This window comes from Patella vulgata, chromosome 6 (assembly GCF_932274485.2).
Source record: "Patella vulgata chromosome 6, xgPatVulg1.2, whole genome shotgun sequence".
In the NCBI taxonomy this organism is placed as follows: Eukaryota; Metazoa; Mollusca; class Gastropoda; family Patellidae; genus Patella; species Patella vulgata.
In genome coordinates, this window is record NC_065884.2 from 48,871,416 (window position 1) to 48,943,504 (window position 72,089).

A 72,089-nucleotide genomic window follows, 5' to 3' on the forward strand; every position below is an offset into this window, starting at 1 on the left:
ATTCCCCACTTGTGACAAGGAGTAGGGTTTCCAGTCCAATATCATGGATTTCCTCCAGGTCCTTACGTGCAAGCAAATTATTGAAATAAAAATGACCTAGTTTGCGTTGAGTGGACGTTAAATCCAATTTCTATTTTTACTAATGCATTTAAAAAAAAAAATTAAGCACATTGGTTTTCAAATAACTGAGAAGTTTAACCATACTTTATTGACTTCAATTCTCAGACAAATAAATGAAAATTTAAACATTCATGAAATCATACTTCATTTATTGATTTATATTCTCATACAAATAATCAAGATTCCCAATCCCTGAGAAAAATACAGACTTAAAATTTATAAATATTAAAATGTTTTCAGTTCTATGGCAAAAGCATTTAACATATATTTAAATGCATTTCTATCAGATCAAAATGAGATGCAGTATGATTAAATTGGTCCTCAATCCCCTGAGAAAAAACAAGTATTAATTCATTATATACCGGTATGTTTCAAATATTGTTAGATTTACATTACCGCTGGCAGTAGTTATCCAACATCAGATATACAAACAATAAGTACATTAACAATCACAAAAATATTACTATCAAATAAATTGCAATCAAAATTTTTAAAAAATAAGACAATATTTATATATTATTCAATACATCACTAATTAGCCCTTGGCTGCAATCATTTCTTTCATTTTCACTCGCAAATTACAAGTTATCATTTCATATACGGTACTGTTACACTTCAAAAGCAAACTGAATTAAATGAACTGAAATCGGCTTTGAATATTACATATATTGCCTAGGACTACAAATTAATTTAAGGAATGTTTCATAAATGTTTGTATTGTAAATATCTGGTATTGTAAAAAGAAATAATCTTTTTCTTAGAAGTTGTCTGTACCAAGTTACATGTACCAGTAATCTACCAAATATCAGATATTGTATTGAATGAACTATTTCATATTGGGTCCCATGAATGCATCCATATCAATTCAGTTAATTCAGTTCCCCTTTAAATGAGATCACTCAAAGATTGCACATTTTTATTTTATTTTTCACCCAATGTTTCTTTATCAAACATATATTCTCCGAGACCAGGTGCAACCCGTTTTAAACTTGATACATAATCTGAGATCTGTTTAATAGATTCTACTTGCTCAGCTAAAAATGTTCCTTCTAGAAAATCTCCCATCTGTAAAAATAAAAGTCATTGTCAGTTGGTTGATGAAAAAGTGAAAAAAATCAAATTATTGCACTTAACATGCACGTGATGGAAGTGAGAGAGAAATGGGGTTCAACGTCCACTCGACACAAACTAGGTCATTTCGGGACTAACATATGGTTCAATTTTTATTTCAATAACTCGCTTGCGCGTAGGGGTCTTTTAGCAGTGGGAGAAAACGGAGGAAACCCACGAGGTTGGAAAGGCGACACTACTCCTTGTCACATACAACCGGGGAATCCAAACCACGCCAGTTGACTCAATGACAGACCTTATGACACAGCGTGTAAGTGCTAACCATTCTGCCATGTTGGATTTTAATAAGTTTTGATTTGATTGATTGACCTTTTTTCCTAATTGCAATATTACTTTGAAATGAAATGGGGTTTAATGTTCTACTCCGACTGGGCTAATGAAGACGGGAATAAAATGTTAAAAAATCCAACATTGCACGATGTTATAACACAGAGGTGGGTGTAAAAATGGAAAAGATTGATTAATTATGTATTTACAACAAAGAAATATGGATTTTAATAATGGTCGTAACATCTATTTTTCGTGTGTGTCCAAATTGGCCGATTTTGTTATGTAACTGCCACTACTGGCTTCAGTCTCTGGTATGCACAATTCAGAGGCTGAATAGTGAATTATTCAGTTCAACAATTTGAATAATTACCGAAACATCTCCATTGTTTTGAGCTATTTTATGTAGATCAAGCAGAGATTGGTTAACTTTCTTCTCTAAATCTAGAGATATCTGCATAGCATCTAATCCAACACCCCATTCATCTCTTTCAGGTTTCTACAATTAGACAAATATATTATTTATATCTGTATTTTTTATGACAACACCACTATCGTCGTAATATCACGTTATCATCATGACTACATAGCAGATATTTCTGTACAAAAAATATGGTATCTGAATGTAGTGTGCTAGCAACAAGCAAAGATACTGATCGTAGAAATCAGATTCAGGAAGTTACAAGTATCGAACGGAACTAGGCTCTTTGTGTTATAAACATGTATTCCAAGTTTCATCAAAATCGGATCAATACTGTGCCCTCTTAAGGTAATACCATATGTTTACACTATTTGCATACGAGGGGCGGCCATTTTGTCTGGCAGTTTTGGTCTGATTTTTACAAAATTCGAACTCAATCAACATTACGGTGATATATTTGAACGTTTTTTTAAATCGGATAATAACGGTGACTTCTAGAGGGACCAGAAGCTCAATCGCGATTTTTCATACAATCAGGGGCCATAATTCAGGAAGTTACGGTCCAATATGCGCGAATATCGAAAGGAACTAAGATCTTTGGGTTATAAACATACGTTTCAAGTTTCATCAAAATGAGATGAAAATTGTGATCTCTAGGGTGTCCACAAGCTAAAGATGTGATTTTTCGTACAATCAGGGGCCATAATCCATGAAGTTATGGTCCAATACATGCCAATATCGACAGTAACCAAGATCTTTGGGAGATACATGTAGGGCTATATTTCAAGTTTCGTCAAAATCGGATAAAAATTGTGACCTGTAGAGTGTCCACAAACAAATTGTGGACGGACGGACGGACGAACAGGGGCAACAACAATATACGTCCACATGAAAATGTAAGCGTTTAAAAACGACCTGTAATAGGTTCAGGGTTTGCATAATATATCTGAACACAAAGATGGGTGAAAATATAAATGTATGTACATGTAGCTTCATGTAGAATATGTGTCATAATTAACTCTATAATCAGTGACTGCTCATGCTCACTTCTTTCTAGTCCATGCAAACGCTACACTCCCAATCCTGCCTTAAACAACAACAGCGTCCTGTACCGTATACATAACAATCAAAGGAAAAATTTGGCAATACCTTAATATCGTGTAAAACAATTCTTCCACCACGAGTATTTTGATATTTCATGAGAATTTCAGCATGTTCTCTCTCTTCATCCGACTGCTTTTTAAAGAATCTGTGAAATCCTGGTAATGCTATATCATCACGATCAAAATGTAGTGCCTGTTAAAAAGAAAGATACGTACATATTATAATCAGCATGTATCTAGAATTAATTAAATAAATCAATGCATCAATACATTTGTATATAAATCACTATATAAAAACTGGAGAAACAGTGTCCTATGAGGGAAATTTTGCCCGGGCAGCGGCACTATGGCCTACTCATATATCGAATTCCAACTGCATGCCAATGTATACACGGGACCTCGGTTTTTCGTCCCATCACTTTACTTCATTCTGACATACATTAAATGATGTAAGCTAGCTGTCTGCCCTCTATAGGCAACTTCAGATATTAATAATGTATCTCTATTGGCGTCTTAAGATATTGATAATGTATACAAAAATTAAATTCTTAACCATACATATATACATTCGTAGAATAATAGATTTCCATGGAATGGATTATAAATATATTCCTTGAGAGGCATTTAGCAATTGATTTATGATAGAATACTAGAACACTTAATATGGATACAATCACTTGGTTTATTGTACTGCAACGTTTCAACTAGATTTCACAAGTCGTTTTCAAGCAAATACCCCATGTACAAATGAGACATATCATCGTTCGTTCGTTTCTAGAGTTTTACGTCCACTTCCACCTAAGGTGATATCGTAGACAAGACATATCATGGATGAAATATATATATATATATATATGTACAATCAACAATATCACTAATTAATGAGCTATATAGACAGGTGACAAAGATAACTTTAATGTTTTTATAAGTCTACTTGGAGTAAGTTTTTAATGTTATTGTAATGATATAAGAACGTTAGGTTAACTCAGAGTGACATTATAATCATATCATATTAGGTTTAGTAATAAAGTTTTAAACAATTTAACCGCCCAGTAATTTGAATATGTGGTGTCTTAATTTTTGGAAAATTTACTATTTGATTCCATTTATGGTTTAGTAAGTTTAATAATATAAAGGTTACCACTGTTGGAGGGTGTAGGTTTGTGTTGGTCCACCCGTTTGTTTAGAGGGACTTGAGTTTCCCCTACGTATGACGCACAGCAACTACAGTGGATATGGTAAACACAGCCTTTGGGTTTATGGGGTGTGGTTGGGTTAATTTTCCATTTGCTTTTAGGATGTCCTTGGTGCTTGACCAATTGATGAAGTTTACTCCAATCCCTGGATGCTGGTGTAATATTCTCCTTATTTGGTATGGGATTGATATACGTACAGGTTCTTTTGGAGGTGACGGTGGTTTCGGGTCTTCTGATAGGGTTTTATTCATTATTTTCTGTACCACTTCTTGTTGGTATCCATTGTGTTCGACAAATACTTCCTGTAGGTGTCGTATTTCATCCTGGAGGTTGGTACTACTGCGTAAGTTTTTGGCTCTCTTCACAAGGGCTGATATCGTAGCTATTTTGGTGCTGTAGGGGTGGCTTGATTGGAAATGGATGTATTGGTCTGTGTGTGTAGGTTTGCGGTAAACACTGGTTGTGGTAGTTTGCTCTTCGGATTTGACTTTGACATCAAGAAAAGATAGACATTTATTAGTTTCGGTCTCCATAGTGAAGTTGATACGTTGATGCTGGCTGTTTAGGTGGTTTAACAGATCGATTGGGTCGTCTTGATCTTCCAGTATAACAAACGTATCATCAACTTTTCTAGCCCAGAAGATTGGTTTGATAGTGGAATTGTGTCCATAATAAGTGTTTCTAGTATTATATGGATTATAAATAATATCAGGTAATGTACACCAAAAGGTTATAAAGTAATTATTATACATAATACAACATTAATTTACATAGTACAATACAGGAGTAATGAAATGAAATAAATGTTCCTGGACCAATTATGTATATGGAGGTTGCGAGGCTATTTACTTAAGTATAATGGGAATGGGTCGATGGCTCATCATAGGCATACAGGCTCGATGAATGTCAGGTTTATAGACAGCGGTGCCGGTCGTCTGCGAGAGGCGAAGGAGCGGAGCTTACATGCAGGACCCCCCCCCCCCCCCCCACACACACACACACACACACCAATTTAAATTTGGAAAATTTGACGGACACAAATGCGTTTTCCTGCTATTCCAGCCCGTGAATACAGCAACTTCAAATTTTAAGTCGTACATGGCTGACTCAAATTCCAATCAACCAATCAAACGCTTTTCCTGCTATTCAAGCCTGTGAATACTGCAACTTCAATGTGGTCCATTCCATTATGGCCTACCTTAAGGTGACTTACCTGAAATCCCTAATCCCAAACAACTAATCAAACGGCGCGGCCATGGGGGCCTCGCACTCCCTGAAAATATTTTGAAAATTTAAGTCCGCAAATGCATTTTTTTTCTGCTATTCTAAGCAACTTCACGGTTTTCAATCGGTTTGCAAACCTAATTCTAACCATCCATTCTGACTGTTGCTGGTGCATTCACAATCACAAATATAATCGATGCCCGAAAAATGTACTGGTACAAAGTAGAGTTGGTCAGACAAAATGTTTTAATCCATAATCAATTCAGTAACAAATTCGTGGTACTCAATTAAAAGAAGAGCAAAATAATTGTTTTATTCGATTTCCCCCCCCCCCCAGCTGCCTCGTACGCCTGTGGCTCATGAAGATCACAATAGCATTAGCTGTTGTTATTTTCAGTGTTTTCACATAGCAATAATATGGCCCTATGATGAAGGCGACTCACCATTGACTGATAAACATAGCTAGCATACAGTTCTAAATTAATTTGACGATTTAACCCTGCTTCACATTCTTCGTGGAAGTTTTGTCGAGCTTGAGATGTCATTTTTTGATTTAGAGAGCCAAATATACTCAACGTTTACTCCGATATCTTCTCTGCTTGAACAATGAAATGAAAAGAGTCGACCTTCATGTCGTGTCAAGGTCGTTCGGAAAGCTTGGTAACGGATTTATGAACAGGACATTATCACAGAGTAAAAATACTCTGTGACATTATCATGCATCATGCCTTTTCATCGTTTCGACTCAGCTCACACAAACTGGAAATAGAGAGAGGGCGATACAAGAATATTACACCTGACCAAAGGTTATGCACCCAATCACAGAGTGTCAGTGTGTATTTTTAGGCTACTCTGTGACCCAATTGGGCAATGTTCTCTTTCTACCGTAGAAGATGAATATTCCATTTTCTGTGACATTATCATGCAACATGCCTTTTCATCGTTTCGACTCAGCTCACACAAACTGGAAATAGAGAGAGGGCGATACAAGAATATTCCATCTGACCAAAGGTTATGCACCCATATCACAGAGTGTGTATTTTTACTCTGTGACCCAATTGGGCAATGTTCTCTTTCTACCGTAGAAGATGAATTCCATTTTCTGTTCCAGTGTCCCAGCTAGATGAGATACGAAAACTTGCACTTATATTATACAATTAACTTTTGAGCTTCTTTTTAATCCGCCAGATTTTCTTGCTAAAGCAGTAGCAATGGCCAATGTATACGGGAAGGGAGGTACCATGCATGCCTAGTCTATTTTTCTGCTACATGTTCTTACTTATAATTAAAACTAGTTCTTACTCCACATTTGATCATTATACATGTATGTAGGCATATACTTCATATTTTCATTTCATTGTTAGCCTATACTTCCATTGCTAAATTTTCTTTGTATCATCCGCAATGGTAGTACGTTGGTTCATGACTAAAAATGTATGTGTTTATATCTCATTATATTTTCATTTCATTATTATATCATGTTATTCCAATATATTATTCCATGTAAAATATATTTTTGTATATATGTATACTGATATGTAGACTTAGTGTATGTTTTATACTGTTCTTAATTGACGTATAGTATGCAAATAAAAAGGTGAAAGTTGTACCGGTATCACAGAGTAAAAATAACCAGAGTAGCGACTCACGTTACACTATAAAAACACAGCAACGCGCAATGCATCTTGGGAATTGTCTGTAATAAACAAACACACACTGATCAGAAGTGAATATGGCTAGGCCGCTACAATCACTGATAAGGATGACATCAATGAGTCAAATATTCACTTTTTTCCATCGACAAATTAAATTCTAAAACATTTTTTGGATGTATTAGAAAAATAAATAAAGACGTTTGACGTATTTGTAGCCAATGTAGGTAAAAATTATTTCCCATTTTATAGTGTAAATGGTATTAAAATGACTTAAAATGCAGCATTCTGCCCGAAGCAGTAACGTCTTATGGCACGCGCCATTCAGCCAATGATTGACGTCGCGTGCTGTGGCGGCACGTGTTAAAGACAGTCATCTTTTACAGAGATATTAGAAGACTCGTAATTCTTTGTGAAACAGATAAAACAAACACTGTCAATTCGCTCAACGACGTTATGAGACGGTATCTACATACATGTCATGGCGATTCTTTGAAGTAATACAAAACACGACAAGGTCAATTTGGCTAATTTTGTACTAGTATGAGTTGACAACAAAAGTTCTAAACTGAAATTCCATCTTAATATTTTAACTTTGCCTAGTTCTTTAAGGCCTGATTTGATTTGGGCTTCAGTTGAAATTTGGCTTACCGGTACTGAACTGAGTACTAGGTTAATGCGATCTATTTTCATATTTTATGTTGGTTCTATAAAGCACGAGATTCAGATTTGGGTTAAGGTGGAGAAAGGAAGACTGAAGAAAATAACCTGAGGAAAAGAAAAACCGAGCCCAAGGTTTTTATGTCGAGGTTTTTTTTTCTGAAGTCTTTCTTCCCCAGCATAATATTATATAACCAAAGTCAAAGACTTTATCTTGTTTATAAACCCTCAATGTTTACATTTACGCAAAATGAGAATATCTCTTAAGAAAAACCTTATATCATGTTTTCGTCTTATGAAAAAAAACGACAACCCTACCCTGGAAGAATACATTACAGGTTTTAAAGAAAAACTTTCAGAATAATAACCCTGAATTCCCCTGTATATATCTGACTTTCAGACCGTAAGTTATTCAGGGCACAGACTATACCCCAAAGAGATTTACTGTTATAGGTTCCTAATATATAGTCATATTATAGGACATCACCCTGTATTTCTTAAAAATTTTAAATGCCGGGTGATAGAACCCAGGGCCCCCACCCCCAAAATATACATTGTCTCAGTAACCAGCTGGCAAACCACCTGCAAAAATTTCTGGATCTGCCCTTACGACAAATGCATAACATATGAGCATGCCAAATTTCATTACTTTCTATGTTGGTTTATCCAGTTATTTCATCACAAAGCTGATTTTGGTGCTTTTTGATGCAGATGGGGGCGTGTCGATTAGCCAACTTAGAAAGTTAATGACATGTGGCACTGTTTGTTTTTTTTATTAAACAGAAGGTCAACACTTGGTAATATCTCTTGGTGGTTGCTTCGCCTTAAAAGGTAGTTTTGTGTTGGCTTTAAAAGTCTTATTCTATCAGCCTTTTTCTTGGACTTTCCCAAGGGATGTATACAGTGTAATGGATATGCCATACAGTTTGCAATGAGGGAATTTTTGTCCAGACAGCGACGCTATGCCTAACCTTACATCAAATTATTTTACATGCGCGCAATGTGTACACTGGACCATGGCTTTTCGTCCCATCCAAACGACTATACATTGACCCTCTGTTCTTCAATACACTAACACGGGGGATCTAAGGAAAGGACACATATATCTGTTCTTTATGATGGCTTAATGTGGAAACAAAAGACAGCAACTTTATGGATAGCAATTATTTATTTGTGGGAGGAACCCGGAGTAAACCCATGAGATTGAGAAGGTGCCCCCATCTCCAAGCCACACACCCTCACACCAGGGTTCGAAACCACGACCGCGAGCCATTGGTGACCAGCAAGCTAGAGCTCGAAGCGCCATCCCATCCCCCCCTTATATAACAAATTCACAAAATCAAATGAAATATGTATATGTACAATCAGTAGCAACAGTTAGCTAGGGTATGACCCACAAATGAACAAACTGTATAATTTCTATAGACAAGGGATAATTTGAAATAGTTAAAACAAAACAGAAAGTGTAACAAAACAACAAAACCATTTTAACTAAGAGCTAGATACAATATTAACATTAAAACTAAAATGCATATAAAAATAACCAGCAGTTGCCAGGCAAGATACGGTCACATTTGGAAGATGGATAGAGAACAGGCTAAAAACAAAAGGGTTTTTTCGTACCATCAGTGGCCATAATCAAGAAAGTTATGGCCTAAAGTGCGCAAATATCGAAAGAAACTGAGATCTTTAGGACATAAACATTTATTTTAAGTTTCATCAAAATAAGATAAAAATTGTGACCTCTAGAGGGTTGACAACCTTTGTATTACATACTTTTACACCATTTAGTTTCGATTTTCCTGAAATTTGAATTCAACCTTCATTATGGTGGAATGGTGATATATTTCCTGCTTGGACTAAGTATAGAAAAGAAGTTTAATAAAAAGACAAAACTTCAATTCATTGATATGTGTCATTTATTTATTTTAGAATATCAACAAGGAACATAAGCCTAACTGTTGACTTGTTTCATTTTTGAAAAAGTCTTACACAAAGTTTTTTTTCTTTTCATATTATCTTTTCAGTGACAATGTCTGATGGCAGCAGGAAAAAGTTTACGGGGTTATTCCATCCACTCCAGTGACTTTTTTAAGTTTACGGGCTTATTCCATCCACGCCAGGGACTTAAAATCCTGTATTTCCCATAAGACATTGCCACTGAAATGATGAAATGAAAATAAAAAACTCTGTGTAGAACTTTCTCAAATGAAACAAGCCAATAGTGAGGCTTATGTCCCCCCTCTGAAATCCTCAAATAAACACATGACACATATCAATTAATTGAACATTTGTCTTTCATCAAACTGCTTATCTATGCTTAGTTCATGTAGAAAATATTTGTGATGGAGCTTAAGTCATGGTTTTGATGTAGCGAAACTATACAATCGATTTCATAACTCTCCCTCAATTAGAATAAAAGTTATCATGTCCGAAAGTATCAACCAATGAAATTGCTTAGCTTTGCTCAGTCTTGGCACAAAATATTAATCATTGAATTCAGCAAAGACATTCACCTCATGAACATCTACACCATTATCAAAAAGAACCAAGATCTTTGTGATATAGACATAAATTTCAAGTTTCATCAAAATCAGATCAAAATTGTGACCTCTAGAGGGTCCCCTTTACGAAGGGCAGCCACTTCGTCCGGTAGTTTTGGTCCCATTTTCACGAAGTTCGAACTCAAACGACATAACGGTTATATATTTGAGCGGTTATTTAAATCGGATAATAATTGTGGTCTCTAGCAGGACCACAAGCTAAAAAACAGGATAGTTTTTGTACAATCAGGGGCCATAATCCATGAAGTTATGGTCCAATACATGCCAATATCGAAGCAACTCAGATCTTTGGTGACCTCTAGAGGGACCACAAGTTAAAACGCGATTTTTCGTACAATCCGGGGACATAATTCAGGAAGTTAGGATCCGATATGCACAAAAATCAAAAGGAACCAAGATCTGTGGGTTATAAACATGCATTTCAAGTTTCATCAAAATTCAAACATTAAATGGCCGAACCATTCTAATCTAGTTAAAATCTCAAGTGTCCAATGGCATTGAGAGTTGATTATGGTCTTGGCAAGTAAATAGACCCTATTTAAGGCCTAAACACATACCTGCAATAGGCAGATATAGCTCTTACATAATGCATGTTTAAAGTAACTATTGAAGGTGATAAGAGTTTCACTCTGTAATCCATTCCAAGTAAGCATATATAAGGTGACAAAAGTATCTATGCAAGTGATTGGGGCTAGTAAACCAATAGATAAATATCTTAGCAAGGTGCACATTTTGGATCACTGGCATGTGTATACATATCTAGATACATGAATAGACTCTACAGTCTAACTAGTCCAAATAATTGAATAAATATTTTATAAAATAAGAAAGAACTTGATAAATTAGGAATGTGACACTTTCACAAATTTTTTTTTTTCTTATTTTTCTTGCATTTCCTAGACCTATTAAGTTCTTTTATACAATGATGTATTCTCATGCGAACAAATAGACACAGCAGAAATCTACGAACTTTAGCACAACCAGTTGAAAAAACAATATTGTTGGTAACACTTTTCATAAATATTTCAATAAGTTGTTTACATACATTTTCGGATTTATTAATACCGTCAAAAGAATCTCTAAATATTGATTCTAATTTCATTGTAACAGCATAAATTAAATGACTGGGTTTAACAAAACCTTTCTTATTGTTTTTATCATATTGCTTTTGATCAATAAAGAGAGAGAGAGAAATGGGGTTTAAGTTCACTCAACACAAACTAGGTCATTTCGGGACTAACACATGGTTTCATTTTATTTTAATAATTCGCTTGCACGTAGGGGTCTTTAGCAGTGGGATGAAACCGGAGGACCCGGAGAAAACCCAATTGGTTGGACAGGCGACCCTATTCCTTGCCACGTACAACCGGGGATTCGATACCACGCCAGTTGACTCAATGACAGGCTTTATGATACAGCGCGCGCACGCTAACCATTCAGCCATCCAATTGATCAATAAAAGAATAAATGTCACCATGAGCTTCACTTTCAGAGGCAGTCCATAACTTCAAACAGGTATCACAATTAAACTTATTATAAACTCTATGAACAAGATATCCAGATATGTAAGCAACAATATTTTCTTCTGGCAGTTCTAAAAGAGGATCTATCAATATGTCAGATATATCCAGTTCAACTATGGACACATCAGAAAGTACAGTAGCTTGAGCAGAGGAGTTTACTGGGCACTTAGGTTTTTCTGTTTCAATAACAGCTGTGGTTGACTTGAACTAAAATACACAAATAAAAATAACATAAGTAGCTTTTGAAGTTTTGCAACAAAATTATTGGTTTTGGAATTTGGAATGAGAATGTGTATCAAAGTTCCACAGATAAATTATTCAATTTCATAAATGACACCATCTTCACACAATCAAGGACTGGAAATAATCGAACACCTTTTAATATAACACATTCAAATATTGTTACAACAGTCCTTTTTAATATGGATATTTTAGTTATATAATACACAAAAATTTCAATTTACAAAATCAAAATAACTCTTAACTCACCTTGCAAAGTTTGCTCAATTTAATAAAAAGGCGACTTTTGTCAAATTCACAATTGGTGTTGCCACCAATCATCAGATGTTCAACTAGTGATTGCCTGTAGGCATGATGGAATTGGTAGGAGTCTGGATTGTCTCTATATCCTCCTTTTCCTCGTATTGATCCAAAAAAGTGCTCAAGACAGTCTTGATTGATTCTTCTAGTCATATGAGCTGTTCCATCTCTTAATGCACATTTCAAAGGTTTGGTTGACGACAAACTGCTACTATTAAAACAATCAAAGAGACGATCTATTGTATGCCAAAGTTTCCTTAAAGTTGGGCTATTTCATCATGACAAAACAACTAATTTTTCCTTGGGAGACATGGTAGTACTAGTAGTCATTTCTTGTAAGGTTTTGATAACAGCTTGATGAAAACCTTCTTCAATATTAAATGAACCCACCATTTCATTCAGAGTTCTTATGGCTGGAAGCCTGAAAATTTTCTTAAGAAATTTGTATCCTTTAGTACTAATTCCCTTCATCTGTAAAGCAAATGACTTGATTTCATCAGACCATCTGATTCCTCGGTTCTTCTTTTTGGCAACTTCTATTTGTTGTTTGACAAAATTATAAGCAGGCGGCGATAAATATTTGCTCAGTGTATCTAATAAAATAATTTTTGACATAGTTCTTTTATCTGTACATCTTTTTCTCAATCTGTGATTCTCAGCTTTTAATTTATGAATAGTTGCTTTTAGGTCATCTATATCCTGTTTGGATATATCTGTACATCTTTTTCTCAATATGTGATTTTCAGCTTATAATTTATGAATAGTTGCTTTTAGGTCATCTATATCCTGTTTGGATATATCTGTCATTGTTCCGGATTCTGTTGATATATCCTCCTCTAAAAAATATTAAAAAAATTTTCCACTCAAACATGTGAAAATGTGAATGAAATATAACAAAAATAACATTTACGGGGGGTGTTCTTGTAATGATACTTGGCTATCATTCGGATTTGGCTAATATATATTGGGTAGAAACAATTGTAAACAAATCTATTCCCTTGCGTGTATGTATCATTTGTTTGTGGTAAATGGGGAGAGAGAGAGAAATTGGGTTTAACATCCACTCGACACAAACCAGGTAATTTTGGGAATAACATGGTTTAATTTTATTCCAATAATTCACTTGCACGTAGTGGTCTTTAGTGGGAGGAAACCGGAGGACCCGGAGAAAACCTGTGAAAATGGACAGGCGACCCTACTTCTTGTGCATTCAAGACCTTCTGATCCAACGCGCACGCATTAACCATTCGGCCATCCAAACCACCTTGTGGTAAGAGGAGATAACTACCTAAAAGTTTGGCAATTTCAGACTAATCTAGCAATGTCTAAGTGTTGTAAAACTCACAGTATTTGCTTCAGAAACATACCCCCACTTTTTTGATATTGTGGGCATATATAAAACAAAATGATTCAATCTACAAACTACCCGATTGAAAGATATGGCAGTGTTTAATGAACAGTGATGTATAATTTAAATAACTAGCTTACTCTTTATCTTTATAGCAGTTTCAACTTCTTCATCAATCTGAATCACTCTTCTTACAATCTCTCTCCTACATGATTTCAGACGTTTTGGTGCGTTTGGGGCATCAATGATAGTAGGAACAGCATTGGGCTTCAATCTGCTAGTTCTGTGTTTAAAAAAAGGTGTAACATTGTAACATGAAATAAAATAGGAGAGGACAAACAAGCCAACAGTGAGGCTGATGTCCCCCGCCGAAATCCCAAAATAAATAGATGACACAAAATTAATTAATTTCATAAGTATCGGGCAATCAAACTATACACTAATATTCATCACTCTCTATCAGATAGAATCAAGATAATCTTGTCCCAAAGCATTGACCAAATTGATGTAATGAAACTATACACCAAGTTTCATCGTGTCCCAAAGCATCAACCAATCAAATTGCTTATCTCTGCTTACCCTAAGCAGAAAATGCCCATCTTTGAACTCCATCAAGGCATTGACCTAATAAACACCTACACCAAGTTTGAACATTCTACCTCAATTAGAAAGAGAGTTATTATGTCCCAAAAAACTAAATTATAGAGATAATCAATATAAGCTTCATCCTTGATTATAAACCAAAAATATTTGTGTAATAGTAAATTTACTCCTTGTGAATTAGAAATAGAAAATGTTTAATTATAAAAACAACTTCTTTTAACTTCACAAACAATGTAGTTGAGAAACTGTCATATTTCAAATCTATATTATCGAAACTAAAGAAGTCCAGATTCAAATCAAAGCGGAAAATTGTCTAAAAAGACAGACTATGTAGGCTAAAAGTGGGTACTAACAATATACTTCCATTGTCAGTAAAACAGAATTAGTAAAGCTGGAGCTTACCTATCTGTAGGGTTCATAAATTGACTGTTCTCAAAATGATCTGAACACAATCTGGAATGTTTCAGATTTTCTGGTTTCATACCCATCATATCCCGTCTTCTTATATTCTGAATCCATCTATCACACCTAAAATTAATACACAAATGATAGAATTTGGCAAAACTTGCAATTAGTCCGAAACAGACCTAAAATGGTTAATGCTTGCACGTTGTGTCAGAAGGTCTGTCTTAAGAGTCCAGTGCCACAAAGTGATTCCTCACTTGTACATTACAAGGAATAGGGTTGCTTGTCCAGCCTCGTCCAAGTCGTGGGTTTTCTTTGGGTCCTGATGCCTCCATCTTCCTCTCCTCTCACTGGTAAAAAAGACTGACACAAGTGAATTATTGAACCATATATTATGCTAGTCTCAAAAGTAGGCTACTTTGAATCGAGTGGATGTTAAACCAAATTTCTCTCCACATCTCTCCCCGCATTATGAGTAGCTTACACTTACTTTGCGTAATAGGCCTAGACGTAACTCTTAAATCGTTTAGACTAGAGTCTACTGTCTATAGCTAGGCTAAATTGAATGGAATGCAATATTTTTTCAATAGGCCTAGTTTGCTTTTACCAAATAGCCTATATATACCCATACCGGTACAAAATAAAATGTTATCGGGAAAAAACGACTTTCTTCCAACGCGGGCAATGGAGCTGTGACACCTAGGCTACTATCATTACTATTAATTGCTGATATTATAATCTATCACGTTATTTATGGCTAGGCCTTTAGGCTAATATAGTAATAATATATAACCAAAGAATAGAGCGCTTTGTCTTCAGCACTAGCCTAGGAGTAGCACTAGCAGACGACACGGCGTAGACTGGGCTATACCTAGCTACGAGAACGTAGCTAAAAACGTTGAGATATACTGATGTGTTTGTTTTTAGCTACGATTGGATGCCTTTAGTTCTAAGTGGCAAACTCAATTTCTTTATTAATACATGTAACATCTTTAAAATAAGATTAATTAAACTTACAGAGGCCAATGTAGTGGCATAACTGTCGCCTAACTCCAAATATTCACGTTTAAATTAATAAAGCGTTGTTTTTGTCTGACGTTCACCGCCATCGAAATCCATTCATAGTTACAGTGCTTTAGATTGCCCTTTTGATAATGATTGGCTGTTATAAAAGCCTTATATATTTAGCCCCGCTTTCATGATGACAGCATATCGTTTAAAAAGATGGCGGTCTTAGTAACGGCTTAACACCTCGATTTTAAAAACGACCGATTAGGATTATATGCTTTACTTGTAGTTGGGTCTGGCAGAAATATTACAAATAACAATAATCAATCGTTGTTTTTATTAAAAATATTGTCAATTTTGTTTACAAATGCCGGGTGCAAATCGCTCCCGCATGTGCTACGTTGAAGGTAATGGCCTCATGTCTTATCTTGAAACACGGAGGGTTGAGAGATTAAGGTTTGTTATCTACTAATAGGCTATACCATGGTCCATGGCATTATAAGGTCCATGACACCATGCCCATATGGCTATATTATAAGGTCCACTCCATGGCTATACATAATAATTTGCGCTTCCTTACCTCTCTTTTTCTTTAGGAAAACTGAAGAATTTTAATCCCTCAGCAGTGCCCGAATAATTAAAACACCCGTAGGATCTACACTGGGTACCGTATCCACCACTAGGATGTTTACTTTTCCTTTTGTTTGACTGCGATACAACTGTCTTGGCCGCCATGGTGGTGACATTACAGACAAACCCCAAGATGCAGTGCGCGACCTACTTTTTATGCAAATGAAGCAGTTGCCATTCTGGTTATTTTTACTCACACTGATCAGCTGTGAATATTCGCTAGGCCGCTACAATCACCGATAAGGATGACATCAATGCGACTTAATGAGTCTCAAATATTAACTTTTTCCACCGACAAATTAAATTCTAAAACATTTTTTTAATGTATTAGAAAAATAAATAAAGACCTTTGACGTATTTGTAGGTAAAAAGGTTTCGCCCCCCCCCCCCCCCCCGTGAAAAAATTGTTGACCATTAAAATTTTTTAGCACCCCTGAGATCCCCCCCCCCCTCGTTGCTCTGAGCTAGTTGCAGCCATGCCCTGACCCTAACCTACAATTTCGCCAACAATCACGTGCCCTAACCCTATTTACATTTCTGCGACCTTGACAAAAATTGAGCTACCAGCTTACCAGATAGATTTAGCCGGTAAATGTGGGGAACTATGATTATACTGCAGTCAAATCTTTTATTAAACATACATTATACAAGAACTAAATCTGCCTATTGCAGGTCTTTCTTTTAGGCCTGAAATGTTATCTAAATTATTAATTACACATTAATTAACTTATCCAGACCACAATCAACTCTCGATGCCATCGCTAGCCTGCGATATTTACTGGATTTGAATACATTTTGTGATGGATGATTTAAAGTAGCTAAGTCTCTAACTCAATATCATCCAAAGTCTTACACGTTGAAAATATGAATTATTTGTCAATTCAAATCAACATTGATGTTGTGATCTTACCAGGAAAAGGTAGGCTTCTGATATCCAATATTTAAGTCAAAATAAACATTTTACCATTGGTACACGAATCGTGTACAATAGTGCGTTTCAGCGTCATTTGCAACAAGTGACCAGAAAGAACGAGCCTAGACATATTCAACAACTCATGGCAAACGGCGGGGCCATATCTTATCTGGAGAGCATGCGCAATAGACTGGAATAACCAGACGCTAGAAATTACTATTCGGTTGAGACTCATGTCGTATTTCGCTGGACATAACTGATTTGAAATTAAGGTCAAAACGGAAACAATTGAATGTAAATAAGTTTATATACAATCAGATTACATTATTATATGCGTTGCGACCTATTTGGGTCAATTTCTTGGTCCCAAATATTAGCGATTTAGCTCCTTTAACGTCAAAATGGATTATAATCGAAACTTTGTTGTTTTTGGGTGTGTTTTGTTTTTATCGTACCGACTTTAGTAATGATAATCGGGGCTATGCTTAAAATTCAATCGCTATATCTCGGTGAGTGGAGCAATTTTACTGAAATGTTCAGCGTATTCTATTTACGTTTATATATCTAACTATTATAGCGAGAAGTGTCAACTCTGTATCCAATCTCCTGTAATTCTCCTTTAATAAAATGTTAACGTGCAATTGTTCAATCATATAGTTTAGATAAAACCAGATATAATTTGCCGCTCATTTCAGATAATGTTTTAAAATTTCATTTTTCCAGCGCACGTAACCTAATTTAAAAATATAATATTTATTTTATATTCGAAGATAAAAGAAATTAAGTATTAGTCCTCGGATCACCACAAACTATCTGTTTTAATTGTTGTTGGTTGTTAATATTGTTCCACATATTTCAGATTTATTCAGTTATAGCGGGTCTATATAATATATATGAATGAAACCGTTTTCTATTCTTAAAATCTGCAGAAATATTTCCTTACCAAATCTATAACTTTCGATAAACCGTTTCTCACGTTTTTGAGATTAAGACAATTTGGTTTATCTTATCTGGGACACAGTCGGTACTGTATTTATTGAAATCTTGAAGATACGTCATGAAATAAAGATAATAAATTAAAGCAAATATTTATAATGAGTAGGCTACAACGGTAAGTGTTATGTATATGGGAACATTATACGCTAGGGAGCCCGACAGTATTCTTGCTTTATCAATTATTTTTTGGCAGCAATGCATCCTTATCAATTCTGTGTTTTCTGGACACTTATACATCTACGTGGTGCGCAAATATTCACATAAATTATTATATTATCGCTTACACAAATATTTGGAGACATGGTGGCTCAGTGAGTAAGACGGGGGGGGGGGGCCGTGTTCTATCCCTGCTTTGTCCGAGAAAGTTCATCGGGATTTTCCGGTGTGGTTCCCCCTTGTCAGTGGTGCAGGACGGAGAGTCTGGTATGGGACAACGTATAGTTGTTCGGATGGGACGAAAAACTGAGATCACGTGTACACCTTGGCGTGAACGTTTGCGGTTGGAATTAGATACAAGTGTAGACCGTAGCGCCGCTTTCAGGGCAAAATTTCTCTCATCGCACACTGTTACAATGGCATGCCAGTCTTCATTTGCCCAGTCGAACGTTAAAAATCATTTCATTTCATTTGATTTTGAATTATTTGTAAATGCAATTCAATCATATGTTTAGTAATCGTTATTCGACGTTTCTTTTAGCTTGGGTTTTCTGTATGTTATGAAATATTTACTAATAAATTCCACGAAATCCTCTAATATTCAAAATTAAACAAACAGATCCAATGGAGGAAATATATTGAATTGAAATATTAAATAAAAGTTTCTAGAAATGGAAATGCAGTTAAAAAATCTATGAGCATTTCAATTGTATCCCGTCCGTGTGTTGTGTGTAATTGTTTATGTGTGCTGCGGTCCTCCTGCACTTGCTATTATACTCAACTAATTAATCTTTATTGAGCCTAAACAATTTTTCTCCAAATACGATTGTCATTTACAATGTAAACTTAACATTTTTAAAAAGCATTTAGCGAAAGCGATACATAATAACTGACATCTTGATGGATAACATTCACTGGTTTTATTAACTGCAACGTTTCAAATTCAATGAGGACACTCACCGTTATCGAGCAATGATACAATCAACATGTTACAGAATATACAAACAGTTATATACAAATGGATAAAATAAACAAATTAACAAATTACGTAAAGGCAATTTGCTGAAAATTTCATTCAAATTGATCCACTATGAACCGAAAACTAAGCGAATGAAATTTCTGCTTAGCCTCGGTCATCATTACTAAAGTCGGTACGATAAACAGCATAGTCTCGATTATCTATTTAATCGTTTAATCGAGAAGGAAAGTTATGCAGTAAATCGGCTCACAATCCACTTAAGATCGCAGGCTAGCGATGCCATCTAGAGTTGATTATGGTCTGGATAAGTTAATTAATGTCTAATTAATAATTTAGATAACATTTCAGGCCTAAAGAAAGACCTTCAATAGACAGATTTAGCTCTTGCATAATGTATGTTTAATCAATAAGAAACCCTTAAAGGGAATGAAATCTACAAAGTCATGCTAAATCAACAATAATAATAAACCCCATTAATCTCCATATTACGAATAAAGATTTTAAAAAAACAGTGAGTAAAAAAATAACCCATAAAATTTGAAGATTTTTTTTTCAACTTTACTTCAGATGAGGCCGTTATTGTTCGTATACAGTTATCTTGTTCTCTGCATGCAATGTGGAGTTTGGGGTAAGTTATGACCTTGATTTTGAAAATGTTTTCACTCGTGATCTAACAACACTCGTCTCATTAAAAATATTTAGTGAATTAATGATTTTTTTTTCTCTTCGTCTTGCACCAGCAAGTAATTGACATCGGATGTGCTCAGAAATAAATTAAATGAAATGGGGTTTATTATTCTGCTGTTCTGCACCACTCGGGATAATGCTATGTATGAGGAGCACATTAGTCCGTAGAGCGGCCCTACGGCCTACTGTCAAGGAGTCTTTTACATACACGCCAACGTGTACCCGTATCTCGGGTTTTGGTCCAATCCGAATGACTAGACATCGTTTCTCGTCCGGCCCTGTAGACATCTTGCACTTGCACCACTGAAATAAATATGAGCGACGTAATTTACAAGTTTCAGTTTTGCTTTATTGTTTTCTTTTCTTCATTTAAGGTGTAAAACCAATTGGTGCTGAGTGGCCGATAAGGGAATTTCGAGCAGTATGGGTAGCAACAGTTGCCGACATAGACTGGCCAATTTCTAGTCGACATACATCTGCTCAACAACAGAAGGAAATGATTGTCCTCCTTGACAAACTCCAAGATCTCAATTTTAATGCGGTGGTGTTTCAAGTAAGATGTGCTGGAGATGCTATGTATCATTCTCAGATCGAACCCTGGAGTCGTTATCTAACTGGGGCTCAAGGAAAAGTCCCGTCACCATATTATGACCCTCTGGATTTTGTAGTCAACGAGGCACACAAAAGAAATATCGAGGTACATGCGTGGTTTAATCCGTATCGAGCAAATACGTCTCCCAGTCGCAGTGGACTTGCCAAAAATCATATGGCCATCGAATATCCACAATATGCTTACACCTATGGAAGCGATATATACATGGATCCTGGTGCAAAACAAGTCCAGGATCGTGCCCATGATGTAATTATGGATGTGGTGAAACGATATGACGTAGATGGTGTCCATATGGATGACTATTTTTATCCTTATCCAGTATCTGGAGTCAGTTTTCCGGACAGTCATACATATAATGCTTACAGGTCGTCTGGTGGACGTTTGAGTCACGATGACTGGAGAAGGGAAAATGTTAATAACTTAATCCAACGCATTTATTCCAGTATCAAATCATTGAAAAATGACGTCAAATTTGGACTGAGTCCCTTTGGAATCTGGAAATCTGGTTATCCTTCTGGTATTGTTGGGTTTTCATCTTACGATTCTCAGTATGCTGACAGCAGGAAATGGTTTATGGAAGGATGGGTGGACTACATGAATCCTCAGTTGTATTGGAGAATTGATCCCCCAAAACAAAGTTACACTCATCTCATGGACTGGTGGCTGCAGCAGAACACAAAACATCGCCATTTTTACGCGGGGTGCTATGCTGGTCGAGTTGTCAATGGTGGTTGGCCAGTAAGTGAAATCAGGCGACAAGTAGAGGAATCCAGGGACAGAAATAACAAACTCAGCTTAGGCAATGTCTTCTTCAGTGCTAAATATTTCCGAGATAATAGTAAAGGGTTGGATGACATGTTTAAAAGTGATCTGTATACAATTCCAGCTTTGGCCCCTGAAATGTCTTGGTTAAATTCAACTGTTCCTCCTCCTCCAGGTAATGTTAAAGCCAGTGGAAACACGATTAGCTGGAATCCGGATAGTTCAGGAGCTGTACGGTCTTGGGCAGTTTATTTACAACAGGCTGATAACTGGAATCTAGTTAAGGTCCTGAACAAGGATACTACTCACTATGCGGGTTTACGTGGTCAGTACGCTATTACTGCTGTTAATAGATTATCTACTGAAAGCGATGCTGTGATAATCAATATTAATTCAGATCAACCTGTTATTGGTTAAGCCGCTCAAATGATATAAAAATAAATGTTTAACGTAAAAGTTGTTGTTATGCACTATGCCTATGCATTCAAGGTATCCGTACATACCTTTCTTTGTCAAATTGCGAACATGAAACCCTAGATTAGTAGCAAAAATAAGCACGTGTTTGGGCATCAAGGTAAGTAGGCATCAAGGTAATTAAGGGGACACCGTGGAGTTTATTTCCTGGGTTGGATTTATCATGATGCAGCTGATCCCGGGCCCATAATAAATGAAAAGAAAACCATACAATCAATTGCTGAAAGTGGGATACTATCGTCCATTCATCTCGTGCACAGATTAGTCTAATTAAATAGAATAAAGTTGACGTAAAACGGTGCAGATACGAAACACTTACCCAAAAATGGTAATTGTCTCGCCCTAATAGCTAACACATAGATACTTTCTATACAAGAAAAGCGGGGTTAACTTTCCCTTCAGGCATTATCCGGCGTTCCTAGCCGTCTTGGCTTAGAGGCCGGGATACCGACACCGTGCGCGGTTCTTAGATGCATGGAGACAATGTAGTGTTTCAGCCGTTGGGTCTGAGTGCTAGGTCTGTTAAAATCAGACTGTAGATACATGTATTATAATAACTCCTAATGTACTAGTATAGATGTTGTAGGTTCATGTATTTAATATATAAACATAGGCTAGTTATATAAAAACACAGTGTTCCAGAGTCATTTGATCATTGGCAATAGTTTATACATATCGGGGAGGCCAGATTATATGCATGAAAGTCCTGACTAGATAAATGTCACCCTAGTGTCACGGGCCGTTTTCTGGAAGTTCCTGATTAGGCAGTCACATCCGTCCCCGTAGTGTCACACGTGTGTTTTTTCTGTGCTGTGCCGTGACGAAGGATAATCACGACGTATCAACACCGTATAGTGTCACATACATAGACAGGGGTACCGTAACCATAATCTTTTACCTGCTTTAGGGCCACAAAAAGGCTTAATTTGTCCCTTAACATCTTGCCATAGTATGAAATAGTTTTACGTATGATATAACATTTCATTTCAATAAAGAAGTGTAGATAGCATGTTGCTTCAGTGTGTTGACAGAGTTCTAATACCATGCGGCAATAGCAAAAGTATCGACTTCTCCCTCGCACATGCCCGAGCAACCTACAAGAAGATCAGATGTATCTCCCAGAGCTTCTAACAACAGTTATTTAGATAGAACTTAGACAATTAATGCACCAGAGGAAAAAAAGACTGTGGTCAGGCTGCGTAAGTTTCGTATCTATTGCTACGTACCATTTTTCCCTTTCGGGCCACAAGGACGTGGTGGACCCTTTTAGATCTGACACGAAATTTGCACAGCCTATATACATGTTGATCATTGCTAGAATTACGGTCCTCGCGAAATCGCCCTACAATTCTGTGGGACTGCCACGGTTAATGTTTCATTTGTTTAAAACTAAATATTCCCATTTCTTGCAACCCGTTGATAGTGCGGCCATAGGCAAGCAGCCAATAGTATGTTGGCCAAATAACAAATTATACCGTAGAGGATGCTATTTAAGGGATTATTAATATTTTGCAATTTTGTTTTAAATTTTCGGTTTTCTAAATTATTTATTAGTTATTGTTTATTGTGTTGTGACCAGCTCTCATATTTTACAGTCGGGTCATATTATGACAAACTTTTGTAAATTAAATGATAAAATAAAATCTTATAGTAAGTTGTAGCAAACACCGCCACAGCGGCTTATGAGTCAGAGAGAGAGAGAGAGAGAGAGAGAAATGGGTTTTAACGTCCACTCGACACAAACTAGGTCATTTCGGGACTAACATATGGTTTACTTTTATTTCAATAATTCGCTTGCGCGTAGGGATCTTTAGCAGTGGGAGGAAACCGGAGGACCCGGAGAAAACCCACGAGGTTGGACAGGCAACCCTACTCCTTGTCACGTACAGCCGGGGATTCGAAACCACGCCAGTTGACTCAATGACAGGCCGTATGATACAGCGCGCGCGTGCTACTTATTCGGCCACCCCCACCCCCCTTATGATCAATTATGAGTCAGAGGTTTACATCCGATTCCACCTCACGCTCTTGAAGCAACGACCCGGAGTTTACAACAGCTTGATAAGATGTACGGAGTTAAAGCAAGATCAAGCCTTCTAGCTGTTGAATATACGCCCCCCCCCCCCGAGGGTGACCAGGGGGCGCGCGTGTCCAGGTATTTGAGCAGCGGGAATTTCCAGGGGAGACAACGTCAAGTTGATTAAGTTTGGCATTGGGTCGGAGGGATCAACTACCCGCGAATTTGATAAAATCAAAAGCTTTGAGAAAGTATTTCTGCTCAGTGTGTATATGATTGGAGTGAGCCAAAAAAGTACGGCGGCAATACTTCGCACGTTACATTTTTAGACGTTAATTCCATGAATTTGGGAGAGAAAAATATGCTCTGCACGTAGGCCTGTGATATCCTAAACCAAAACATGTCATTGTTATGATAATAATAGATTATTTAAAGCTCTCGGGAATGTTTCGGATTTCACTCAGTTGGAAGCGGGCGTTAAGCACGTAACTGTGAAGTCTGTAGAGGACGGGGAACCACTCTGAAGTGTATTTCTCTGCCCTCTGGGTTGATCATCTGCAGTGCTGTGATAAGTGGTGTAGCTTCACAGTCGAAATAAAACGAAAGGGGCCGAATGATTCGGATGATCTTTCATTGTCCAATTTTGCGATTGATTCAATATTGCTATGCGATGCCCTGTGTTATACTATAAGAAAAGCAATGTAACTATTTATTTTGAACAATTATAATCCATAGCAATGAGACGTCTACATTCCACTGTATTGCAATACACAATATTTCTTTGAAAAGTTTTAATTACTTCTCCCGTCAACAAGGAAGATGGCGGCGGGATCCATAGAAATCCCTCTGAGGGATACGGACGAAGTAAGTGTGGAATTGTCTTTATAATTGTTAATTATATATCCCTGTCTACGTGAAAATGTATTACCCAAATCTGTGTTTGCGTTAATGAATGATATATTATGATGTATCATGTTTAGATATGATAATACTCAAAGTCAAAGTAGACCCACTCCGAAAAATCAAATCCCGGTCCGAGCACACGTGACATTCACCGTGCTTATTATAAATAAAAGAATAGCTAAATCTATTTGTTGAGGCCAGCTCAGTTTTTGTCAAGGTCGCTGAGATGTAAATAACGTGAGTGTTGGCGAGGTTGTATGTTACTGGTTAGGGTTAGGGTAAGCATTTGGGCTAGATCCAGGGTTAGGGTTGGGATTAGCGCAATGGCTGGCCCCTGTCGCCCTGTGTAAGTGTGTTTACATCTTCATCTTGTGACCTATGACGAAAAATTGAGCTGGCCTTATCATTTAGCACTAACCATAAAAGAATTATATTTGCACATATAAACTACAAAAAGACGACCATTATTTGTTGAATTCCGCCCATATTTGCTCTCCATTCAATAATATAAGAAATAAAAGGCAAAACCATGACAGAGAAACTGGTTACGTGTAGGGGAGAGCGGGGCACAGTAAGCCATGGGGCACAGTAAGCCAGGTTTTGGGAAAATTCAATTGTGACATCACTGCGGAATTCCCATTTATAGCCCCCATTTGTCCTCCTAAATTCAATAAATTTATGTAAGCTGATATCAGCCATTAACCGTTTTTCTGACGCAAAAGTGAATTTTTGGTGGACTGGTTAAACTGCTTGACTACTCCAGATTTTGTTGGAGCCCACAAATTTGAAATTCCAGGTGAAGGAGATAGTAATTGACTCTCATTAGAGATATTTTGTTTCATAATACTATCACATGCCTTCCTGCCATTTTCGATTTTCTGTTGTGGTTGATGATAGGGCACAGTGGGACACATTTCAGTGGGGCACACTGAGCATAAGCATTTTGAGTTTAACCAAATATCATTTGTCCATTTTAGACAGAATCTGGATATTTGAGCTGTTTTTAAGGAAATATTGGTCCTAGGTTACGAATCCTTACTGACTTAAAAATCATAGGAATTGTTTGCATAAAAGATTTTTTTTTTCTCTAGTTAAAGAATTTTTTATTCAATGTTAAGCTATTTTTTAAAATTTCCAGCTGCGTAACTGTGTTCAAGTCTTAAAACAAATTCATATTTTGAACTACAGTAAAAAGTTAGTTTTCACAGTTCTGATGAGTTTCAGTGTGTTTACTATACATTTTTTTTAAAAAAACATACTCGATGGCCAACTGTGTCCGATAGTGTGACCCAGTGTACCCCACATACGGGGCACATTGGGTAAAAAAAAATTTTGGTTTTACAATGATCAACATAAAAATGGTTTCAATTTATTAACTTCTTAACAGCACTGTTAAATCGAACATATGACTGGCTTCAACTGAGTACATAGTTTGATTCTCTGTAGGTCTTCACTTCTTGTCAATTTACTAAAAAAGAAATCATGCCCACTGTGCCCCACTCTCCCCTATGGTATGTAGTGAATGTCATCATTGTTTAACCTTTTTGCATTTTCTTTGACAAGTGAACAGGGATTAAGGAATTGGTTCACATTGAGTACGCCACTGCTGGCACACTAGCTTCACAAGACGCATAAAGGCATCAAGATAACTTTTTAGAAGCACTGAAACACAACTCACAGATGTCAAGCTCGTTAATAATATAATAGGTCTCTATGCAATAGTCATACCTTGACGCCTACAGTACAAACTAATTACGATCAAGATGTATCAATGAAGATTGAACAAACATTTGAGCAACTAGCAAAAATGTTATGATTAATGATAAAAAAGACATTTTTTAGTAATGTTAACTTGTTGAAATCAAAGTTTAGGTCAAAAAACATACCTACTTTTTAAGTGGAATTAATGTGATAAAAATTATGATAATGTTTTAAAGGTAAATTTGTCTATTTTATGTTTTAGGTTATAGAGTTAGATCTTGATCAGCTACCAGAAGGAGATGAAGTACTCAGTATTCTCCGCCAAGAGGTGGCACCTCTACACATATGGGTTACGCTGGCAGTAAGTTTGCTGATCAGTTTACAGACAATTAGCTATAGTGTTTCACATATTATGAGAGCTGAACTCATACTATTAATTATCTTAAACTATCAATTCAGATATTGAATTTGAATTAATTTTGGGGCATTTGTTGTTCAGTGTCATTTAAACCATATAATTTGATCAGATTTTGTCTCTAACTTCGGAATAATCAAGTGATATCAACTAAAATGCAACATTAAATGAAAAGATAATGGAAATATTATTTTATTTGAAAGATTCACAATATGCCACATGTAGAAAATGGAAAAACTATATCAAAAACAGCCTGAAATTGAACATTTGCATTGCATAGCATTGAAATAAAGGCTTAGAATATTCAAATGCCAGTAGTAAATCAACTTTTGATGTGACCACTACACGTAACATTTGAAAGAGTCACACCTTTTATTTTCCTAATTTTTTTATTAAAAAATTTGATGTACATCTATGGTAAATATTTTTTTATTTTAGTTGGAGTACTATAAACAAGGTTTTGTTGATGATTTTGTTAAAATTCTGGAATCCTCAAGAACAGATGCAGGAATTGACTACCAAAATTTTGAAAGAGATCAGATGCAGTCATTGGATACCCTGGCAGCCTATTACGTACAGATGGCCCATAAAGAAAAGAATAAAGACACTAAAAGAGAGCTTTTTACCAAGGCTACTCTTCTCTATACAACAGCCGATAAGATTATTATGTATGACCAGGTACGTGCAATAAAGCGATCTTTTAAAACACAACAATAAATGTTAAAATTACAAACAGCTCTTATCAGGGCAGTCTTTAACATGGCAGGTTTTTATAGTTTGACCGACAAGTATGTAGATTTGTCATCACAAGCCATGGTTTGATTGATATAATAACATAATGGATCATAACAATAAAAAATAATATTCAGTCACACCTCATGAAAACAGATGTTGTACTGAATATAGTCAAATCGTAGGTATGCTGAGACACTGCATTTTTTAAAAATACAACTTTGAGCCATATGCAATATTTTCATATTACAATTATTGACATTGAATTTGCAAATGGAATTTTGCTTAATCAAAAATGAACATGAATTTGACCCTAAAAAATGATACTTGGTCACTGTTATCAGCCCTAAATTAACCGTTAAGCAAAATAAAATTGTGTTCAGGGCACCATGAACCTTACAGTGCATCGGGCCTCTAACGGTCTTAATCCAGTCCTGGCTGTAGTCCTCAGTGAAATATATTTGTCTATTTTTGATTAGTGACTTGAAATGTTGTTTATATTTATAGAATCATCTGTTGGGTCGTGCCTATTTTTGTTTATTGGAGGGGGATAAAATGGATCAAGCTGATGCTCAGTTTAACTTTGTACTCAATCAAGTAAGTTTTACTTCTTTTTATAATCTACAGTAGGCCTACTAAATTCACTTGATTGTATGGATCATTTTCATGAGCTACTGATATCAAGAGGATGAGCGAATTAAACTTAATTTAATCAAAAGAAAATTCTTTCAAGCCAACATTATTATTTGCTCATCTATTTGTATTTTTGTTTAGATTTATGTTTGTGGAAATCAGACCTATTATTCAGTATATTATGTACTATACTCATTATTGATATTAATTGCCTCCCAATTTCAGTCTACAAGTAATATTCCATCTCTGTTGGGTAAAGCTTGCATTGCCTTCAATAAGAAAGAGTTCAGAAGTGCTTTAGCTTACTATAAGAAAGCTCTAAAGAATAATCCAAACTGTCCCGGATCTGTTCGACTAGGAATGGGACATTGTTTTGTTAAATTGAACAGATTAGAAAAGGCCAGGTAAAGAATTGATATGTATCTCTTTGATTGTAAATAAAATGCATCTAGCTTTTTTTTTGAGCTGACTTATCAGAAAATGATAGAATTATTATTACTATATTTGTCATTGGCCATATGGATGTGTGAAAACAATAGAAACCAATCAAGACATTAAATAAAGGACCATAACATAAATATTTGAATTGATCGATAGGAATAATCGTTTTATTTAATGAAATTTCTTTTGATTGTGTATGGCAGTAAACTATATGAATATTTCATAATCTGATATGAAATTTATTGAAAATATTTTATATGCTCTGTTTCAGAATGGCTTTTGAAAGAGCCTTACAGTTAGATCCTCAATGTGTGGGGGCTTTGGTTGGATTAGCCATTTTGGAACTTAATTCAAAGAAACAGGATGCCATTAAAAATGGAGTACAACTGTTGTCTAAAGCTTACACAATAGATTCTACTAACCCCATGGTGCTAAATCATTTGGCTAATCACTTCTTTTATAAAAAGGTTTGTAAATGAACAGGAATAATAAGATAGCTTAAAGAAATTTCAAAAATAGTTAGATAGTTCTAGGTGCATCAGGGTCAAGAAGAATGTTTTCGTCTGGCCAGGAAAAGCATGCAGAGTTGATAGTTATACTTGTTAGACATAGACCTGGGGTTAAATACTATGTAACCAAGGCTGTTATATTAATAGAAAAGAATGCCAATGCTAACTGAGATTGAGGTCTTGTCAGATTGTTGTTTTACACGACCACATTTCAATGCGGTTGTATAGTGTTGTCCGTTTGTCATCCACAAACACTAGAATCTAACATTAATATCTGGTTGACTTTTTCACAAAACTTTAAATTTATACACATTGTTTACAGTCATGAGAGGATGATGCCTAATTTTTTCAAGATTTCCTATAACTACTGTCAGAGTTTTGACCATTCATCACTTTGAAAAAACTTGTGGGTGATCAAGATTATAAAGTTATTTTTTGAGTGCCACACAGTGTTTATGTTCATGAAATGAAGAAGCTTAGAATTACTTAAAAAAAATAAAAAAATCTTGTGGACCATCTAGTGCTTAAAGGTTTCTTTCCGATTGATTTGAAATTAATACAGTTTTTATGTGAGGATTTCGGACAACACTTATCTGCTGTAGGCCTATGTTTCATTGCCTGGCAACCTATCGGTATAATTTGGATTTCTGAAACTTTTGATAACACATTCTTGTTAACACATTCAATCTCATTTTATTTTAAAAGATTATTTATTTTTGCATAGCACATAGTATTAGTACTTTTAAATTAATTTCTAATATGTTGAGTTAATTAATTATAATAAATTTGTTGTATTAAACAGGATTATCAGAAAGTTCAGCATTTAGCTCTTCATGCTTTTCACAATACAGAGAATGAAGCTATGAGAGCTGAGAGTTGTTACCAACTAGCTAGAGCTTTTCATGTTCAGGTAACAAAACAATATTTATGTTGATAATGTCTTGTTCTCTTACTTTTTAGTAAAGCGAAGCTTTAGTTCATAATAAAATCTGTTTGTTGAAATTTTTAAGGGAAATTTTGTGTTCAGACACTTACCCTTCAAAAATCATGTCTGAATCAAAATTTACTGGTATATAGTTACCTAAGTAAAGTGTGGTTAACAAAAATCTTGCTTTTGATGTAAAGTGTTTAGACTATGAAGATATTCTCAAGCTGCTCCCAACCTCAGTTTGAGCGTTATTCAAGTTAAAAAGAAAATAAGGATGGCATGAATATCAATTATTAATGAATTAATAAATTTGTCTTGTGTAGTGTTACATCTATCTATGTACAAATTCCGATTTTGTGTATTTTAATTTTTAGTGTGACTATGATCAAGCCTTTCAGTACTATTATCAATCAACACAGTTTGCACCACAGAATTTTGTACTGCCATATTTTGGTCTAGGTCAGATGTATATCTACAGAGGTGATAATGAAAATGTGAGTATAGCTCTCAAAATCTGTTTTGTAAAGATCTGCTTTATTTCCTGTGAACCGTATCATAACATTAAGAGGAAAATTTATATGGAGCAGCTTTCATCTGGTTATGATATTGAACATGTGATCTCAGAATCGTTATTTAAAATTAAAGTTAAAGTATCTGTTGAGGTGGAATTTAGATACTTATCTCCTTTATGCTTGTTAGCCCATTTGGAGCAGAACAGTAGGACGTTAACCCCCATTTCATTTCCTTTATACTTGAACTTGAATTTTAAAATTCCGAGTTCTAGGCTTGGAAAGTTCCTCAGGATTTTCCAGCCAGGTTTTCCTGTGTAGGTGGTAAAGGACGTGGGACGTGATAAGTAAATGTGTCTGAACTAGAAACCGAACGCAGATGATCCGAACCATCATCTATTAGAAGATGGCTGCCCCCATTGACAAAATTCCATGTAATTTGACTTTACTTTTTACATGGCACAAATATTTAAATAATGTGTAATTTTTAGACTTACATAGATTCAGACATATGATACGAGACAAAATATATCTGCTCATAGAAGTAGCAACCATTTAAAATTCTTTTAAGCTTTCCTAAAATCATATGCAAAACAAAAATACATTCTTTTTAAATATCGTACACTTAAGTTTCATCGACACCTGCCATCCTGGTACCACTCCGTCCATGTCTTAGTAGCATGGTTCAGTATTTTCAGACTAGGGTCCCCAGACTAAATGAAATTCGGATTCAGTTAGTTCGACCATAGTCAAGAAATCATGATAACCAAATGTCGGGCTGTGTATATCATTGGCTGGAGGTTAAATATCCATGAACAGTTGGAAATTGAAATAAGAGCAGGCTATTGCGCTGCTGATCAGACAAAATTTCTCAAAAAGCACACGTCATGGCACATGCCCTTCCTTCATTAGTCAGATTGATGCTGATAATAATCCCCATTTTATTCATTCTACATTTGTATGGTAGTTGCAATGATAATTTAAGATGGTCAACATTAAGTAAATATAGCGGTAAGAATCATTATAATATTGTTTTGTTTGCAGGCATCACAATGTTTTGAAAGAGTATTAAAAGCCCAGCCAGGAAATTATGAAACCATGAAGATCTTAGGTTCCCTTTATTCTAATTCACTTGAAGCAGATAAAAGAGACACAGCCAAGGTGATTATTACTCATGCAACTTATACACACTGGCCTGTAACATCACAACATAACATTTGGCATCCAATTTTTGAATACCTACAGTGCAACCATATTGAACACATGTCCTATGGTTGGTTGATCTTTGGGCAACAATCGTTGTAAAATATAATATTATCTTAAGCCAAGAATATTTTGATTAGATTTAAAGATAATTGTCAAGATTTATTTTGAATAGTTGAAATTACTTATATCTATTAAAAGCAATTATTAACTTATATTATAACAGCAACATTTAAAGAAAGTAACAGAACAGTTTCCTGATGATGTGGAAGCTTGGATTGAATTGGCACAGATTCTTGAACAAACTGATGTTCAGGTATAGTATATAGCATGTAGACTAAAATAATATTATTAATAAATTGTAATCATTCATTGTTACTTATTACACAGGCTTGACTGATTTTTGGCAGCATTTCTACATGCCTACCCTCAATTGAGATTATTCTCAATTTACAGGTTTCATTAAAATAATTATATTATAAAATTAATGCCAATATAGTGGGTATGGACTTTTTTAGCCATGATGCAATGTATTGCAATAACTTCTATTTGACATAAAATATTTTATCAGGGAGCTTTATCAGCCTATGGTACAGCTACAAGAATATTAAAGGAGAAGGTACAAGCTGATGTTCCACCGGAGATTCTCAATAATGTAGCAGCTTTACATTTTAGACTGGGAAATTATCAGGAAGCTAAGGTTAGTTACCAAGACTTGGATTCAAAAGCATCAATTCTGAAAACATACCCCAGACTAGCCATATATTGTAATGTCATGTTGTTGTTTTACGGCATGGCAAATTCCTGGATTTCTCTTTCTGCACAATGTCAACCCAACCTTTTACTGTTTCAGATGACTTTATGTTAATTAAACTTTATTAGATCAGTTAAAGAAACCTTATCAGTTTTATTATAAGAAAATAAATTTAATTGGTTTTGTACAATATCATATTCAAAATAAACACTAGCACTCCTAATTATCAAGGACAACCCTACATGGAGAAAATCATTTTTCACTAGATTTTGTTGAACTTGAAAACCAGTATAGACTTCAATGTGCAGGACTGAAGAAAGGTTTCTCTAGGCTTAGCCACATGTTCCCCAATTCAAATTCAGATATTTACTGAGTAAAAATATTGTTTAAATAAAAATATGTTGGTTGGCGATGGATTATCTAATATGAACACAACCAATATAACTGCATAGTCAAATCAACGGGAAACCAAAAATTTTGTTTTAGCACTGCTCATATAATTAATGTGGTACTGAACGTAAGAAGATGTTAAGATTTATTTTTTTGCTGTTTGTGTTTATAATTGCTTTGTCTAAACTATTGTTTATGGTATTTTGTAGAAATATTATGAAGCATCTTTGGAGAGATCAAAGAATGAAGCCCAACATGATGAGACGTATTATAGTGCTATATCTGTTACTACAACTTATAATCTAGCTAGATTGTATGAATCATTAAATGAATTTGATAAGGCTGACAAATTATACAGAACTATTCTTAGAGATCATCCTAATTACGTTGATTGTATGTTTATTTAAAATATTTACCTACTGTATCTGTTTGCTATCTGTATTGATATAAACAACCAGAAACAAATTTATTAATATATAATGTATTCTCAATGACAAGTTTAAGAATAATTTTGTAGATAGGTCAGACATGAAGGGTACTAAAACTTCCTGAGGATTTTTCAAGACATACAAAGAGTGTATTGTAAAAGAGTATTTTTTGTTAATGCAAGGTTCCCACTGTCGTTCGATGCGTTACGATACGATTGTCTCCATTGAGTCCATGATCTGCTTACAGATACGTTCGGATACTTTTCGAAACGGCCAACACGTTTGCCACAACTGACTTTAATATATGATAAGAACTGATAGGATCACCACGATTTCAATTGTAGCACGAATGGTGATAGTGGGAACCTAGCATAGCATTAAATTCAATGGCTGTTTTGCATAAGGGATAGAATATATTTTGCACTAGTGAAAGGATCAACTTTCAATTTATTTCTGAAAATATAAAGTTAATTTTGAAATAGTTATAAAGTATTTCCTGTGTTATTTGATAAATGAAATTAAGATTCCAAGATGGTATCTCAAAAGCCATTACCTAGAAAATTATAATGTTTTCTTTTGATAGATTCTTGTATTTATTTACCGATAATATTTCTTACAGGTTATTTAAGACTGGGCTGTATGGCACGAGATAGAGGTCAGATTTATGAAGCTTCTGATTGGTTTAAAGAAGCCTTACAGATAAATCAGGTAGATTTGTTTAATAATTATCATTTGATGTCAGAAGTATTTTGAATTGCTAACAAAATACAAGCTATTAAAATTGAAAATCATATAAATTTTTAGACCTATGCTGTAATGCTATAAATTAATAAAAAATCAACTGATTAATGGCAGAACACAAATAACCATTTTATTTATTGAAAATTAATTTTATAAGAGGTTGCTAGAAAGCTTTTGAAAGAAGGTAAATTAAATGATTAAACAAAAAAACGTGTTAAATTATCTTGTCTGAACATTAAACACTCATAACTTCACTCTGAGTAAAGTAATTTGAAATTTTCATTATATTTATCTTTCATTATCTTTTTATACACCCACATTTTTATGTGGACATATTATCCTGTCGCTCCTGTCTGTCCACAATCTGTTTGTGGACCCTCTAGAAGTCACAATTTTTATCAGATTTTGATAAAACTTAAAATATATGTTTAAGTACCAAAGATCTCTGTTCCTTTCGCTATTTGCACATATCTGATCGTAACTTCCTGGATTATAGTCCTTGATTGTACAAAAAATCCCATTTTTGTTTAGCTTGTTCTCTATCCATCTCCTGCAAAAGATCTTGCCTGGCAACCGCTGGTTTTGAAGTCAGCTTTTTATCTGAATCTTACATAATGCATCTTTAAGACTGCTTTTTTTTAGTCTGTATGGTCTGAGAGCTGTGTTAATAAGGTTTATTTTTGAATTTATTTTTTAGGATCATCCAGATGCTTGGTCACTGATTGGTAATCTGCATTTAGTAAAACATGAATGGGGACCAGGACAGAAGAAATTTGAGAGAATTTTACAAAGACCTGGTACTAAAGATGATGCTTATTCTTTAATAGCTCTAGGTAATGTGTGGTTACAGACTCTACATCAACCAATGAAAGATAAAGCCAAGGTATATATATCTTTATAACTTTGTAGCTGGCATTTCCTTGGGTTTTCTGGGTCTTTAAAGATAATTTGACGAAACTTGGTTACGTTCGATATTGGCATCTATTGGACTGTAGTTTCATGGATTATGGCCCCTGATTGTACAAAAAATCATGTTTTTAGCTTGTGGACACTATAGATGTCACATTTTGGATTCAAGTTCTGTTTGATATTCGCGCATATTGGACCATAACTTCTTGGATTATGACCCCTGATTGTATGAAAAATCACGTTTTTAACTTGCGGACACTCTAGAGGTCACAATTTTTTTCTGATTTTAAAAACAGTTTAATTATATCACCTTTACAACGTAATGAAGGTTGAGGTTGAATTTGGGGAAAATTGAAATTTCCCGACAAAAAATAGCCTCTCTTGGTACGCAAATAAGGGGGGTTGTATCATAAGATCTGTCATTGAGACAACCGCTGGTATCTGAAAAAATGATACTTCTAATCAACAGCAATAATCAAATTTGTAATTGTGGCTTGGAAGAAATGTATATCTCTATATCGATTTGTGCAGGAGCGCTACTCATCTTGTTCTTCTTTGATATGATGTCACCAAATGGTGGTGATGATGTCATGCTCGGTTTCTGTTACTTGTTTTTTTTTTTGCAGCCTTATTAATACCATATTCTTGTTGTTGTTTGATAAGTTTAGTCATGGATATTTTGTTTACCTGCAATAAATGTATTTGATTTAATAGCCATTTCAATGCTTTATTCAGTTTTTCTTAATACAGATTACAAATTATTTCAGGAAAAAAGACATCAAGATCGAGCTTTAGCCATGTATAAACAAGTTTTACGTAATGATGATAGAAATATATGGGCGGCTAATGGCATTGGTAAATTATCTACCATTATATTTTAGATATTAACGAATTAAGAAGGTGTCTGTATTGGTTTATTTTAAGACAAAACTCCATCAATAGAAATACATGATCCGATTTTGTAATAATAATAAAAAAATTACACAATTTTCCAAATTAAATACTTCCTTTATATGAAAATACATCACAGTTGGCTGTAAATTGTAATCTGTTTTTAAGAAATATGACATCCACAATTTTATGGGCATTTGTAACAGTTTTTGTTTGTGTGAATTTAGGGGATACCAACATCGCTTTGCTAATGTGCCTGGTTATTTCTTTTCCACAAACTTTGTATTTTGTGTGTAGAAAGGGTTTCATTTCATCCAGACAACTTTGAGGAGGTAAATTCCTAAATTGAACATTTTACTTAATAAAAAGACCTAAGACGGGTAAAAACATTTAAGTATTTAAATATCTGTATTTTATCAGGTTGTGTATTGGCACATAAAGGATGTATTGGTGAAGGTAGAGATGTATTTGCCCAGGTTAGAGAGGCCACAGCTGATTTCTGTGATGTGTGGTTAAACATTGCACATATCTACGTTGAACAAAAACAATATGTGGCTGCCGTTCAGATGGTTTGTTTATTTGATTTCTATTTTTGTCCTTGCTAGTTATAAAACAGGTACTGTAGATAGGTTCTAAGTCATTTCATCGACAGAGCCCCCAGTGGCTCAGTGAGTAAGATGCTGTCTCGCTAATCAGGAGGTCTCTGGTTCGCTCCAGGTGTTAACCGAAATATTTCCTCTGGAATTTCCTGCATAGTTTCTCCTGTCAGTGGTGCAGGACAGAAGGCATGGAAAGGATAGTGTCTAGTCGTTCGAATGGAATGGATAAAAAGAAGTCCGTGTACACATTGTCGTGCAAGTGAAAAAAAAACTTGACAGTTGGCATTCGAAATAAGAGTAGACAATAGCGCTGCTGCCAGGGCAAAATTTCCCTCATAGTATCCTCCATGGGGTATGGCTGTCTTCATTTAATCTACCTTACAGACTTCATATATCTATCTCTGTCAGAGTACAACAATAATAGTTATTATTATGCACGTATAGTCAGGTACTATCCAACATGGCAAGAACACAGAAACAGGAAAATTTGTGCAAAAACACATGTATGTAAGATGTTAGATCAGAAACAGACACTTACAAAATTAAATTTACAAAAGCCAAAAAAGATTTATAGTTTTCTCCGACTATTTTAACTTTTAAGTTGGTTATTGTGACTAAATGCCAGTGTATTATTTTTATGTATTACAGTATGAAAATTGTTTAAAGAAGTTTTTCAAGAATCATAATGAAGATGTTATGTTGTATTTAGCTAGAGCATATTTTAGATGTGGTAAATTACAAGAATGTAAAACAGTTCTCTTGAAGGTAAGATTAGATCATTATCATAACCATTACATGAAGTATTGGTTTTGTGACTACTCCAGTGAGAAATGATATTCCTAGTGGTTATTTCACATGGCTAAATGTATTAGTTGCACTTTACCTAATGAATATTGTGTTGGTAATTTTTGCCTACATTTGTCTTGATTAAACATGCATATGATAATTTTGCAATACGGGGTTAGATAATTCTGCCAAGACAGTGGCGTTTTTTTTTCGGCCCCTCTTCATCAATTTCCAACTGTTAAGGGTTCTTTTGCATATACTCAGACACATTGGTGGACCTTGAAATTGTGTCCTATCTGAACGCCTCGCAGATGTGCCCATCATCCAACAACTGAAGACCATTCTTGAAATTCTTGAAGGTTCTTCTTAGCTAGTTTGTTACAGACCTGGAAAGGAATGGTGTCTATTTAGAATTGGGATTGTACTACCTATCATTGTATACATTACTAGAGCCATTAAGTTAGCACTTAAAATATATCCTTCCTGTTGGGATTTGATTAAAGCGGTAATAAGTCATTTATACAAGCTAGAATAATTTGTCATCATAAATCCTTGCCTTCTCGTTCCCGACTCCTCAGTGTCTCCCTGTGAGAAGTTGAGATTATAAAATGGCCGCAACAGGCTGCTATATTACAACAGTAAACAAACCTTATGTAGGTAGCCTACCAATTTAAGAATTAGAGCTTTCAAACATTGTTTCATCCAGATTTTCCGGCGTGGTTTCCCCTTGTCAGTGATGCAGGACGGAGGGCCTGACAAGGACAGCTATCTAGTCGTTCGGATGGGACGGAAAACAGAGGTCCCGTGTACATATTGGTGTGCACGTAAAAGATCCCTTGGCAGTTGGAATTCGATATAAGTGTAGGCCGTAGTGCCCCTGCCCAGGAAAAATTTCCCTTATAGCACACTGTATGGCGTATGCCTGTCTTCATTAGCCCAGTTTAGGAGCAGAACAGTAGGGCGTTAAACCCCATTTCATTTCATTCAATAGGCTTGCGTATCACCGCAGTATAGCATGTTTTAACTCTTGTGCTAAGGTTGGAGGTGGTTGGTTTTTATAAATTAATGATAACATTGCTTTTTTAAAACAAAAGTGTTGACAATACACTGGTAAGATTAACACCTGTGTTGTTGGTTAGTTTAATAAGACGTGATATTATTTCTATCAACAGGCCCGACATGTATCGCCACACGATACAGTATTATTATATAATATAGCTCTGGTACAACAAAAACTGGCTACTTCTATCTTAAAAGATGAGAAAAGTAATTTAAAGACAGTATTAACAGCTGTTAGAGATCTTGAATTAGCTCACAGGTAAAAACATCCATTAATATATACTCCTTCTGTTAGACATCTAGAATTAGCTCACAGGTAAAAACATCCATTAATAGGCCCCAGATACTCTAGAACTAGCTCACAGGTAAAATCATCCATTGATATATACACCTTCTGTTTGATGATCTTTATTTGTTCGAGTGGCAGTGGCTAGAATGTTTGATGTCCTAATTCCAGTTTCAGCTGAGTATTAAGCCCCATCATTTATAAGTTTAGTTTGCACTTTTCAGGGTTTAATTAGAGCTGAAAAATAAAGTGTGTCTAGTTTATTGTATCGGATGATATACTGTGGTCCTGTGTAAAGCGTGTTGTACTTTGAAGCAAACAAAAGTCGTAGTACTGATAGACTGGTTATTTTGAAGAGACATCTTTAAGTGTTGTAAGAAATGTGCAGAGGATATTAAATATATTGAAACTTGTTTTTTTATTGTAATATTATTCCTTGTGGTTAATTTGGTTACATACCAAAATTTAATTGATTCGTTTGTCGTCACCCCTGTCCATCTGTCCTCCTTTAATTGCTTGTTGGCACTCTAAAAGCTATTTTGACTTTAGATTTATACACAGTGATTATGTTGATTGGACTTGATTATCAACTGATTACTGGTGCAATTTTGGCACTAGGTAGTACTAGAAGCCAAACAAATTTTAATTACTTCTGATAAATACTTTATGGTTACTACTACTCTTGAATGTAATTCTCCCATTTCTTACAAAAGAATAAACTTTTATGCACTGCTGCTGTGGGGTATATGTGTTGTTTTTTGGCAACCTATCTTTATGTTCATCGTAACTTATTGTAATTAGTGTTTTGTTGTATGTGTTTTCAGATATTTTAGTTATCTAAGTCAACATGGAGATAGAATGAAGTATGATTTAAATCAAGCTGCAGCAGAAGCAAGGTATAGTTCATATTTTACACATGTACATAAAGGTACATACAACTATTAGATTGATTGTGGCTCAAATCACAGCCTCTGCCAACAAGAACCATCATTATTTTTTATCCTATGTTAATATTGAAATGGGCTGATTCTATGCCCCAAGTTTTATTAGTGGTATATAACTGTTCAAGATATCTTTATGGAACTTTGTGGTCACATCAACCTATTATAGAAGTTGTGCCATTGTACATACTAAGCTTATTTAGTATCGGATTGACCACAGTATTGTTATTTCTAGGTTTTATTGTTATTTAAATAACCCCAACCCCTTTTGTATAATATTTCAAAGACATCAATAAAAGACATCTAAAAAAACATATGAAACACGTAATATGAATAACATTAGATAAAATTCTCAATATTAATATTTTGAAATAACCAAGGTTACAAATTGCTTCTTATTATTGTGTTTTGTTTATAACAGACAATGTTCAGATTTATTAAGTCAGGCTCAGTATCATGTAGCTAGAGCACGTAAGATAGATGAAGAAGAGAGAGAGATAAGAAAGAAACAGGAAGAAGATAAAGAAAAATTACGACAGAAATACCAAGAAGAACAGGTAAAATTTAAACCAAAACTTATATTTCATTATTTACTGAGACTCAACGAAAACACACACAATTAAACAAGATGGCACGAGTTCCAGAGTGTCAGCCATCACACTATCATTATGAGACTGGTCAATGGTGATCCACAGACAGAGCACATTCAAAATCGACCAAGGTTTGGGCAGCAATATGTGACAATGCCTTGATGTTATCCTGCAACATCTGCATGATCGCACACTGCCAGCTTTACATACTACTGTTGCTGTGAGGGGTCCACTTGGAATCGTTGGTGCCAACACTTTTCGCGGACTATGCTCATCCCTACTGCATGCCATACAACCTTCTTACATTGGACCAATTCTTTTATCCCTTGTGCCCCCTGTGTAAAATACAGTTTTTGTGGCCTCCATGAGTTGTTAATTTTGTTGTGTGGCCTCCATGAGTTGTTAATTTTGTTGTGTTTGTAAATTCATGCTGAATGATTGCAAAGCAATAAAGTTAAACCAAAAGCCAATCTAGAAAAACTATTTGAATATCTTTATCTGTTTACATTGGCTTCTGTTTCAAATCACAGCTTATTTTTCACCCTGAGTATAATGCTAGATGGGGATCACGTGGCTAAGTGGGTAAGACGCTGGCTCGCTAGCCTGGAGGTCGGGTGTTCGATCCCTGCATTGGCAAAGAAAGTTCATCCAAATTTTCCGGTTTCCCCTTGTCAGTGATGCAGGACGGAGGGCCTGACAAGGACAGCTGTCTAGTCGTTCGGATGGGACGAAAAACCAAGGCCCCGTGTACAAATTGGCGTGCACGTAAAAGATCCATTGGCAGTTGGAATTCGATATAAGAGTAGGCCGTAGTGCCGCTGCCCGGGCAAAATGTCCTTCATAGCACACTGTTTGGCGTATGCCCGTCTTCATTAGCACAGTTTAGGAGCAAAACAGTAGGACGTAAACCCAATTTCATTTCATTTCTATAATGCTAGATACAAGTGTAGGGTAAGAGGTCTGTAACTGAATATAATTCTTGTCAAAAAACATATTTGCTTTACAGACTGAAAAACAAAGACAGAAGAAAGAATTTGAGAAACGTTTGTTAGAACAGAGAGCTGTTATTGTAGAAAAAGCCAAAAAAATGTCTTTAGAACCAGAAAATGAGAGACCTAAAAAATCTGGTAAAAAGAAACGGGGTGGTGATGATGATATTATATCAGAGGGTAGTGGAGAAGAATTACCTAGAAGAAAGAAGAAGAAAAGAAAGCCCAGTACTGATGATGATGAAGATGATAATGAAGATGGTGGTGGAAAGAAGAAAAGGAAGAAGAAGAGACGGTATGTTGTGCGTGATTTGCATTTATGGGAAAAACTATCAAATTTCTCTTAGCTTAATCCCAGCTTATATGCATTCAGATTGATTATTTAACGTTCAATTAAGAAAACAAAATAAAAATTGAATGTGAAGATGATAGCGGTCTTGTTACATATGGAGCCGCATAGATCAATGGAATTGAGCCATTTTTTGACTTGATATTCCTATTAGAGATTCAACTTTAACACTATTGTAGTTTGCAAGGGATTCTTTAGGGCTAAAATCATGCATAGAGTCTTTAAATATATGTTTCTTTGAGGTATTGGAGAGGCTGAGTGTACTTCCGACAGCTCAATATTGCTACATGAACTCAAGCCAGTTATATAAAAAATATTATCCATAATATGTTAATCATAAAATGACATATTTTGTGTTGACTTGAAACTGAAATAACATTTCTCTCCCTCGCATGTTCGTTTGAGACTTATAAGCTCATCCCAAAAATTATTATTTCAAATATTACCCTGTGAGGAATTCGCATATACAATTTGCATAACTGTCCGAATTTGGCAGAACTTAATAGTAGATTAAGCTCCAAGAGTATGATATATTCACGCATGATGAGTTATTACATCCTACCTGTTTAATTACAGATCTAAGAAAGATATGTCTGATACTGATGATGAAGATGGTGGTAGGAAGAAAGACAGGAAGAGAAAGAAACCTCGATCATTAAAAGAAAAGATGGATAAAAAGAGGAAACAGAAAGCTGAGGAAGTTGATGAAGGACTGTCTGCTAAACAAAGAAAGAAGATTGTTTCCAAAGCCTTTATTTCTTCCAGTTCTGGATCAGGATCTGAAGGTGAAAAACTCAGAATTGATGATGATGAAGGGTAAGATTCAATGATATTAAAATATCAAAACCTTTTCAGATTGTTCTGAAGCACTTGCAAATCATTATGTTATGGTGTGCTAAGCCACTGGAAGTTGTACATTCAGGGTATTGGATTTAACACTTCAGCTGCTGTGTGTACAAAGGTCTTTTGTGATTTCTTTGTGGTGCACATACATATGATTAGCTATTCCATCAGATATTTGGGAAAAAAATCAAATGCAATTTGCCCATATTTGACAATTGAGCTAGTTCGAAGGGAATTTGTGTGGGCAATATTTTTGTTAACTCCCAAAAATTTGGTTTGCCAAATGTCCTACAGCTTTGGATTAACTTTGCCAATGTTTATGGAGTATATTCCTTTATAGACTGTCAATGTTTACTAATTAGTGTTGAATATTTGTTTTATCAGGGCCAGTGGTAGTGGGAATGAAGGTGGCGGTAAGAAACGGCGTCGTATTGGATCATCAAGCAGTGAAAGTGATGGGGGTGCAGCTGCAAAATCTGGATCAGATAACGACAGAAAGTCCCGATCAAGATCCAGATCAGGTTCCCGGTCAGGTTCAGGTTCAAATAGAGGCTCTGGTTCAGGATCAGACAGAGGTAGATCAAAATCAAGATCCCGTTCAAAATCAAGGTCTCGTTCAAGATCAAGGTCTCGTTCAAGGTCAAGGTCTCGTTCAAGGTCAAGGTCTCGTTCAAGGTCAGGCTCAGATCGTGGTTCAAAAAAAGGGTCTGATAATGAAAGTGATGCTGGAAGTGTTAAATCTGCTGCATCACATAGGTCAGGGGGATCAAATAGATCCGGAGGGTCAAATGCCTCTAATAAATCAAGAGAAAGTAGAAATTCAGAGGAAAGATCAAGAAAAGGTTCGGACAATGAATCAGGTGCAGGATCCCCAAAATCACCAGCTAAAAGTGGTTCATCAGGTCATGAAGATAGTGATTAAATTAATACAAACGTTGTATATATAACAGTGAAATAGTAAATCCAGCTTGATTTTCATGTGCAAAAATATGTTATAACCAGTGAATTAGCCTATTGCCACTCAATTTATTCATCTCAACCCACATTGTTCTGGGAACTTAACTTGTTCATACAAAAGAGTGGGACAGCTGTACTTATACAATTTAGTTTCAGTAATAAGGAAGTATGATCAAAACAGTAAGATAACATTCTATATAGGAGTAAAAAAAAATATTCTGATATTTTCATTGATTTAGTTCGTGTATGAAGATTAAGGGTCGTTGACGGCCACCCTACATCTACTTTTTGGAAATATTAAAAGCCATATTTAGAAGGAGATTTACAATAAATAGCTTATATAAAACATTGCTGAATGTCACGAATTTTCTTTTTAACAAATAGTTATTTGTTATTTTAACGTGGCTATATATTTTCAATGACTTTTTTCAACTTCAGCAATGTTATTAGTAATTAATAGTATCTGTACACTTAGGTATTTTCCATGAAAGTATCTAATATCCTAAAACAAATAGGATCTATATCTGCTCATGACAGTGTATTATAAACTCATCTAATTATGAAACTTCATTCTTAAATTTAAGGTTTGTATAAATAGTAAAAAAATGTAATTTAAAATTATTAAAAGCAAAAAAAAAGAAAGATTCCTAAGTTTTTGTCTTGGACCTTTGGGGAAATATAAAATCATTTTTGATGCCAAATATACTGGTAACTAAAAACAGTTTTGTGTGTGGTATCTAAAATAAAAGAGCTGTGTCATGTGTGTTATTTGGCTCGAGTCGTTAACGATCTATATATTAATGAGAAAAAAGTTAGAAAATAAACAAAGTCTTGTAACATCTGTAGGCCAGTCAGTGTCATTAAACATACATTATGCAAGAGCTATTACAGGTCTTTCTTTAGGCCTCAAATGTTATCTGAATTATTAATTAGACATTAATTAACTTATCCAGACAATAATCAACTCTCGATGTCATCGCTAGCCTTAGATTCCAATTTGTGGTTCGACTTCCATTCCAGATTTAATCACGAAATGGATAATGTTTTTTATCGTACCAACTTTAGTAATGATGATCGAAGCTAGGCCGAAAATTCAATCGCTAAAATCTTGGTTCAGAGTGGATCAATTTGACTGAAATTTTCAGCAAATTCCCTTTACATTATCTAGTTTTTAACTATTATAGTGAGAACTGCCAGCTCTTTATCTAATCTCCCATAATGTATCTTTAATTAATGTCATATAATCATTTGTTTACCTTATTCATCAACATCATTCTGTTTGTAAACAAATAATATTACAATAAACTGTATATTAGATAAACACTTGCCTGGTTTGATAAGCAAGCATGTGGGGTGGCTAAGTGGGTAAGACGCTGGCTCACTAGTCTGGAGGTCGCATGTTTGATCCCTGCATTGGCCGAGAAAGTTCATCGGGATTTTCCGACGTGGTTTCCCCTTGTCAGTGGTGCAGGACGAAGGGCCTGATAAGGACAGCTGTCTAGTCGTTCGGATGGGAGAAAAAAACCAAGGTCCCGTGTATACATTGGCCATTGGCCTTGACGTAAAAGATCCCTTGACAGTTGGAATTTAATATAAGAGTAGGCCAGAGTGCCGCTGCCCGGGCAAAATTTTTCTCATAGCACACTGTATGGCGTATGCTTGTCTTCATTAGCCCAGAACGTTAAACACAATTTCATTTCATTTTTGATAAGCATTTCCATTTGCATATCCAAAGAGACAAAATCGTCTTTCGAGAACATCTGATACCACTGCTGATTTTGTACTGTTTCTTGTATTGTTATTAATGACATATCAGGTGAGTTATAATTTGAAATCAATTTGTCAATTTTTTGCCCTTGACTGCAGTGACTTGAAATTTATACAAAACCGTTTATATGTTAAGTGGTGGACACATTAGCCGAATCAATCGGCGCCAAATTTTATTCAGCTATATGGGTGGACACTAGGCGAATGCTTTGTCCGATTCACCAGTCGATTGCATCATCTTTTACATCACATGATTAAACATGGCAGCATCTATGTCTTCAAACAAACACGCGACTTCTCGATATGAGTGAATGAAGAGTGGTGATTGACTAATGAATTCTACATTCGGGCGCATGCTTCGGCGATATCCTACATTTGCATTTAAAAGATGATGCTGTGCGAAAGATGCTATGTCGAAATCGTTAAGGACATATGAGATGTGGAAAAGCGCAAATGTAAAATGTAATGTGAGAAATGTCAAATGTAGACACGTCAATAAAAGCATTTTCCCACAAAACATTTGTCATTTGACACTTAACATTTGACGTTTTACATTTAACTCTTGCCTTAGAGGTATTTTGACTTTATCATTACCGGTATTAAGACTTTGTACATTGTACTTTTTACATATAATGAATGGAAAAGACATTGTAGTAGAGCATTTAATATTGGCAGTGATACCCTTCCATAAAACAACCTATTCAGACTGCATATGTAAATTATACATTGTATTACGACATAATATCACGGATCTAAAATACATAAAAAGTGGATGATATTAAGAAAATATGTGCAAAACATAAACAAAGGTTTATGAATACATGATAGTAGTTTGGAGTATAGATGAAAACGAAGTTTTTTATGACAAGAACGACTGCCTCATTTTTTTTGTTGCAAAGAAAAACGAGATTTTAGGACATTTTCAAGAAATTAAAGTACTTTTCAGGACACTAAACCACATCCAAGGCCTTTCAATGATTTTTTTAAAAAGATTCTGAATGAACCAATTTGTAAGGTTTCCACTGATCGTGTAAAACAACAGCAACAATGACGAACGCTAGAAGTATCAATTTGAAGCCAAGCATGGTATATCGGTTGATCGCGCAACTGCTGATTACTAAAACAACAGCTAATCACGATAACAAATGACAAAACTCTAAGGGGGAATCAGAACCGTTCAGAGACCATTGCATGCTGCCGGGAGTAAGTATAGTTCTGTTGCTATAGTAAACAATAGTTTCGGACATACGCAAGTGCCCAGGAGCAAACACAAGCCGGGAGTCAATCCAAACTGTCCCCCCCCCCACCCCCACACACACTTCTAAAGATCCCTGGGCGAAATATATCATAAGTTAATCTCAATGCCCCCCCACCCCCCGGTTGTTACATTCAATATTTAATGCCTTGTTCATCCGAATACCACCATATAACGGTATTTGATTGGCTCAAATGTGACCGAGAATATCCCTGCCGATTGTGTGACAAACATTCGTGCCGAAATTTTCATTCATTTCATATATCGCAAGGAAAAATTGACACTGCCATCTCCCATTCCCAATGGATTCCGAAAGCCAACAACGTCGCTATTCTCATTTGAGGTGTGGTAGTGGTGCTTAAAGATGTATTATATAAGATTTAGATAAAAGAGATGGATGGTCGTTTTCACAATATAATATAGTTAAAAAAATAGATAATAAAAAATTAATATAATATTGAAAATTTCAGTCAAATTACTTTATTCTGAGTGAAGTTATGAGGTTGTAATTTTGACAAGAATAGAATGTCTCGATTATCATTGCTACGATAATAAACCAATTCTCGATTTTCCGTTAACCGATTAAACGGTGTTGGTGGTATCTGAAAAATACAGTTCTAGCCCCCGCATTTAATCTCCCGTGATTTGTAGGTCATTGTTCTTGGTGTTTAGAAAGCGAGTCACCAGTTTGACTAAATCTGATTACTTTAGGTGTTGTTTTCATTTGTTGGGGCGTCATACTAGTCAGCATAATAAAATGATTAGCCGTTTCCACTGTAAATCTAACTCAAAACACTTGTAACATATTATCATAACGATTGTTATTGTCAGCCAACAAGTTGTACTTAATATTATTAGTCATTGCTAACTTTAAACCATATTGATTCTCGAATATAATGTGAAAAATACCTAAGGCGATAACGAATTCTATTGTTTTCTTAAAATAGTTGGCTATATGTCCGTCAACTGTCTAATTAATGATTTCTAAGAGCAATTAATAGAATCTTAGAAAAAGAAAATATTGCTCCCACGTATGAATAATGTGGTATTTGATCAAAAACGGAAACCAGATTGTCATAAATACAGTATAAACGATATTTGTTTTGTCTACTATTATCACGACCCTTTTAGCACGTGATCCGTTGCCAATAATAGGGTGTCTATATCTGATATTGATATGATACATTTCATAAAAGTAACAGTCGGTGCAAGCCCGTGATCCCAAAATAAATTTGCGCTATCGTTTATGATTTGCAATAACATACTACAAGACATTGACGCCAGTAATAGCCAATACAACTAAAAAGAAAAACTTGTCTAAATCGCTACTAAATACGATATTCATTAGTTACAAGTCAATACATGTTTTCCCTATAGATTTTTAATGGTTTCTTAGAAATTTAAAACAACATGATTGATGCGCATGTATTTTTTAAAACGATAAATTATTTCGATGACCAACGAGTGTGCAACCCCTTTTCTGTTGAAAGTCTTACGTTAGGCCAGATAAAATTAAATCACTTGTTTCGCATCAAAGATTTTGCAAAAGACTTGGAAAGCAGGTGCGCAATTTATATTTTATATGGGTCAATAAATGGCTCAAGACAGGGATACCTGTCCTTGTGGGCATACACGACATTTGCTCGGGCTCTCCGATTCAATATGGAAAATACAAATTAAAGTTTATACATCTATTGATAAATAGCAGTGGGATGCATCATTTGCATTTTCGCCAAAATATCAAATTTCTTGCTCCGTCTTGCTTCAGCTACAGTAGTGGACCTTCCTTAAGCCTTCCTTCGAGCAAGTTTTGTAGTCATTTGACTACATGGTTACTGGCCTGTAACTCTCTTAATTTCCAATTACACTGACCCCAAACTGTACTGTACATAGCTTAACATATAATAAACTAATTCCCATTGAAATAAGGTAAAACCTTACCGCATAATTATATGATTTGATTAAACCCAACTGCTATGCGAAATTTATGTTTATTTTAAAATGGCCGCCGAACCAGAATCACGTGATTTTACGTCACTTGAAAATATAGAAAAACTGTTCAGTAAGATAAGATTAAGATTTCAGTGTTCCACTCTTCACTATTTGTAACATAATTATCTTAAAATGGCCATCGAACCAGAATCACGTGATTTTACGTCACTTGAAAATATAGAAAAACTGTTCAGTAAGATAAGATTAAGATTTCAGTGTTCCACTCTTCACTATTTGTAACATAATAAAAAATTTTCCATGCAAACTGTGATGATATGTGTTTAAAATTTTGCAGTTGAGCCTAATTTTACTTTCTCAAAGCCTCGACTAGTGTATCAATTGTAGCTGTGAATAAGAATTATCATGGCTACAACTATTGCAGTTAGGGGACACCGGTATATTGCCTTGTCTGGGGGCTTTAATATTCTTAAGACGACCCTGTTTAAAGGTTCCTCAAAACGTTTAAAAAACAGCCTGAGTAAATATTTTTTCTGTTGTGTATCCAGGATTTCCGATATAAGGGAAGGCGAATGGGATACAATATTTTAATAATATATAGTTGGCAAGTGTTATTTTAAAAAAAAAAAAATAAAAATAACATTTAGTTAGATGCATTATGTAAGAGCTAAATCCATCTACTGCAGGTCTTTTTTCTGGCTTCAAATGTTATATAAATTGTTATTTACACATAATGAACTCACTGTGCCATCGGATGACACCGATTTTAATTTGATAAAATAGGTAAGTACCGATAACTTCGCACATATTTTCAATATATTCATTTTATACGTCCACATTTATAGTACGTGACAAGGAGTAGGGTCGCCTGTCCAACCTCGTGGGTTTTCTCCGGTTTTCTCCCACTGCTAAAGACCCCTACGCGCAAGCGAATTATTGAAATAAAATTAAACCATATTTTAGTCCCGAAATGACCTAGTTTGTGTCGAGTGGACGTTAAACACCATTTCTCTCTCTCTCTCTTTCTCTCTCCACATTTATAATGTGAACGTATTATGCTGTCGCCCCTGTTTGTGTGTATGTGCGTTTGTGGATGGTCCTTATCGAGGACATACGGGGATCACGTGGCTAAGTGGGTAAGACCCTGGCTCGCTAGCCTGGAGGTCGGGTGTTCGATCCCAGCGTTGGACGAGAAAGTTCATCCAGATTTTCCGGCGTGGTTCCCCCTTGTCAGTGATGCAGTACGCAGGGACTGACATGAGACGAAAAACCGAGGTCCCGTGTACACATTGGAATGCACGTAAAAGATCCCTTGGCAGTTGGAATTCGATATAAGAGTAGGCGATAGTGCCGCTGCCCGGGCAAAATGTCCCTCATAGCACAGCCCAGCATAGGAGCAGAACAGTAGGACGTTAAACCCTATTTCATTTCATTTTTATCGAGGACACACGGGTTTAAACCTTCTTTTTGAGGGCATGGCTCGAACCGAGATCGACGAGTCCTCGATTAGAACTGGCTAACCAGGCATGCTCAGATGCCCCAAAATAGATATATCTGTAACAATTACTTGATTATAATTCTCATCTCGGTTAAAGGGCTAAATCTATTTAAAGGAGCTAAGTCGCTAATATTTGGGACCTAGAAATTGACACAAATGGGTCGCAACGCATAAAATAATGTAATATGAATGTATATAAATTGATTTACATTCAATCGTTTCTGTTTTTACTGTAATTTCTAATCAGTTAGGTTCGGCGAAATACGCCAGTATATTCTCAATCGAATTTCAATCTCTAGCGTCTGGTTTTTCCAATCTACGCCGATAGTATTTATTGGGCATGCTCTCCAGATAAGAATATAGCGTCACTCGTTTTTCGAGTCCCTTATTACAAATAGCGCTGAAACGCATTATGGTACACGATTCGTGTACCAATTGTAAAATGTTTATTTTTGGATATCAGAAGGTTATCTTTTCCTGGTAAGATCACAACATCAATGTTGATTTAAAGCGACAAATAAATCGTGTTTTCAATGTCGAAGATTTTTGATGATATTGAGTTAGAGACTTAGCTCCTTTAAGGCCAGCTCAATTTTAGTCAAGATCGCTAATATGTAAATAATGTTAGGGCAAGTGATTGTTGGCTAGATTGTAGGTTAGGTTTAAGAATTTGGGGGAGAGTAAAAGTCTCCACATAAGCACTGGCCTAGGATGACGAAAATTTGGTTCGCGGTGTTTCCTAGTTTTATTAAAAATACATGCAATACATTAGATTAATATACATAGTTGGTTTCGCTGTTTTTTGGTGTTGGTGGCGATGATGGTCTTCCTTTGGTGTCGCTTGTTGTATTCTGGTAGTTTGGTTTCTGAAGAAAAAAAATAATAAACTTGAGGCTCTCGGGTGAGAGCCACATTAGTGTGTTTCCTACTAAGGATTGGATTTTCTAAAAATGAGTTTTTCCCACATCCCGGGGAAAGGGCTAGGGATTCTTATAACTAGTTGATTTTATTTACTAAGGGTTGGGGCTAGGGTTTGATATATTCTTTGCTTTGGGTTATAAAAATGAGGACTGGTGTTATTTAGTCTAATTTACTATGCACTAGGATGTCGTTAAGATTTTTATTTTTAGAATATGCAATTATAAGTTTCTGTGTGAAGATTTTCGGGTGATTTTCTTGGAAATCAGTATAGTGTTTTCTGATGATTTCGGATGCACTTACTGCTGTTGCGCTAAATGGAACTACAAAAGGGGCTATTGCGCTAGCCGTATGAATATTCAAACCTAGGGGGATGTTGTTTTCAATTTGTCAATCCAGAATTTTTCTAAACGTTTTAATTTCTTCTGTACTTTCAAAGTCGCTCTTGGTCTTTTCTATTGGCGTGAGAATGAGATTAGAAATGTCATGATTTGGTTGGTTGAAGTGAATTGAGACCGGTTTGTCCTTTTTTGGTGACTATGTCTGACCAGTGACCGTTAATTCTTTCTCTAAGTGCATTTTGAGTCTGCCCTACGTATTGTTTGTCACATTGTCTACATATCAGATAAATTATGTTTGAACTACTGCATGAAAGTTGGTCTAATATTGGGAATTGTGTGCCAGATGTTTTGTTATGGAAATGGTCAGATATGTTTATGATTTTGCAGGTTTGATATCTTGGTTGGCCATAAGTTTTGATTTTACCTGCTGATTGCATATTATTTGTTTCTTTGGCGGCAAGTAACCTTTGACCAAACTTGAAGTTGGACTTACCAAATAGACCCAACCCACAATAAAGCACATCTTTACCGTCGGGGTGTATCCGCGGGGTGCTTAGCGCTTTTTTATAATGAAAAATTGTCGTGTGTATCGGCTAAATTTAAAGGACAATGTTAGTGTCAGCCAATAATGCATAATATGTGATAGAACTGGTTAAACACATTACAGATATATTTTAAAAACAGTGATCATTGATAGGGTAGATGCGTAAAGATGTTTTGAAGAAACGGGAAGTGAGGCAAACAAAATAAAAACACGAGTTTTCCGTATTTATAATTGACTGAGGTAGAGAGCAATAACAGATATATGGTCGATTTTCAGCTCACTGATAATTCCTTTGAAGACGAAAAGTTGTTGTATGAGACTAAGAGGATATGTGTTCGAATCTGACAATTCATAAAAAGAATTGACCGTCACTATAGATAAGAACAGATATCCTCTCATTTATTCTTTTTCCTCGTGTTTTTCTTTTGTTTGTGTCACTTGCCGTTTCTTAAAATCATCATTACACATCTACCGTAGCAGTGGGGGGGGGGGGGTAGCTGAATGGTTAGCTGTCATTGAGTCAAGTGGCGTGGTTTCGATTCCCCAGTTGTATGTGACAAGGAGTAGGGTCGTCTGTCCAACCTCGTGGGTTTTCTCCGGGTCCTCCGGTTTCCCCCCACTGCTAAAGACCCCTACGCGCAAGCGAATTATTGAAATAAAATTAAACCATACGTTAGTCCCGAAATGACCTAGTTTGTGTCGACTGGACGTTAAACCCCATTTCTCTCGCTCTCACCCTAGCAGTGAGCTCGGTGTTAAAGTTATATTTGAAATGTGTTTAGTTCCTTCCTATATTTGTGATGTATCTGTAGATTCATCGCCACCGCGGTGTCGGTTTTAGATGAAGATGACCCTTGGGTTATTTCACTTGTGGGGCCCCCTCCCAATCCTTCAACCCCACGACGAGAGGGGGACGGAAGTGAGTTTTATACGCATTCGTGTCTTACGGCCTGAAACAGATACACGTCGTGTCTAACAGATAGTAACAGACATCTTCAATCATTGGCTCAATGGCGCGGGGCTTGCATTGTTTACATAAGACGTAACTGGTTCGGGCAAAATGGTGCCTTTTACTCATTTTAATACACATTTACAATAAATACGAAATATTTTTTACCAACAAATACTTGAAACGTCTTTATTTATTTTTCTAATACATAACAAAAAAATGTTTTAGAATTTAATTTGTCGGAGGAAAAAAGTTGATACTGAGGACTCATTAAGTCGCATCCATGTCATCCTTATCAGTGACTGTACATAGAGGCCTAGCGAATATTCACTGCTGATCAGTGTGGTACAAGTGTCTGAGGCCGTTGTCAATATTTGACGAAACGCTTCATTCCCCATGCGTAACCGGGAGTTTTTTTTTAAGTGGTTGATTATCCAGTATTTTTCGCCAAGTCAAGCAAGAGTTGTGCCAATTCCCACAACAAATCCCATAATTCTTGCATATAAACAAACATGAATCGTGACGATGAATTAGGATTAATTAAAAATACATAGATATTGCCCATGAAGAGATAAATTTTACAATAAAAAAAATTAAGAGTGTTGGATATTGCACTGGCAATGGAATGAAATGTATTTTCTGAAATGGCATTCTTAAATTAATTTCATGGGCGTCGACTTCTTGTTTTAGGACTAGTTACCTCCCTTAGACTTTGTTTATGATAATGTAAAAGACCGGATAATCTAGCCAATGACCTATTTTCCTCAAATGTTGACAACGCATCCAGGCGACGACATAATACGCCTACACTTAGTGCTACAAGAATGAAAGGGCACAATATGGTAGAATAAAATTCCGCACTTTATTTTGACTCAAGGTCATTTAATGTAGTGTAGAACCATGGGTCTTTCTGTCAGACATGGAGAGCGGACAACACGCTAAATAGCCTTGTGGTCGTCTAGTATTTTCACTTGTCGTTTTTGACTTCCCCTTCACGTTGTGTATTCTCTTTGTCTTATCTAAATAGTTAAGACGGCTGTCCTCTCATTAGTTAAGAAGTTTGTCTTACCAGGAATAGTAATGCAACAGTTCGTTTTTACATTTTATATATCATAGCTGGATACATATAAGCATTCTTTACATTAGTTAAGAAGTTTGTCTTACCAGGAATAGTAATGTAACAGTTCATTTTTACATTTTATATATCATAGCTGGATACATATAAGCATACTTTACAAAAGATCGCAATAATAAAGTCATTCTCTCAAACCCTATCTAGCTGGGGCGAGTCTACTGATAGAAATTGCTACATCAAGCTGCTGTCTGACGGATGCTCACAAATATGGTAGTTTTCTAGCTTTGGGCTTGGACGTTCAAATATGACGTAAATAATTATAGAGATTGGTTAATTAGCCTAATGGAGCCGAAACCCATCCTTATATGGATAGTGGAAACGTACAGTAGAAATTTCCCACTAGATATCTGTTATCAACCTAGAATTGAATGTTTACCAAACTCTTTATAACTCTTTTTTATGTAACAATCCGTCAATCATTCACTCATTTTGATTTAAGTACATATTAGACAATATGTGTGAATCTAACAATTTGCCAAAGACATTAATTAATACAATATAATACCATCATTAATTATAAGAGCAAAAATTCTAGCAATATTGCTACATTCGTCCCTCTGTTACTGTTAAGACTTTTTTGCTCTGTATTAGGTAAAAGATCCCTTGAATCCTTTACAATGACCATACCAACATCTATAGAATTATATAAATATTCATACATGTATTACAAATCTCGAAAATCGATATTATATCACCTCCCCTTATTTTAAGATTTTTGCGAAATTAACAGGTAGGAGACTAAATTTTCATTGACTAAACCATAAAAATATTCATGCAACATGCACATATATACGATTACTATACGATTAACATACCAGATTACATATGATCAAAATGTGCTTCAATCTGTTTTAAGAATATAAGTATCAATCAAAACACAAATAAACAAAAATTAAAAATCGCATGCAAAAGCTCTCCAAAAGTTCATCACTGCACTTCAAATTCCCATGAAAATTCACTTTAACCTAAACGCAGAAAACACAAATTGTAACTGTTTTTTTAAATCTTCCAGTGTCCTGATTTCAAAATACTAAACACATCACTTCAAAAAATCTGGAAAAAAATATATGTTGTTGTACATTGTCATGTAAAAACTAGAAACTGTGCAAAATTTACTTTAGTTTCAGATATCTTATTTTTACCTTTCTAGTAAAGATATACAGCTCACATTTTGGTTGTCTTAAATGACTTTTTGTGTAGATTACGGATCTGCAATCAGATTGCAGGTGAGTGGTAGAGTTCGCATGCTACTTTGGCATAAAAACCGAAAATAATTTGGTGTGATTGTATATTTTCTGCAATTTGTAGTGCTCCAGGAGCTACAAAGTAATAGATATAGACCCAAATCTTGACCTATCCAGAGATTGCCGGTAGTACTACATAAGAAACATATGAAAACGCACCAGTCTTCATTAGATATTTTTTCGATTTTTTTTCAAAATCTGTGTTTTGGGTCAATCTTTGTCAATTATCATATTTTTGAACCGATTGAACCCGGTAGATGAGCACCTAAAAATCTGAAACTTGATGGAATTATAGTTTGTACTAATGTCTCTAAAATATTTTAAAACCACTCTTGACCCATGCCATCTCAATATTTTTTCTATTTTTTCAAAATCTGTGTTTTGGGTCATCCCATGTAAATTATCACCCAATGAGTTAAACCGTACCCGCTTCGACTTTAATTTTAGCTTGATCCGACTAAGAGTTTTTGAGATACGGTCCACCCAATTTTGGGGATTTCGGGCAAAATGGGCGTGGGCGCCACTACTCAAATGACTATAACCCGGTAACCGATAAGTCAAATTTGCTGGAATAAGTATACTAAGCAGCAAAAGAAACGTCAGGTTGGTATGCTACTCTGAATAGACGCATTGCAGAAAACTTGCCAAATATTTTTATTGTATATTTGTGACCACATCTCCAACTTTACCTGAGCAATAAGGCTCCTTCCTGAACACATAATTCAACCCAGAAAATGTTCCCAATAACGCAATGTGTTTATGTACCACATGCTGCACGTGCTGTTCACCGGGACCAGCCCTATAAAATGCACCCCGTACCTGGTTGAATCATTCACACTACAACGTCAGCAGCATGACACGACTCACGACAGCTCAGAGGAACCGGGCGCTTGGAAGACTCGACGCTGGCCACACTGCCCAAGCCGTTGCCAATCACTTCCAGGTCAATGTTCGGACCATCTACGGGCTTCAGCTTCACCCCCCCCCCCCCGAACTAGTAGACCAAGGGTTACCACAAGGCGACAAGACCGCCATGTTGTGCCTCTATGATTTTTTTTTTTTGCTGTTTAGTATATTTCTGGAATGGGAATTCCACAAGGATTCTAAATCTACACATATTTGACACCCTGGCGTGTTTTAAAGAATGAAACCCTTTTGACTTTGAATTTGACCTTGTAGACCATGTGACCTTGAGATGGATTTTCATGGAAAATTTAGCTTAGCATGTTTTCTACACAATGTCAAACAAATGGAGGTACAATATATTTTATAAACATGCAAAATCAACTTATATTCACCCTTGAGGCTGAAAATCAGTGTCTTTGCACTTAAAGCGGGGATTATGTTCATGGATAAGCTCTGGTGATACATAGTTACCTGCGTGAACAATTTAAAGCAAAATTTAATTAATGACACAAAATACCATTTAGCAAATATAGATTTAACGTTTAACATAACCTAACCTTTTATTCAAAAGTTCAAATACCATAATTTTGAAACTTGGACTAAGGGTCTCAAAACTGTATTAGCTCTACTTAGCTAAACGCATATACGAACAACACAAAAACACAAATGCTAGCAACTTAACCTTTTATTCAAAAGCTAAATTACTTAAATTAGTCTTTACTCATCTAAAACCATAATTCTGAAAACTGGACTAGAGTCTCAAAATTATATTATCTCTACATAGCTAAACACATAATTATACGAACGACACAAAAACATTTTAACGAATCAAAGTAGAAACATGGCGACTCTATCCTTAGCTCTGCCGTCTTCCTACTTTGATCCGGAAACAACATTAATTCCATATTTTATTCCCTATTCCGTTTCGTATTATTATTCCTTTGTTATACCCCAAAAATATTTTTTTAACCTACTCCCTATACCCACTTTAATTTAATTTTACTACAGACCTAGCTATTCATATTATATTGTTCAATAAAGCTTATGAATGACTATATTTTATTTTCTATAAAGTTGAATTTAAAAAACTTATTTTATTTTAATCTTATAGTCCTATTATGTGCTCTGTTAAACAACTTTACATATTCAATTTTCCAGAAAAAAATGTATTTACCCAACATTTCGAATATCTCCACCAAAACTTTTTCTTCCACTATATATTTTTTTTCCACCAATTTTCTTTTTCGACCTGATTCCTTTCTTTCCACCAGAATTTTTCCTGCTGCTTGTTAGTACGGGTTTTCTTATCTTCTAGATTTCTTCCAGAATACTCGATCTTTTGGTCGCGTGCACCGAATCAAATAGTGGGGGGTTGGATGGCCGAATGGTTAGCACGTGCGTGCTGTATCATCAGGTCTGTCATTGAGTCAACTGGCGTGGTTTCGATTCCACGGTTGTACGTGACAAGGAGTAGGGTCGCCTGTCCAACCTCGTGGGTTTTCTCCGGGTCCTCCGGTTTCCTCCCACTGCTAAAGACCCCTACGCTCAAGCGAATTATTGAAATAAAATTAAACCATATGTTAGTCCCGAAATGGCCAAGTTTGTGTCGAGTGGACGTTAAACCCCATTTCTCTCTCTCTCTCTCTCAAACATCCAACGTGTGACGCATACTCTTTTCTGTCCATGATCGTCTAGAATTTGGCTCTGGCCGTATTTGTAATTCTTTAACTGGTTAAAAACCACTTTGACATTCCACGTTGTCACTATAGGCGTACGGGGCAGGGGGGCAGAAGGGTAAAGTGAAAAAAAAAATTAATTTCATCTACTTGGCAAAATAAAGTGCCCGAAATCTAATAAAACACTAATTTTACAGGCTGGAATAGCAGTAAAACGCGTTTGCGGCCGTCAAAACCGGCGCCGCTGTCTGTAAACCTGAAATTTTTATATTCGGGCATTTCTAGTTTTTCTTCCCTAACTGTCATTGAGCCCTAATAAAACACTAATTTTACTTTTCTGTTAATATCAGGAAAACGCGTATGCGGCTGTTAAATTTTCAAAATTTTCTCCAAACGGTCCCGTCTCCGTGGACTGTAAACGATTGATCTTTTGATTGGAATTAGAGTCAGCCATCTTAATTAGGCTATATTAGACCACTTTGAAGTTGCTTTGTTCACGGGCTGAAATAGCAGGAAATTATGTTTGCAGCCGTCAAATATTCAAAAATTTTCTTGGGGGGGGGGGGGGGGTCGGGGGTTACAACACAAGGGGAGATCTGCTTCTTCGCCTCTCGAGGAATATCGGCGCCGCTGTCTGTACACCCGAAATTTTTTCGGGCATTTCGGGTTCTGCCCCCCCCCCCCCTAAGTGTCATTGAGCCCGTACGCCTATGGTTATATCGTATGACTAACAAACACCATGACAGGTACGGTTTATAGCATAGCAGGATACATAAGCATACTTTACAATAGATTGCAATAATAAAGTCATTCTCTCAAACCTTATCCAGCTAGACTCGCTGGGGCGAGTCTGCTGATAGAAATTGCTACATCTTTTCCGTTCCAGAACCAAGCTGCTGTCTAACGGATGCCCAAAATATGATAGTTTTGTAGCTTTGGGTTTGGACGTTCAATCATCCAGTTGGTCAAATATGACGTAGAGATTGGTTAATTAGCCTAATGGCGTCGAAACCCATCCTTTTATGGATAGTGAAAACGTACAGTAGAAATTTCCCACTAGATATCTGTCATCAACCTAGAATTGAATGTTTACCAAATAATAACTCTTTTTTTTATGTAACAATCTGTCACTCATTCACTCATTTTGATTTAAGTACATATTAGACAATATAGTCCGGTATCTGAAGGGGGGGGGGCAGAAACTACCTGGTTTAAAATGGACCTGAAAAGTGTTTTCTCATCAGGTGGTCTAGTTGATTGATTAATCAATGTCTGGCGTCATAGGATCAAAAACCGCTCGTATGACCCCTGACGCGACCTCCCAGTACAACTGGTCATATCTTCATGTAGTGTAGGCCATCAAAAGTATAAAAAAAAACGAAACTAAATATACATCTGTATTTTAATCGGATTGCTTTTTCGTTCAGTACCAATTTCGTCATTCCAAATATTAAATTATAATGGTTTTTTTCAAGAGATCTGGAAATGTACATATGTGACACAATCCTGTGTCGCGGTACCAAATAAGACGGACTGTGGCACTACGAGGTACAGATGTGTGACACTTTGGGGTAGCTGTGACATTATCGTCTATGACTTTCTACGACTTCACGTTGTGTGATCAATTATTTCAATCATCAATTAACTGACTCTGGAACACCGTTTATGTTGTTACTAAGTTTATATAATTAAACGCCTGATCACCACCCAGATTCGGAATCTACGCAAAAAACTGGTCTAGAAAAACTTGGTCTCATAAATTCACAGCTCGGGTGTCGATTCCCCCCCCCCCTTCAGCCACTATGTTATGTCTCCATTTTCGGGATGTTTCAGGCGAAGGAAATATAAAAGGAAATCCACAAGTATCGGTAATAATTATATTATACAATTACAAAGGAATGCATTTGCTACAATAATATTGGACACTCCAATACTTTCATTAAAGTTATTTTCAGAAGTTATCATCCAATTTAAGGTACTTAGATCGATATCTTGCAAATAAAATAACCATTTGTATACATTTGTATTATTACATTAAAGATGCGATTTGGCGTCTAATTGACTTGCGAGACACCCGTTTATATTTTTTAAGTAAGGTAATGATCCACATAATGCGAATAATGATGGCCACTCCAAATTGTACCCCCCACCCCAACCCCGCCCCGCCCCGCCCCCGCTATGTTAATGATGTTGATACCCCGCCTCTATTTTTTGCCCAATGATCCACCTAACAAGAATAAAGAAGGCCATCTCAAATTGTAATCTGCCCCTAATCCCCCTTTATAATCCATTGTCAATGCTGTTGAAGTGGGCCGTGGAGGTTGCGGCGTTGTCGTCGTTCTTCTACCAAAAGTCTGTTTTGCCGAGAGTGACGGATTACGAATATAGAAATAAAGACAACCACCAATAGGGAATCCGACACGAGTATAAAATGGACATACATGCATCCTTTTCTTCAATTGATGATTTGACTTGAAACTATATTGTTCTTTGTGCACGGCTTTACTCATTCGGCTTAATATATTTTTCAGATTTAGTAATCGTGGGGTTCTTTTAATGATACGTTGATTTGATGATCTCAAAGATTTTAATTCAGCAGATTTGATCAAAATGTCTATCATAAATTTCTTATTTTGGTATTCTGCATCGATGTTGTCTGTGCCATTATCATCTCTGACCCTTAAAGGAACTGGATCGTGGGGATAGCTTCCCAATGAAGACTCGCATAATGTATATAAACTCCAACCAAATAACAGAAAGAACAGCAAACCTTTGTTTCTCACCTAAAATGGAAAAGATTGGCTGTTACCAGGTAATGAAACGTACGCCCACAAAAAACTCAGTCGTCCGTAGGTATTTATATACCCAGAAAGCAAGCTGGTGTGACATTTTACGTCATTTAGATTACTTTTATACGTCAGAATGGTTTGGTTACTCTAACTATACCGTACGGTCCATGCATTTACGTTAGAAATGACGTAAATCTAAGGTTGATTGTATGACGGTTTTCAAATCAATTCTTGCTTTCGCTTCAGATACGTTTGGATTAAAGAACCATATCAGTGTGTGTAGATTTTAACAATTGATAAATAGTTAGAATTCAGACATAATAATGATGTGCTATTAGTTATAATGTTAACGTTAATCTACCATAACCGTTTATGGCGAGTTTCCTAAATTAAATCTAACGTTAGTATTATGTCAAGATTCTGACTGTTAGTTTTAGCGTTAGTTTTCTAACATAAATCTAGTGTTGTTTTTAAGCCTTAATCTAATGTTAGTTTTCAAACGTTAGTTTTCAGGTCTCTAACCGTTAATTTACCGTTAGGTTTCTAATGTAAATCTAACGATAGTTTTTTTAATGTAAATCTAACGATAGTTTTTTTAACATCAGAATTTTACTCTTAGTTATTGGCCGTTTGTTATCTAACCTTCATCTTAAATAATTACACGCAGAGATGAAGGAAGTGTGTGTTAGTTGTATTTTACGTCCGCTTTTACCGAGGGATCTCTGTTTTTGGTTTTATAACACATGTTAATTAAGAACCGCTTAAACGCCATTAAAGACTCCGATTGTCTTCTATAATCTTTACTCTTAAGTAATAATTAGGGACCACTACGATATACTGGGATACTTTATGGTGGCGTTATGTAATAACTATCTAATACATTAACGCTACAGAAAGGTGTGTTATATTTTGGAAATTTGTGTTCAATTGTCGACTGAATGAACTAACTGGGTTTGGGGTTAACGTCCGCTTCTGTAACGCAGCAGAATGCATTAACAATTGTTTGCGAAAGACGATAGCCCGCACCGAGCACAGAATGGTTTCGCAAACAATTGTTTTCGAAAGACGATAGCCTGCCTGCACCGAGCCACCTGTTTAATGCAAATATAATGGAACCGTGTGTGAGAAAAAAAGTGGCCAGACTCGCGTCTTCTTCTATTAAGCCAGTCAACGACCCACGTTACTGCATGGTCAGCTTGAGAATGGTTGATCTTTTGAGCGTGGAGTGCGTAATGTTATTTCAATAGGCGGCTGTAACGCAAGACCACTCTTTGCGCTGGGCAGTTGCACGGGGCCCTCATGCTAATCGATGCAGCCTATATGTTTTCAACGTTTAAGCATCGATTTTGATGGAGGTTTCAACACAATAAATATAATATGTTTAATTTTATCGACCATTTACATGTTTATTCCCGTGAGTAGCCTATACCGCTTTTATATGGAGACTGGCGTACATGGAAAGCGGGTCTTAGTAGGCTAAGACAAAGATCGCAAGTACACATGACCATACACCCACCAACGAAAGCGATTGGTAATAGGTTTCAGCTACAAAAAGATTGATAGGCTATAATTCCAGGTTTCTCGCGTTGGTGAAAATGGCATCATTAAAAGGCAATTTGTATTGCATAACATAGCAAGAAGTAAAAAATCAAAATATATTATTTTATTGTCATTTACTGTATTCAAATCTATTTTAATCAAGGCAAATATATTGCAAATATGTGGGTACCGGTATTGACTAGGGGGGGAGGGGGTAGCCGAATGGTTTGAGTCAACTGGCGTGGTTTCGATTCCCCGGTTGTTACTGACAAGGAGTAGGGTCGCCTGTCCAACCTTGTGGGTTTCCTCCGGGTCCTCCGGTTTCCTCCCACTGCTAAAAGACCCCTACGCGCAAGCGAATTGTTGAAATAAAATTGAACCATGTGTTAGTCCCGAAATGACCTAGTTACCCCCCCTCTCTCTCTCTCTCTCTCTCTCTCTCTCTCGGCATTGACTACTTTGAACACCTGACCTGTTAATATGAAGTAATGAAAAGTAGATTGACGAATTTCTAACGCCGACAAGCGTATTTTTTCGCCTGATCGTGGCGATTGAAATTCGCCAGCAATTTTTTTACGACCGACCACGAGTAGGCACACCTCTCAAGAGCGTTCGCCATTTTGCGAGTAAATTAGTTGACCACGTGACTTGTACAAAATGGCGAATCGCCTAAAACATAAGCTTGCTGTGGTAGCTGGTATTTATTTGCTAATAAAACAATACTTTCGATGGCCTCTATTATTATTATTACAGCATATTTATAGTGCATGCTGACAATATAACCATAAATAAACAACAAAATTATGGACATTGTATACAGACATGAAATGAAATGAATTGGGGTTTAACGTCCTACTGTTCTGCTCCTAACTGGGAAAATGAAGACGGGCATACGTCATACAGTGTGCTATCAGGGAAAATTTCCCCGGCCAACGGCACTACGGCCTACTCTTATATCGAATTCCAACTGTCAAGTGATCTTGTCAGGCCCTCCGTCCTGCATCACTGACAAGGGGGAACCACGCCGGAAAATCTGGATCGAACACCCGACCTCGGCCCAGGCTAGGGAGTCAGCGTCTCATCCACTTAGCCACTGTGATCGATATTTAACAGGTAACCAGTGTTAATCATATAAAACAGGAGTTAAATGGTTGCATTTCTTAGTTAAAGTAACAAGTCTAGCTGCAGTATTCTGTACTTTTTGTAATTTAGGCTATCTAAGCTTTAAAGGTAAACCAACTAAAAGTGAATTAAAGTTATCTAATCGAGAAGTGACCAGAGAATTAACAAGTGACCTCTATAGTTACAAATTACGTATTTTACCTATATTTCTGATATTAAAATAGCACAATTTACAAATAGTATTTACTTGAGCTCCCATAAGCATAAACTATCAATGATTGCGCAAATATTACGAGCAGAAAAAGATGGAAATATATCACAATTACCAATTACAACAGTGGGGTTATCATGTGCAAATTTATTTAATTGATGCCTTCAGCTTAATAACAAATATTCGGTTTTATCACCATTCAATATTAGAAAGTTCTTTGACATCCCTTTTCTAATTTCACTAATACAGTTCTCAAGTTGCAATTTTGATAAATTGAAAGAAGAGGGACAATTAGGTGTAAATGAAAGATATAATTGAGTATCATCGGCATACAAATGAAAGCTGAGATCATATTTACTGACAATATCGCCTCGCCTAATGGTGACGTATAAAGGGTAAATAAAATCGAACCAAGGACAGAACCTTGAGGAACCACAGATGACAAAACAGATTCAGTTCAGACGACGATTTGCAATTAACTAAAATGCACTGTTTTCTACCAACAAGATAGCTATCTAAAAGATTTAATGTAGATCTGACTAGTTGTAGTGGGAGGTCACGTCAGGGGTCATACGAGCGGCTTTTAACCCTATGATGTCAGACATTTGATAACCAATCAGCGTTGATGTTTCTAGTAGGATACCCACAGTTCTGTGCATCGCACGCCAAGATCTGCTGCAACAGACCGTTTCATTGACGAATCCTTTACATCAACAATAACTCGGGTTATATAACAATTGATTCCCCGGTTGTACATGACAAGGAGAGTAGGACCGCCTGTCCAACCTCGTGGGGTTTGTCCGGTTCCTGCGGTTTCCTCCCACTGCTAAAGACCCCTACGCGCAAGCCCGAAATGACATCGAAAATATGTAGACCGGCGCGCTTGAAACAGTCTAAAATATTTAGATGTACAATGGTCAGCCATTTGGAAAAACGAGGCCTTTTGACTGCCTCTATTTCCGTAATCTTAATGTGGGTATATCTGCTGCTTGTTCAAGTATTGTTTTTTTAGGAAACAAAGATCAATAAATTGTAATATCATCGTGCAGAGGCGTTAAGTAGACACAATAAACGTTTCTCGCAAAACTATACGGTTAGTTAAATCTTTATAACTGATATTTTAAACTGGATCTATAGCCCACACATTACATAAAACAATGTATTTTTATTATTGTATCTTCTGTGGGCGGCATTTAGCAATTGGCACACGTATTAAACACATAATTACTATTGTAGACGCTGAAGTTTATGTATCAAAGTCAACAATAATTACTTAAAAGTTTTTAAAGATTTATTGTTTTCTAAGCCAATGTTTATTGTTTTAAAAGCCAATATCACTCCCGCCAAGAACAAAAATGAAACTAATTTTAAATAATATAGAATAAAATAACCATATACTTATGTAATTAAAAAAAACATCAGTGCCCTAATTACAGTCTTTGAACACCCACTGACTCAATAAAAAATCAGTATGTATCGGAAATTAAAACGTCTATATCTCGGCATTTGCTTTGCAGATTAATGACAATTTTTGCAAATATTTGGATTTTTTTTATAAATATACCTACTATTTGAATAAAGAACATTGGATGGTAATTACGTTTTATGTTACTTTTGATGTCGTACCCATTTGACTACAATGGATGATTTAGGGCAAATAAAAGATTAAAAAAATATCTTGAGCACCAAAGAAATTAAGTCGAACGAACAAGATAACAAAGTCGAGAACTAGAGATATCAGAAGTCGAGAGTTCGAGATAAAAAGGTTGAAAGCTCGAAATAGCAACTTCGAGAGCTAGCCCAAGACTGTTCTTATTCTACTAAAGCTATGTTTTTATTTGAGTGATAGTATTTCTGACAATTTCATCGCCGCTGTACCGTCGACAGCCCCAAGGAAGGAACAGGGGATTTATGCCATTATGTTTTCTATACGCAGTGAACTGTGCAGACCCAAACGGAAAACCCACATACGCTGAATAAAATCATAGTCTAAGTCCAACGATGTGAACTGGAATATTGTCTTTCGGTCAAAAAAAACTTCATTTTTATTTTTTTAGTTAATTTAAGTTTAAATTCATAATGTAAATTTGTGAATTAATTTGTAAATTAGTAATACCTGGATTTCTTTGACGTTCAGTCAGTTTGACTCTAAATATAGAAGTGTGTTATTATTTGTTTTATGGGTCTGTAAAGGAAAAGAAGTTTAATTTGTGTAGGTTTTTTTTTCATGAAGCGCAATCGCTAAATACCACTCAAGGATAACAATCGCAACAGGTACACATATCAGATATTTCGCGGGGGTTAACACTCACTCATCACAAACATGTTTCGCAAGATATCAGACCATCTTGAAGTAGGAGTTGATATAAATTGGCATTTAAGTGAAGCATCTTTTTATATTTATTGCCAATTCTATCAGATAATGATGTATAAAAACTTCCGACACAAAATACTTACACCTATACAAATATTGCTCTTTAAACGATACGTCAAATTAATATGTTGTGAATTCAATACAAAACCTAATAATTCAGACAAGAATAGAAATTACAGCTCATAACAGAAATATTTTTAAAGGGAAATTAATTTTAAAACAACCGCAAGTGTAGTTGATAAGACTATCTTTTCACGTTGAATCACGACAAATATGACGATGACTCGTTAATCGATAATCCAATTAATGGAAAACAATATATAGCATATACATGGAGAAGGATTTATGCAAGCTTAGACTTGTTTTCAAATCCATTATATTGTTAATGTATATAATAATATCTTACTCCAAACAAAATATTGTTTAAACCATATGATACATTCTGTTAATATCAGCAAACCACATATCGAAATAGAATTACTTCAAAAATATAACGGGGCTATTCAAAAGCTTCAGTGCTGGTACAATTCATCCGATATCTGTGCCAACGCCTCATAAAACAGCCTCCCGATTGGTTCCGCACCTGTTATTTTCGGAGACCGCCAATATTACTTACGTCTATTCTAATGTCAATACAATAGTTGTGATTGGTTGTTTTAAAAGAGCCGTCCCAGATAATGCAGGCTTTCCGTTCGTAAAGATGCATTCCCTCGAAAGTAATCGTAGATTAGTTATTTCAAATAATATTATGGCATATTTCGTATAAAGAAAGGGTAAGTAGAGAAACCCAATCTTACTATAAAAATTCTGGGTTAACTAAAATAAAACCCCAAAAAAACCCAAAACACCCATGGGGGCGCCCACAAAGCACACATGACACAAGGGGCGCTTCGTATATGTTGATCGAATGACTTAAACGTACAACAGACTCTGTGGTTAAAGGAGGGAAAACGTTGAAAAAGAATAATCCAAGAAGTTAATTAGGCTTCCATATTTATGGTAAATGGACAGCGAGTAAAGACAAATACAAACTCAATATGAATGCCCCCTCAATGAAGTCACGTGTCAAACAAAGTTGCTTAAAATAGACTGTTGCACCTTGAGATAGTTTTCTGCAGATGAACATGCTTTAAAATTCGTTTGAATATGTCTTTAATCCAAATATATCATCAAATCACAGTTTGTATGTGAGAAGACATCTTGAAAAGTGGGGTTAAAGAGGCACTGTGAGAGATAAGATAAAGAGTAGACTGTTCTCGTTATAATAGTTAAACAATAGATAACGTAAATGGAATATATTAAAGAATTTCAGTCAAATTGCTTCACTCTGAACAGAGATATTAGAGATATAAGCTTTCCCAGCCTCGATCATCATTACTAAAGTCGGTACGATAAAAAACATAGTCTCGATTATCCACTTTTGGATGTAATCATCAATGAGCATTCAGCAGCAGATCGGACTCAAATTCAGTGAAAATCCGGCACATAAGATGACATCGAGAGTTGATTATGGTTTGGATAAGTTAAATAATGTCTAATTAATAGTTTATATAACATTTCAGGCCTAAAGAAAGACCTGCGATAGGCAGATTTAACTCTTGCATAATGTATGTTTAAATGAAACGTTAAACTGTAAAGAAATCACACAGGTATGGTTGTAGTTCATCGCCAGATTTGATTGATGCCCCGGATAATTAATGAATTTCATTGTTCAATTGTATGAGTCATTTGATATTAATAATCGCCACGAACATGTATTAACATGGTTATCAAATTGGGACACTTGTCGCTAATCTCGGCGTTTCAAATAGTTACTCATACACTAATTGGAAAATGTCCTCGTAGAAATTCGGAAAATTACTTTGCCTTTATTTCAGTCATTCGAACTATAAATAATAACTCTGTATTTCACAGAGGAATCCGACAAAATCCTCTAAGCCATAGGGTGCAGCTTTGGGTTTCAGATAGAACAATCAAGCAAAGACACTTACCAGAAATAATTTTAGATTTAACAGTCCATTTTTATGCAGGCGACTAATAGTTTCACGTGCTACAGAAAAAATAGTTTTATATATTGACTGCAGAAATATATCGGAGTGAAGAGTAATGATCATTGCAAGCTACCCCGTAGATAAATCTGTATTTATTTCTATGTTCCAACCCTCTAAACCATAATGGATAGCTTGGTATTTCTCTGAACAATCCAGCGAAACATTTATCGGAAATTATGCTATATGGAATAAGGAAGTAGGTCTTTGATTTGTAGGCGTATTATTGAAGGCAATGAGATCCATTAAACTAATGTAAAAAGCCCATAAATCGTCTCTGCTTACATATAAACCCATTATTTATTGTGCTGCCTCTTTGATAATCCACAAGCGTAAAACAGCGATATGTTCCCAATTTAAGTGTAAATGGAAAGTAATATGTAGGTGGTATTTAAAGTAGCTAAGTCTTTAACTCAATGTCATCCAAAGTCTTCGACATTGAAAACACGAATTATTTGTCAGTCTAAATCAACATTGATGTGTGATCTTACAGGGAAAACATGGGCTTCTGAATCCAATATTTAAGACAAAATCATTGGTAGACGAATCGTGTACCACTGACCAAAATGCGTTTCAGTGCCATTTGTAACAAGGTTCTCGAAGAACGAGGCTAGACATAATTATTCCACAAGTCATGCCAAACGGTTACGCCATATTCTTATCTGGAGAGCATGCGTAATAAATACTCCTTTGTAGACTGGAATAACCAGACGCTAGAGATTGCCATTCGATTAAGACATCTCGCGAACATAGTCGATTTGAAATTAGAGTAAAAACGGAAACGATTAAATGTAAATCAGTTTATATACATTCATATATTACATATTATATGCGTTGCGTCCCATTTGTGTCAATTTCTAGTTTCCAAATATTAGCGATTTATCGCTTTTAAATTTATCCCATTATAATTTCACGCACGGCAAAGTAAAGAGAACTGTTATAATAAGTCGATGTTCATATTAGAGGTGTCCATAACAATTTCACAACCACCGTGTTGTTTTGATCGGAAGCTTGTAATTGTAGATGTACTCAAATTGATTCAGTTAAAAAGGCACGAGAAATTGGCCGCTGCAATAGTCTGGGTTTTAAGTTTTAACATATTTATAACAAATTCGAAATATGATCTAAAAGTAAAGCATTCTTTTAACAAATTATTCCACTGGTTTTTGTTTCCCAATCCCATTCAGACAAAAAAAAGAAAAAAAAAGATTAAGAGTGTTTTCGATAATTGGCAAACTAGTTTTAGAGCAATCCTAATAAACATTTGGCCACTGTGATGTCACTGGCTGTTGGGAAGAATACGAGTGTTTTTTGATAAATCGTCTAGAAACTGGGCGATATGAAGGAATCCCCGTTGAAAACCGCATTTGTTTTTATTGTACGATAACACCCGATTCACCTTTCTTGAAGATCAGATTATTATATTAAATTATTGCTGTTCAAAGGGGTTAAGTTAATAATTTCATAACGTAAATTATAATTTATTACTCTTGAAGAGGCAAGAACAAGGGTTGGTAAAATAGACCAATCAAAACAAAGACCCGTGAGTTTGCGCAGAAGCCTTCAACTTGATCAACGTACAAAATGGCGGCGTTAGTCGTTGTCGTTGATGAACTTTGGGCCTCACGGAATAGAAGGCGAATACTCATTTAAAATTAAATTTGTATGGGTCTGTATAATTGTCACGTGAACAATTTGAGATGACAGTGTCAAGAACAAACGCCTTGAAGGAATGGAGGTACTTTGGCAGTGCCGTGACAAGTTTGTAGCCGGAGTTTGGCAGTCATGGCACCATTGGTTACAGCATTGCGCATGTGCAAAAGTCAAATGGCAGTTCTACTCTGCGACATCTCAGCACTGACCTTTTTGCTTAATTTTTGAACTAGGAAGTTGAAATTTCCAAAGAATCGTCCTACATGTATTCCTGGGTGGATGTAAAAATAAGGAAATGCAGCCTTCCACAGTTCAGTTACAACAATCACCTCATGACGTCATGTTCGACTGAAAGAAGCCTGTTGTTTGACTAGCGAACAGGCTTCCCGTGGGACTACTGCCTTACAATGCCTTCGTATATCACCTATCAAGAGACGTTTTTTCTTAAAATCGCCCATATTTTATCGATTCATCATTGTTCTCGAGATATGAGTAGTGTGCACCCTATATTAAAATTCCCAGATACATGTATTGGAAAAACATGGTTCCAGTTGTTTTTAAAATTTAATCCACCTAAAAAACGGGCGAAAGTCGATTTGGGCATTTCGATACCCTCTAGAAAAAGCCTATCGCTCAGACCTAATTGATAGAAGGTCCCTGAAATTTGGAGGGTGGCCGGTGGGGGTTCGTGGGCAGGTTCCCACCAAAATTAGGCATGGTCGCCCAGGGGTTCCAATTTGATTAAAGTTCTTTCTTAAAATTTAGATTTAGGGTAGGTAAGTGTCGGATCAGAACCCTACTCGACCTTATCCATCCCCGGGGGTCTTAAGTCAAATTTTCTGTCATTTCCCGGGGGGTTAGGGCGAAAACATAAAAAAAGTTTGGGGTTAGGTTAACCCTCCCTAAACCTCATATTCCCATTTCTATCCCCGACCCAAAGACGTTTTTCTCCGGGTCTCGTTTTTCTAAACCTAGTCCCTTCCCATGGGGCTAGGGGGCAGAAATTTGATATGAGGGTAGGCCTTGTGAATGCGCCCTAACCCTCTTTGATTTCGACCCCCTAACCCGAACTCTGTGTGTCTGAACCCACTGAAGGTGAAATTTTCAGAGCCGTCTCGTAATATATATACATGTAGCTCCAACCAGCAGTTGTCAGGCAAGATACGCCCACATTTTGCAAGAGATGGATAGAGAACCTCCAAAAAAAGGCGATTTTTCGTACAATCAGGGGCCATAATCAAGGAAGTTATCATCTGAAATGCGCGAAATTCGAAATGGACTGAGATATTTTGGATATACATAGGGGCGGCTATTTGTCCATCAGGTTTGGTCCGATTTTCACGAAATTCGACCTCAACCACCATGAGTGACAAATATCACCTCATTTTCCATGCATCTGACCCTATTTTTCCCAAAAAATCAATCTTCCCGGAATCGCACCCCATTCTGCTTTTAATATTGGATAGATATTGAGATTCTACAAATCCTGTAAAAATGTCAATACAATAGTCCCAAAACAAGTTTTTGTTGACAAACACCAGGCGAAGCGAGGCACGGTCGCTAAAAAAATCAGATTTGCTCTAAAATGCTTAATGTTGCAGCTACCATCATCAAGATGGCGGCAAGCAGAGGCCACGATATTTCGCTCCTATGAACATACCTTGTTTACAACTTATATATCGTAATCTCGCCAGTTTAAAATGTAAAATACATCTTAAGTGACATTTGTGTATGCAGTGAGGTTTATAATATTAATTCTCAAAATGGATTTACAAAATAATAAGGATTTTACATTTGAAAGGTCAGTCTAGTTGTGTTCACCCTCGTAAACTATAATATACATATACCTATCAAAAATTGCCAATTATCACTACAAAGGGTAAACGATCTAGAACAATGGACCAGAAGATCGAGTGTACGGATATATGGATTACCTGACAATCAACATGAAAGTTTTACTGAATCAATAAATAAATCTTTAGATGTTTTTGATAAAATTAGTGTTCAAATGCCCCCCGAACACATTGATATTGCGCATCGTCTTGGTCCATTTAAAGTCGGAAAATGCCGAGGAATAATTGTTAAATTCATATCTCGAAAGGACAAACTTCATGTTATAAAAAATAGACGAAACCTGAAGGGATCCAACATTACTATCCGAGAGGACCTTACGCGTATAAACTCTCAGCTGTTACACAAAACCTTAAACTCACTCCTCGTATCTCAAACCTGGTCTATAGAAGGTGTTATTTACGCAAAATTGGTCAATGAAAAGATAATCAACGTTTATCAACACACGAATATTGAAAAAGCCCTCGATGATAAAAATGTCGGTGTCAAGAATAAATCACACACTGTACCCAAATCAATCCAGTTTGAGGGTAATGCGGATCTCACTCAAACAAAGACAAGTGGTATGGGCGAATCTTGTTATCATGACTCAACTGCATCACAGTCCCAAATCGAGCCCAAGAACAAATCAAACTCTGTTTTTGAGAGTACGACACGTCAAGCAGGTCAACAGTCAACTAATCTAACAAGTTACTTCAGTCCCATTGCTACAACCACTACTACAAGAGTCCAACATGCCTAAAAGCAGGTCAACAGTCAACTAATCTAACAAGTTACTTCAGTCCCATTGCTACAACCACTACTACAAGAGTCCAACATGCCTAAAAACCTATATGCTAAA

General features: G+C 35.9%; 4 protein-coding genes and 1 long non-coding RNA gene across 5 annotated transcripts; 3 read left to right on the top strand and 2 right to left on the bottom strand.

Annotated features, from left to right (window-relative positions):
* Window positions 1-226: 226 nt before the first annotated feature.
* On the bottom strand, window positions 227-6,125 carry LOC126825601 (soma ferritin). Its single transcript, XM_050555279.2, has 4 exons — window positions 5,906-6,125; window positions 3,089-3,235; window positions 1,892-2,017; window positions 227-1,185 (listed from the first exon to the last, which is right to left on the bottom strand). Exons 1-4 carry the CDS (start codon window positions 6,005-6,007, stop codon window positions 1,042-1,044), a joined length of 519 nt encoding a protein of 172 aa, XP_050411236.1. The 5' UTR covers window positions 6,008-6,125; the 3' UTR covers window positions 227-1,041.
* A 1,852-nt stretch (window positions 6,126-7,977) lies between these two features.
* On the bottom strand, window positions 7,978-16,510 carry LOC126825602 (uncharacterized). The gene is made up of 5 exons (XR_007682073.1): window positions 16,346-16,510; window positions 14,755-14,880; window positions 13,890-14,032; window positions 12,351-13,237; window positions 7,978-12,068 (listed from the first exon to the last, which is right to left on the bottom strand). It is a non-coding gene; the product is annotated as an uncharacterized LOC126825602 (long non-coding RNA).
* A 3,501-nt stretch (window positions 16,511-20,011) lies between these two features.
* LOC126823650 (glycosyl hydrolase YngK) lies at window positions 20,012-21,925 on the top strand. Its single transcript, XM_050552612.2, has 2 exons — window positions 20,012-20,067; window positions 20,501-21,925. Exons 1-2 carry the CDS (start codon window positions 20,049-20,051, stop codon window positions 21,916-21,918), a joined length of 1,437 nt encoding a protein of 478 aa, XP_050408569.1. The 5' UTR covers window positions 20,012-20,048; the 3' UTR covers window positions 21,919-21,925.
* A 2,752-nt stretch (window positions 21,926-24,677) lies between these two features.
* On the top strand, window positions 24,678-35,180 carry LOC126824357 (RNA polymerase-associated protein CTR9 homolog). The gene is made up of 14 exons (XM_050553569.2): window positions 24,678-24,856; window positions 26,859-26,957; window positions 27,450-27,689; window positions 28,251-28,340; window positions 28,602-28,780; window positions 29,089-29,284; window positions 30,129-30,236; window positions 30,629-30,748; window positions 31,808-31,924; window positions 32,193-32,282; window positions 32,538-32,666; window positions 33,320-33,503; window positions 34,158-34,246; window positions 34,977-35,180. The coding sequence occupies exons 1-14, from the start codon at window positions 24,812-24,814 to the stop codon at window positions 35,178-35,180; spliced, it is 1,890 nt and encodes a 629-aa protein (XP_050409526.1). The 5' UTR covers window positions 24,678-24,811.
* A 3,641-nt stretch (window positions 35,181-38,821) lies between these two features.
* LOC130013169 (RNA polymerase-associated protein CTR9 homolog) lies at window positions 38,822-44,799 on the top strand. Its single transcript, XM_056101850.1, has 6 exons — window positions 38,822-38,839; window positions 39,634-39,705; window positions 40,172-40,307; window positions 41,347-41,624; window positions 42,255-42,494; window positions 42,906-44,799. The coding sequence occupies exons 2-6, from the start codon at window positions 39,668-39,670 to the stop codon at window positions 43,441-43,443; spliced, it is 1,230 nt and encodes a 409-aa protein (XP_055957825.1). The 5' UTR covers window positions 38,822-38,839; window positions 39,634-39,667; the 3' UTR covers window positions 43,444-44,799.
* Window positions 44,800-72,089: the final 27,290 nt, after the last annotated feature.

Bases quoted from the DNA above. Each gene is read 5' to 3' on its own strand.
- LOC130013169 (XM_056101850.1), top strand. From the start codon at position 39,668: ATGAAGTATGATTTAAATCAAGCTGCAGCAGAAGCAAG. The intron at 40,308-41,346 runs GTAAAATTTAAA...TTTGCTTTACAG, and splicing joins AGAAATACCAAGAAGAACAG to ACTGAAAAACAAAGACAGAA. The intron at 42,495-42,905 runs GTAAGATTCAAT...TTGTTTTATCAG, and splicing joins AGAATTGATGATGATGAAGG to GGCCAGTGGTAGTGGGAATG.
- LOC126825601 (XM_050555279.2), bottom strand. From the start codon at position 6,007: ATGACATCTCAAGCTCGACAAAACTTCCACGAAGAATGTGAAGCAGGG. The intron at 3,236-5,905 runs GTGAGTCGCCTT...TCTTTTTAACAG, and splicing joins GCTATGTTTATCAGTCAATG to GCACTACATTTTGATCGTGA. The intron at 1,186-1,891 runs GTAATTATTCAA...TTATTTTTACAG, and splicing joins AAAACAATGGAGATGTTTCG to ATGGGAGATTTTCTAGAAGG.
- LOC126824357 (XM_050553569.2), top strand. From the start codon at position 24,812: ATGGCGGCGGGATCCATAGAAATCCCTCTGAGGGATACGGACGAA. The intron at 24,857-26,858 runs GTAAGTGTGGAA...TTTATGTTTTAG, and splicing joins CTCTGAGGGATACGGACGAA to GTTATAGAGTTAGATCTTGA. The intron at 33,504-34,157 runs GTATGTTTATTT...TATTTCTTACAG, and splicing joins TCATCCTAATTACGTTGATT to GTTATTTAAGACTGGGCTGT.